The sequence below is a fragment of the Vigna umbellata genome, chromosome 2 (assembly GCF_029865625.1).
Source record: "Vigna umbellata cultivar VRB3 chromosome 2, Vumbellata_1.0, whole genome shotgun sequence".
NCBI lineage: Eukaryota > Viridiplantae > Streptophyta > Magnoliopsida > Fabales > Fabaceae > Vigna > Vigna umbellata.
The window spans coordinates 9,525,747-9,597,835 of record NC_142166.1 but is presented as its reverse complement, the minus strand read 5'-3'; the positions used below and the strand labels follow the sequence as shown (position 1 = coordinate 9,597,835).

General features: G+C 32.9%; 5 protein-coding genes across 13 annotated transcripts; 3 read left to right on the top strand and 2 right to left on the bottom strand.

The window, feature by feature from the left end:
• The first annotated feature begins 17,707 nt into the window (after positions 1–17,707).
• On the top strand, positions 17,708–19,792 carry LOC124845711 (uncharacterized). Its single transcript, XM_047322858.2, has 2 exons — positions 17,708–19,002; positions 19,618–19,792. The coding sequence occupies exons 1-2, from the start codon at positions 17,723–17,725 to the stop codon at positions 19,790–19,792; spliced, it is 1,455 nt and encodes a 484-aa protein (XP_047178814.2). The 5' UTR covers positions 17,708–17,722.
• A 4,506-nt stretch (positions 19,793–24,298) lies between these two features.
• LOC124845700 (uncharacterized) lies at positions 24,299–26,996 on the bottom strand. Of its 6 annotated transcripts, none has more exons than XM_047322843.2 (4): positions 26,789–26,996; positions 26,595–26,685; positions 26,182–26,500; positions 24,299–24,898 (listed from the first exon to the last, which is right to left on the bottom strand). In XM_047322843.2, exons 2-4 carry the CDS (start codon positions 26,637–26,639, stop codon positions 24,492–24,494), a joined length of 771 nt encoding a protein of 256 aa, XP_047178799.1. In that variant the 5' UTR covers positions 26,640–26,685; positions 26,789–26,996; the 3' UTR covers positions 24,299–24,491. The 6 variants fall into 6 exon arrangements, with proteins under 6 accessions (XP_047178799.1, XP_047178801.1, XP_087962630.1 ...); XM_047322845.2 differs by having other exon boundaries at positions 26,634–26,685; XM_088106504.1 differs by having other exon boundaries at positions 26,595–26,681.
• An 8,914-nt stretch (positions 26,997–35,910) lies between these two features.
• On the top strand, positions 35,911–36,507 carry LOC148203356 (uncharacterized). The gene has a single exon (XM_088107589.1). It carries the CDS (start codon positions 35,911–35,913, stop codon positions 36,505–36,507), a length of 597 nt encoding a protein of 198 aa, XP_087963715.1.
• Positions 36,508–49,043: 12,536 nt separating this feature from the next.
• Positions 49,044–49,775, top strand: LOC124845717 (uncharacterized). Its single transcript, XM_047322865.1, has one exon. It carries the CDS (start codon positions 49,044–49,046, stop codon positions 49,773–49,775), a length of 732 nt encoding a protein of 243 aa, XP_047178821.1.
• A 12,840-nt stretch (positions 49,776–62,615) lies between these two features.
• On the bottom strand, positions 62,616–66,892 carry LOC124845699 (transcription factor TCP5-like). Of its 4 annotated transcripts, none has more exons than XM_088106037.1 (2): positions 66,872–66,892; positions 62,616–64,103 (listed from the first exon to the last, which is right to left on the bottom strand). In XM_088106037.1, the coding sequence occupies exon 2, from the start codon at positions 64,045–64,047 to the stop codon at positions 62,926–62,928; it is 1,122 nt and encodes a 373-aa protein (XP_087962163.1). In that variant the 5' UTR covers positions 64,048–64,103; positions 66,872–66,892; the 3' UTR covers positions 62,616–62,925. The 4 variants fall into 4 exon arrangements, with proteins under 4 accessions (XP_087962163.1, XP_087962162.1, XP_047178797.2 ...); XM_088106036.1 differs by lacking the exon at positions 66,872–66,892 and adding an exon at positions 65,174–65,359; XM_047322841.2 differs by lacking the exon at positions 66,872–66,892 and adding an exon at positions 64,563–65,149.
• Positions 66,893–72,089: the final 5,197 nt, after the last annotated feature.

The window sequence follows — 72,089 nt, the reverse complement described above, 5'->3', positions numbered from 1 at the left end:
GAGGTTAAATTTTCATCGGTTTGTCATCGTTTTTTTTTTCATAATTTGTTTATAGTTTTTTTTTTTAATTTCTTTCCTTTATTTCAAATTCTTTTTATCGGGTGTTGCTCCCTCCACCACACCAAATATTTATGTACTTTTCTACTATTCCAAAAATACTCTACACCTTCCCACTATTTTTTTATTCCAAAAATACCCTACACCTCTCTAGTGTCCTTAACAATCTTTCTCTTTCTATAACTTAGATTTAAACTTGTGATATATTGCAAAATATAAAATTCAGAGAAAACTTCAATATTAGTGCTTCTACCACTTTCATTTTATAAACTTAAAAGTTAGATGCAAATACAAAATAATAAACATAACAATACTAATACTAAATAATATATTATTATTATTATATCTTTATAGTGACGAAAGAACTAAGTAAATTTCAAATCTTTAACAGATAACTTTTCTTTTATATTTTAAGTATTTAATAATTTTTTTATATTATTTATCTAATAAATTAAATACTTTATTTAAGTTATTTGAGTCAAACATGTCGATAATGTTAAAAATTATAGATATTAAATGTAAAAAAAAACACACACATATATAAACATTTTTCTAGAAATTTAGAACAAAATTTTACCATTTATTAAGTAATTTGAAGAAAAAAATATTCAACAGTGAAAATAAGATTGAATCAAACTTATTTAAGAAAAAATGTAAATAAAATTTTGTAATATATCACAAGTTTAAATTTGAATCATGTGAATGCTCCGTTAATGTGCAGAAAGAAAGAAAAAGATGGTAGAATATAGTAAGGAGGTGTAGAGTATTTTTGAAATAAAAGAAAATAATGGGAAGGTGTAAACTATTTTTGAAATAAAAGAAAATAGTGAAGAGGTGCAGGAACACTTGGATTGGTGGAGGGAGCAACACTCCTTTTTATCTCGTTGTCTTTTTTACAAGTTTTTTTTATTTTTGATTTTTAAGTTTTTTTCTTATACAAGACAAGCCATCTCAATATTCTTGATTTTCTATCAATTTTAACATCATACCATATTTGTTTCCACCGACTTTTAACACATCCGCAAACCTAGAATAGTACGATTTATTAATATGAAAATCGATATAGTTAAATATGAATATATAATGCTTTTTAATTTTTCTTTTCCACATAAATAGGATTTAGGATCAATCTCCAAAAGTAGGAATTTGATTTTTTGATCTACACATGTTATGCATTGTGTAAAACGTTGCAAAAATATCTACACAAATGAAAAATTAACATAATTAAGAAAAATAAAATATATAAACCTTAGTGTAAGTATATACACTCCACTCACTTATCATTCTTGAGAGGCTATACACTCTCACTTGGATTGAACTTTATTTTTTAAGAATTTACAATCAATTTATTAAGAATTTTTACATTTAAAATGAAAGATATGACAAATTTAAGCTCAACTCAACGAAATCAAGAAAATAAAAATTTTAAAGACAAACTAAAAAATTACAAAATAAAAAAAAACTAAAGCAAATGAAATAAAAATATGATAAAACTGATAATCTGACCAAAAAAACACTTTAGAAAAAAGAGTAATCTAAATAATGTATTTAGATTTACCATTAAAAGTTATGAAATAAAATAAACAAGCTAAATAATTGAAAAAATAAACTTATAAGAAATAAATCAGAACAACTCAATGGAGTGACATTAATTTGAATATATATTAAAATATCAACTTAAAAATAAATCTTAGTCTCAAAGAAATATAGATTAAGCACAATATATATATATAATTTGTAAAATATGTATTTTAATTTTTCAATCCTTAAACTCAAATTTAAGAGAATTCTTAAAATATAGATGGTAACAGTTAACTCCCAATTTTGTAATCTCAAAAATTAAAACATTCAAGATCACAGTTAATAATTAATATCGCCTATGTATCATAATTAAGAATAAAAATATTCAAAATTCAAAAGGAACTAATAAACATGAGTCAAAATCAAGTAAAAGAAATGACTTAAGATAATAAGGGTAGAAAAACCTGACAAATTTTCAACTAGCCAAATTGATGAACCGAATGCCACCGGCAATTCCATCCAATTAGCGCAAGCTCCTGCTTCAAATATTGGCGCACATCACCAATTCCATCCCAACTTTTCAGTGAATATCACAGCTACTTCCCTGAATTATCACTGCTGAATTGAATCAAACACTACATACCACACTTAAATCCCAATTAACGTGATGCACTAATGCAATCACTTAATTCTACAGAATTAAAAATCCCCAGCTATTTCAATCAATTTCATTGTTTAAAACATCAGCACGGATCAATTGCTAGCTTATTGTGCTTCTTCACGCCTCTCGTGCTTGCAAAACCCAGCATATGAAATTGCACTGACTTACACCGTGAGTAGGTACATCGTTGAACTGAAAAAGTGGAGCAATAATTTGAATTAACAAAGCATTTGAAGCATGAAATCCTGAATTCAATTAGACCAAAATTTGAACATTAAAGCGCCAAACTGCCGGATAATGAATGAAGGCAATGTTTAAAATCAATAAACATAGAGAAAAATTGCTTGCGAACCATTTGGCAGATGTATTTGTAATTCGCGATTCAAGCGACGACAAGCAGAATTCAATTTCCAATCACTGCCAGTGTACTGAAACTGTACCGAAGCTGCTAGAGATTTCTCTACTGCACCGCTTGCACTCTGTTTTGATTGAGTGGATCAAAGTTGCTCGAATGAATTTCCGATCCGTGCTACTGTAGCTGTAAAATTCACTTATTGTTCAATTTTGACAGTGCACCGAATTCACCGCTTGCACATTCGATACAACATCAATTTCACCCTCCACTAAGAGCACCGGTTGATTGCACCGTTTTCATTGTAGAAGGCGCCGTATCGGAATGGAGATTACGCAGTATTTGATTCTGGCTTCCAGAAATGCCAAACCGAATAGCAGCACCTTCTTGTTTTGGATTGAATAACAGTATGGAGTGAACCAGCTGCCACAATAGACACGTGAATTGAACCTCGCAACTACCACTGAAATCCGATTCAGTTCTTCACCTCGAAGCAGTGCAATTGCAAAAATTGAAACCGCTGACACAATTCAAAAATCCGTTGTGTTGCTTCCGTTGATTCTGCGCTGAACGGTAATGTTCATTGAACTCGAATCTTTCTTCCTCACACGAATTAAAACGGACCATAAAGCTACACGAAATAACCAAATGTGTCCAACGCTTCATGTGAATGAGCTGAATTGAATAAAACCCGAATTCTATAATTCCACTTAATTTATATATAAAAAATTAATACCTATCTTGGTCCATGTCATTTTTGTTTAAAGTGTCAGAATTTTTTCAGCAAAGTGTTTTTTTTTTTAAATTGTGTTTAACGTGGTCATTTTCACTTCCAACCTCTAAATGATTAACGATATAAAGTTAAGGTCAACTATAAATGAATGACATGGTTCGTTTTATTTGACGTGACTGCCCATCTCATCATCTTCTATCTCCAACTTCAGGAATCTTATCTGTTATGGCATTGCGTTACCACTGCAAGACACATAAGTTCACCACGTGACCTCAAATTTACATTATCGTGAAAACCAATCCATTGTTAGACCATCTTTGTCGTACCAACTCTCACGCCTCTGTCAACCATGTTCATCATGACACTTGCAAACACAAGCAACACATCCCAAGAACAAAACTCAGTTTTTTTCACAGACCATCGCAAGACCAAAGCAACAACCGCAGCGCTCATCTCCAGCAAGCATATCTCCCGCCTTCATCTTCCTCGAAATCCCAAATTACATCCACAATGAATGCAAAACCACGAAATCTTTCAAATCGCGAAAAAAACTAAATTGAACAAACTTTACAAAAAAAATGGATCACTTAGAATGCTGAAAAAACTCGAAGACCACTTTAAATAAAAATGAAAAATATAGGGACCAAAATAGGTATTTAGCCTTTATATAAATGAAAATTTTGTAATAAATTTTACTTTTCAATATTTTACAAGAATTTAAGATTATTTTTATGAAATTTTGGAGATTTGGACAAAGATATGACATAAAAACCAATTTTAGTGATAATTCAATCTTTGTAATACGCATTATTCTAAATTAATTCAATTATAACAGTCACAATTAATGGATCACAGAGAAAATAATTGTTCTACCCGAGAAGGTGAAATCAAAGTGAAAAGATGGCTCTAATAGGCATGGAAGCAAAAATCATATATCTTGCTTACTATCTTGATATTTAGAATGTTGTGTCAAAAGCATTTTACGTTGCAAGTGATGAGATATATGAATTTATTCTTAATCAAACTACGTAACAAAATAATAAAACTTTAACTAAATATGATGGAAAGTTGGTTGAGAGTTTTAGGAAATTGGATTACTATGACATCGTAGTCATGAATGATCCTACTTATATGAAGTCATATCATAAATCAATTGAAATACTATGTTTATAGTTAGATTAGATAATGATTTTGAACAAATTTGTCGAAAAAATTGAGAAAGAAATAATACTTCAAGAATATTATGTTTTGATTTGAAGAGATACAACTCGACCAGCAACTAAAAAATATGATTTTTAATTTCATAACTATTATGACAAGAAAGCAAAAAAGTCAATTAAAATATTATGAAAATAGTAAATACAAGTGTACCCAGTGTAATAAGGTTGGACAATGATGTAATGAAATCATAGATACCTTAAGTGGTGAGATCAGAGTCGCATATCAAGGAAGACATTTACTTCCTACAACTATAGGTGATGTTGATTCCAACATTAAGTTCTTGAGCACATTTAATATTTTGAACAATACATGGATAATTGACTTGGTGTGTTTTGATAACGGTGACTTTTGATACTAGATAAATTAAAAATCTTAAGCCTTCCTCATAAAAAAGTATTTTTCATTTTCTCTATTTCAAAAAATTTGAATATTGATATTATCCTTGTTGTTTCTTCTCTAAAATATAATATATTGTTAATCTCTCTTAAATAACCAAAGTTATCCTATGGGTTGTAATGTTCGAGTTATATTCTTATATTTTTAAAGACATTCAAACCAGGAGGATGATTGGTTGTGATATTAGACAATAAAAATTCTATTTATTAGATTTGACCGAAAAATATTTAAAGAAACTTGATTAAGTGTTAGCAACAGAAGGGTCTTATAAAGTAAGAAAAGGTGAAGATATTTGGCTATAACACAAGAGTATAGGACATGCCTCTTTTGGTTACATAAAAATGTTATTTCCAAATTTCTATTGTGATGTTTTGAGTTTGTAAAGAGTCCCATATCTCATCTTACTTTAATTTCCAATAATTATTTTCTTTTATGATCATTCACTCTTATGTATGGGTCCATCTAAGGTTAAAACATTTAAAACATTGGATGATTCAATGTAGTTTATAACGCTTATTTATGATTGTACTAAGATGACTTGGTTATGTTTCATGAAGTCTAAAAGCGAAATTGAAGACTTTTTTCATAAATTCTACAAAATGATTTAGTCTCAATACAAAATACAAGTTCATGTATTGCACACTAACAATGGAGGAGAATATATGAAATCATAACATTAACAATTTTTAGTGTCCAAATGAATATTTAAACACAAATCTAGTCTAAATATTATACAATAGAATGAGAAATTAGAAAGAATTGCCATCTATTGGAGGTAGACCGAGTTGCACTTATTGAAGCTCACATGCTAGTAATATATTGGATACAACTTTCACATACCATCAATTGAATACCGTTTAGGTCTCTTGAGTAGGAAACACCTTTTCAACCCTTTAAAATGTAGTAGTAAATACTAATATTAGCGCACAAAGTTTTTGGTTGATTGACTTATGTTCTCTTACACAAACATAAAAAAAAGTAAATTGTCTCTTAGAGTTTAAAGGTGTGTGTTCATTCGCTATATTAATCACTAAAAAGGTATATTAGTGTTTCAAACCACAAACCAAGCAAATGTTTATTATATATGTAGTTTTTCATGAGATCTTGATATATGTTCCCATGAGTCTGAAATTTAGCAAGATAATTATGATAAAATTCAAACTATTATTCCCCAAGAAATTGGTAATAAGTTTATATTAGATAAGTAACAAATTTATATAAGGAGATAATAAGAGTGTGCAACAATATGATGACCAACAATTACATAATGAGAAAGAATTTGAGCATTTTAAGATTGAAAGATTGCTTGTTGATTCTAACCATAAACCACACTAGTCAGATCATGTTACTAGAGGTATCCTTAAGCTTAGTTATGATCCTAACCTCACTAGTAAAACCAAATACTTTATGAGTAATTACATTTGTAACCAATGTCTAACTCAAATGTCACATTTATAAGTTAATTATCCCAAAAATATGAAACTTAATCCAATTTCATCCAAATTAGAAATAAACTTGATGTAAGTAGTGATTTGAAGGTGTTTGTACTTGTTAATAATACTTTTGGCTTAAAAAAGCATTTACCATCAAAGATGATGCAAAAGACCTGACACAACATAAAAAAATGGTAAAAAATGTGACAAACTTCTTTTACATCTAGTTAATTCTCCACACTGAAAGATAATTGATTAAACATTTTCAGAATTTGGTGCGAAGTCAAAAAGCTTGAGACTTAGAATGAGTATATGGTGATAGAGGATTATTGAAATTCAAAGAACATGAAAATCATAGCTTGGAATACAATTATAGAATAGTTTTATACAATTATAGAATAGTTTTATACAATTAAGAGTATTAGTAATTTCATTTTAATTTTAACAGTTTGTAACTGTCGTTGGACGAGCTCTACCCGCAAGACAAACCTCTAACCCTTTTGATAAAATTAGATTGGCCACTTCCAGGATCAAAATCCCATTTTAGCCACAATTTCTAATTTGGAATAATTTAGATTTTTGTTTTTTGGCTTATGTTTGTGTTTGTTTGTAGGCTATTATATAATTCATAGGAGAATTCTCTCCAAGAAAGGAAGGATGATGAGTATTGATCAGGTCCAAAGGAACAAGAACTCAAGAGAAGAAGCTCCCATTAGAAATCATTTACCTCATGGAAGGATAAGGAGAAATTTAAGAATGAGGGAGCTACTTATACATTTTAAGTACAAATTTGAGGGTTAATTCTCTTAAAAAAAGGAAGATATGACAGAGAAATATCCCTTTATCCAATACAAATGAGAAGAAGTATTCAAGTGGTATGAATTTGAGGATAACTTATCTTCAATGAGGTATGATAGATGACTATCTTCAAATACAATACACGAATAACTTGAGGAAGAGCTATTGGAATTCAAAGGACATAAAGAAAATATCTTGGAATACAATAATAAAATAGTTGTATGCAATTAAAATAATTTGTATTTTTTTAAATACAGCTAGTAATTGCCGTTGGGCGAGCTCAACAAATTGGGTAACGAGTTCAAGTCTCTTTTCGAATTTTCAAGTTTTTATTGTGGGTTGATATCTTTGGGTTTTCTTTTAGAGTTTCTTATGTTGTTTAATATTTGTTCCTATAAAAAGAGACACCAAAGACAAATGTAGTTACCTAGGATATGAAAATTGGGTTTCATTGAAGGATGATTCTCTTAGTTCTTGGATTAAAACTCTGATTTTTATCAAAAATGAAATTCTTTGTAGCAAATCTTTCTTGACTTATCAATTTGTTAGATTGTGGCGTCTCCAACTCTAGTTGTTATCAATATGATAAATTGTGTCATTTTCATCTCTATGTTATTCCATGTTCTTTTTCTCATATTTTTGTTTGTTTGTGACTCTTTAGAGATTAATGACAAATGAGTATTGCAACTAATTTGAAACTAATTAACTATCATCTCAGAAATATATCTTCTTGTTGTCCTCTTGCAAAATTTAAACTTTTTTTGTGCTACGAAATAATTTTGTTACTAACTCATAGTTAACAAATAAAACTTATGTTTAACGAGGAAATAATATCCAAGCTATCCTTTCTCTAATTTATTTCTCACAATTTTATAATAAAAAATTCAAAAAATTATACAAGTTTATAACTTTTTATTTGTTATATATTTTCATTAGCTAATTTTGTAAAATTATAAATGATATTTAAATAAAATGATATTATTTTATTTTTTATTTGAATTCTATCAAAAATACTAAAAGTATTTTCATTAATTTTATATTAAAAATTAAATTAACATATTTATAGTTTCAATTATTTATTATTTTGACGTTGTAATTTTTTTTATATGTTAACTTATTTGAAATAAATTGACGAATAATTAATTTTTTGATATGTTAATTTATTAAATGTATTTTATAAGGTACAAATAAGAGTAACATTTTGATAAATTTAGCTAATGCAGTTAGCTACAATTTTGCTAGGTATTAACTAGAGCTCAGTTGATACAATTTGTTAAGAATCAATTAGGGGATAAATTATGATAATTTTAGTTAGGGAGTAGCTAAAGATAAATTCGTATAATTTACTATGAGTTAAATAAGAATTAGCTAGACAATATTTTGCTACATATTTGGTAGGATTGAGAAATTTTGCTACAAAATTTTCTAAGAAATGAAAATTGGACATTAAATGTACATAATAAAAGTTTCTTAGCTTGTTTTTGTTTCTAAAATAAACGCATATGCTGAGGTTAATGCTTCTGGGACTAACTCATTAGTTTAATAAAGATGTAATTGCATTTCGTGGGTATGACATGACAAGTTTTGGAAAGATAAAATAGCACAAAAATAGAGTACAAGATAATAATTGAAGCTAAAATGATGCACTTTACTTATTCTGAAAACAAAAATCTATGTTATCTACAACTGTTATCTGATGCTTACCATAGGAAAATTAATTAAAACTGTTAATTTTAAAAAAACTAAAATATATTGAATACATAATTTTTTAAAAAGTAATTACATCATCCTAATTTTATATTATAAATTAAAATATGTAAAATCAAAGTTAATTCAACATAAATAAATATTTTATTCTAATAAATAATTAATTATAAATATTTTATATAACTTTGTTTATTTAAGGAGAAAATAAATAGTAAAAAAAATAATTTTAATAAATTTTTGGACATTAATTAAATGTAATCATTTTACCATTAACACCAAAGATTAGGATGATAATAAAAACCAAGTACGACTGACAAAGCTCGTAAAAAAAAGACGAATCAAGACAACATTTTTAATTAGGAAACTTAAACCAATTTGATAAACTTAAACCAATTTGATCGCTATCATGGTGAGCCCGTGGATCAATTGGGCCAGCCCAACTTCCTTAAAAAAATTGAATGCACACCACGACATTTCATATTAATACAATTTGACAGTCCAATCAAAATCTATAACTCGACCATAATCTGATACAACTCGGAAAATATTTGAAATAGTTTCGGACAATAGTTTGTTTAAGCCCTTATCATCCTAAAATTAGTCAGACAACCCAACATCAACCCGTTATCATATAAAAGATAAAATATTTCAATCAATTTCCGTATAATATTAAACTTTCGTTGATAAAAAAAAAGTCAACCCACTATCCGACAATAAGAAAATATATTATAAAATTTAATTCATTTCCAATTGGTAAATTAATCCAACCCCGCTCATTTTTAACATACCAATATCAAATCAAACTTAAACGATCATACCCGTTTGATCACCTTGTTAATATCTTTTGTGATGTTATATAACTCTCTTAATCAAATTAACACTTTTATATAAAAGTAACACATTTTGAAAAAAATATTATCAAAACTTATTTTTATTCATATATATATATATATATATATATATTGATTATTTAATTATAAGAATTACTATATGGTTCTGATGGTAGTTTAATGGAAAAAATTATACCTAGAGAGTCAGAACGATGGCGACGCTAAAGGTTTATGCTTGCACATCAAGTCAGGCTTTAAATTTGACTTCAAAAATGTTGAAATTTAGACCATCAAAATGCTTACTTTGAATAATGACTATGATTTAATATTTCTTGCATGTGGAGAAATGTGCATGACGCATATTATGGTCTAAATATTAATTATACTCTTCATTTAGCATATTTATCAGAAAATAGAAAACATTAACTATTATTCTTTATACTACTTTAAGATGATAAATAATTTACCTTTTTAAATATTTTCTTGTTCTCAAAAATATGTTCTAAAGACACTTAATAGTAAAAGGGTCAGGTTTGTATTTTGATATATTATTAGTAGGCCATAAGATTTTTACAATAATTGAAAATACTTTTTTTATTTTTATAGTAATTTATAACTATTATTAAAAATACTTTTTATAACAAATTATAATTGTAAGAACATGAAAATGAACTAGAAAGTTAATAGGGTAATTAAGTTAATGAAACGAGAAATTTTTCATTTAAAAGTACATTTCAGACATCCTAGTTCATTAACCAAACCCAATTATCTCTCTAGAACTCAAATCTTCAAAGTTCTCTGCCTTCTCCCTACCACATCTCTGCCTTCTCTCTACCATTTCTCTTCACTCATTGGATCTCCGATCAGGTGGCGCCCAAACGTCCGTAACGTAGAGGGCTTCGAAACTGACCGATTCATTTTGAGTTCTAGGCTGGTAAGTCCTTGCATGCAACTTCTTCTCCGTTTCTGAACCTAGCACATGCAATCTCTGCTGGTTGCATGTGTCTTGTGCTTTTCCCTTTTTCCTTTTCTACTACATCCTAGCTCTAAGAGTTGTTCCTATCACCCATGTGGTGGTCTATAGGGTTTTGTTGAGGTTCTTCACCGAGTAGGGTACTGTGGAAGCAGTGTTGTGAGCTGTGTTGTGACACCTCTGAGGTAAGGGGAGCTAGGATACGTTTTAAATTGGTTGCATGTGATGTATGTATGCTGAGTTTTGTACTGTTGTGTTGTTGGTATTGTGTTTTGATTTGGGAAGATTTAATTGCATGTGCTGGACTGTATAACTGTGGAACTAGAGTGTAATGTTTGCAAGCTGTTTTAGATGTATCTAATTGCTGTAATTACTATGTTGAAGTGCTTGAGGTGAGAGATCTGTTGTAACATTGAATAGGTAGGAAACTTAGTGTTCTATTAGGGTTTTAGGCCACTTTGAGAGGAAGTGAGGTAGTGATTTTGGGCATTGGAAGTCTTGAGTGCAATTGGGCTGTTTGGGTAGCTCAGATAGGTCAATTTTGACTTGTTAGGAGCCTTAAACTGGTCTAAAACGAGTTAAAAGTACTAGAATTGGATTTGGGTCCCTAAGTTATTGATTTTGGTGTTCTAGAGTAGAATTTGAGCCTAAATCACTTTAGAATTGTAGTAGGAACGTTTATAAACATCTAGACAAGTTTAATTAAGTATAAAATACGAATTAGAGGTGTTAGAAGTTGGGGAAAATGACTAAAAATGGTAAAGGGTGTGGGAGTTGCATAATTCTGCATAATTTACGTTCTGCAGATTATGCAGACTCGCTATGCGAATGATCTCGCATAGCGAGTCCCTGCAGAGGGTGCTCTCTATTTGAGTCATTCGTTGTGCGAGCTGGTGCGTTGTGTGAATGATTGGAGGGTATTGCTCTCTGTTTGGGGATTCGCATAGCGAATCCTGTCGCTATGCGACTGATGATGGTCTGAATTACTGATATTTTAATTCGAAGGGCGAGTTTGGGCGCATAGCGAGTCTTTGGATGGGGTAGTCTCTGTCTAGGCTCTCGCATAGCGACCTAGGTACGCTATGCGAGAGGTTTGAATTCTGGTGCATGCTGTGAGTCAATTCGCATAGCGGATTAAGGGGTGTGCTGTGCGAGACTCTCTTGTCCCGCCTTGCGAGTAGGATGTGCTCTGCGAATCCTTTGAGTCCAAATTTCTCATTTGCTCTTGCTTTGGTTGAATTAAGTGTGTGGAATGATTGGTGTCGCAACCGGGATCGCGACGGGACGACAAGCCGAAAAACAAACGGGTTTGAGAAGAAGGTTTTGTGGAGTCGCCACCATAATTTATATGGAAAAACTATGGAAAACCAAAAATAAGACATGGTCCGCGAAAAGTAGATTTTTAGGTTCGGGAATCGGTTACGCGTAAGGAAGGTGTGAGCACCCTATCGCGCCTGCCTAAAGGCAGTACCTTTAATTAAATGTAAAAAGGTTGATGTGGTTTTTTTTAATGTTTAATTTTCCCTAAAAAAATAAGATAAAGAAACTATTAAGAGACAAAAAAATATTTTTTGTTTTATGAACCCGACAAGATTGACCTTGGTCCTACGTACATCCATTTAATGGACAATCAGGGATCACGTAGTTCTTTATGTAGAAAAAGGTTTGTGAGTTTGTGTAAAAAAAATATTATAGATTGATTTGGATTTTTGAAAAGTAAACACGAAAAAAAAGATTTGGTATAACAAGATTGATATTTTTTATTTTTTAAGATTTTGTATTTTTTTATTTTTAAGAACGGTGGGAAGAGGAAAGAAACCGACCATAGGTCGACGCGTACTTATACTTCAAAAATCATGATTTTTAAAAGAACGGCATTTGTGTACAAAAAATAAAACCTAAAAAAACCTTCAAATTGCAACAAAAAGATAAAAAAAAAAAAGGTGTGAAGATGACGTACCTTTTCAGCTTTCAATACTCCTAATTCTTCCTTGGTAATTTCTGTTGGCAGAGTTCCTCTAGCGCGTGATAATTTACTTTTCTCTATACTCTCTCATACCTTTTCTATCTCCATTATTTCATAGTGTCTCTCTCTATTTTTTTTTCTTCTCCTTTTTTCCCGTCCCCCGCTTCTATGGCAGAGTGTGCATTTATATACACACATCGTAATATTATGGAAATCTTGCCTTAATTGTGAATTAATTGACAATAAAACAAAATAGGGAAAGAAATGCTCATGGTTGCTAGAAAACAAATTAAATAATATTCAAAACATTGATTATCATTATTGTCAGAAAATCATATTTTCCTCTTTAAAAGCAAATGATGCAACAAATTATATTAATATACTATTTTAGTTATTGTTTATAATTATTAGCATAATATTAATTCAAATTATTACCATATTAAACTAACATTTCAAAAATATTGTATTAAAGTCATTATTTTATCCTTTTTTACCCACCATTAATTATTATTATCTTATTTTTTACTATTTTAAAAAAATTTACTTACCCGGACGAAATTGGGTGTTGACAATTGAAATGCATAGTATGATGGTGGTAATGTGATTATATTGAAAGTATGAGAATGTATGAGACATGGTTAGTGGTTGAAAGTAACAAGTGTGGTTATTAGACGTAATTCCATGATCTTCAAGGAGAGGATCCATGGTGGTGCTCTTGGTGTGTTTTAGAATGATTTGCATGGTAGCTCAGTCTTGGGGGTTATCCTGAAACTACAATGGTCAATCATTCTCAGGTAGAGAGGATTGAACCTTGTCGTGAGTAGTAGCAGGAGGTCCTAGTCTCAGGTGCTTCCAGTATGCCCCAAGGTGAGTGATAACGGACTAACTTCGTGAGTGTGGTAGGGCGAAACCCATTGGCAATGGCTTTGCAAAGCAGTAGAGGCCACCATGAGTGCATAACCCGCCATAGCTCGGCAATCATTCTAAGTCCGGACGACTCAAGTGTAAAGTGTAACAAGTTGTGTTGTGTGGTCCATTAACTTTGAATTAAACTTGCATGTTGTGTGTGATTGTTATAACATGATTTTTGTATATCTAGCTCACCCTTTTGCTTGTGTTTGTTTGTTGTTTGTGTCGTGTTTCTGTTGCAATGATCATCCACTTGGATATGAGCAGGGGTGGATGAGGTGCCTCTAGAGCAGGCTTTGGAGGGAGATGATGTTGCAGCTTAGTCTAGTTAGAATTTCTAATTGTTCCTGTTTATTTTGAAATACTCTAATGTAGTTAAAGTTTTAAATTATGACTTCTTTTGGATGACTGTAATCTTAATACTTTATTTACAGTCTTATTCTAATGGTTCTCTTAAATTAAAAATGTGGACTGTTATATTATATATTTATATATAATTTGGGATGTTACACTAATAGTTAATTTAATTTACATAATTTATTTATCAATTTTATCTTCTATTAATATTATGTCTCATTTTATTATTTTATCTTTTTAAATTTTGTAAATATATTTTTAAACTCAATCAATTACCTTCAATAAAAAAAATTATAAATTTTATTATTTTATATTTGTAAGTTTTATAAATACTTGTTTAAATTCAATTAACTATTTTTAATATAAAAAACATATGAAAACCTAGAAAATGGTTTGTCATTTTAATAATAAAAGGTTTAAGTTATATAAATATTTCTAATAGTAAATTGTTTGTTATCAATCTTTTGAACTTGTAATTATTATTTGATTTAGCTTGTGCTAAGTATGATTAATATCATTTATCATTGAGTGTTAAATTGGTTGAATTTGATTAGATAATTTGAGGGTAATGTGTTGATATGTTTTGGTATTATTATTGCAGAAAAAAAAACTTTTGACATATTTTATTTTGGAAATTCAACGTCCAATATAGCACCGATGTCTTATTGGGAGACATTGACACAAACTGATGTTCCATTTGTCTTTTTTTTAAAAAAAAATAAAATTATTTTTACAATAAAATCATACTGAAATATAAAAAATGTTTCCAGTTCATCACAAAATGATATATACTATGTGCTTCAAGTCATTATAATACTAAACAATCTAAAAAGCAATCCAAAATACTAACAAAAATATTAGCCTTCTTGAAGGGTTGAAAATAGAAATCACCAAAAGAGAATGGACATAAACAATGCAGAATGGGCATAAGTAATGAAGAAGGAAAGCGTCGTCGCAGAGGTCTGAGAACTTGCACACAAGAACTGCACCAAAAGTCAATGAAAACGAATTTTAATCGAGGCAAATGAAAGATAATGGTTCTAAACGTAATATAATCGATGCAAAATGATTTTAAACGGTGTAAAGTGAAAGAAAACTTACCTGAACGTTAATGGTGAACAAGATAAAGCAGAGGAAGAAGATGAACACAGTGAGAGAGAAAACGTGTAACTGGTGCTCGCATTTTGGAGTGGGTGAAAATGCAGGGTATTTGACGTCGGCTCCCCTCCCAGCCCATGTCAAAGGGCTCTAAGGCTTTGGCCCCCTTCCCAGTCGACATCTAAGTGGTAAAAAAAATTAATATTGGTGCCTAAAATGAGGTAATTTCGCACCTTTTTAACGTTTGTGGAGAGGGGGCTGACGTTTGTGTGAAATTGTATGAAGTATGTGTTAAAAATTAATTTTAAACCTAATTCAACTCTACAAAATTGACTTGTCAGGTGATATTTGCATCCTTTATATACTATAAACTCGTCTTATTTTAGTAAATGTGAGACTTTTAACACACTCCTCACACCAAGGTATATACATACATCTTGTGTGTGGGATCGCCCATTAATGTCTACTCCTACTCAAGAGAACTATATACCTCAGTGTGAGGAGACTGTTGAAAGTTTTACATCAACTAGAGATAAGGCAATTTCACAGTATATGAATGGATGCAAATATGACCTTACAAGTAGATTTTGTGGGGTTGAATTAGGCTTAAAGTACATTTCTTAACATAGTATCATAATCATGCGTTAAAGCCTATCTTAACAAGATTTGTTGTTTCTTGGACATATGAACATATTGTTCCACCGACTACTATCAGACCATTTATTAATATCTAGTTTCACACATGAGAAGTATATACCTTAGCGTGATGGGTGTTGGAAGTTTTATATCGACTAGAGATAATGTAATTTTATGTAAATCTTACTTTACAATTTAGTTTTATATGGCTGAATTAAACTTAAAGTTTATTTTCTAGTTTTTTTAATATTATTATGAAATATATTACCGTGATAGTATTATGATTTTAAAATGGAATGTTATAAAAATAATATGTAATAAAATTATAAAAGTTATATATTTTATAAATAAATAAATATATATATATATATATATATATATATATATCATAATATATTTTTTATTAATTATAACTAAACATATAAAATTAAGATTTCATTTCATTAAAGATAATAAGCTTAAAATTACCGGACATTTCTTAAAATGAAAAGAAATGTCCGGTAGTTTGTGTGTACATTATCAAGAAAGATTGAATAAGTTCAAAGCTCTTTTAATAAAAGTAATTATTTTTTAACAAATACTTTTTAAATTACATAACAATAAATTTTAGAAACAATATTGACAGTTAAGCGAAAAGAAAACAATAAAAAAAAAAGAGATAAACAAAGAACACACTGTATTGTCCTATAAGTTAAGTAAACAATAATATATTTAATCTGCTTATTTGAGATAATCCTACTCAAATTTGGTAAAATTGGACAATAACTTGTTTCTCTTTAGATATTTATCACAAATTTTAAGTCAACATCCCAATCCATTTAATTTTACATGAAGTGGTTCTTTTTATTTATATAAAGATATATAAAAAATTTAAAAGTACTTTTAATTATATATTGACGTATAACAAATTTGTTTATTTCGAAATGTGAAAATCCTTGTGTACTTAATTTAATAAAATTTAAAAAAGCAATATAATAAAAGTTTGTATCAGGAAAATGATTAAATATTTGTATTATAAGTTGGATTTTTTAGTTTAAATCACCATTGCAGCAGAAGTTTGTGAGTTGAGGAAAATACCAGAGATTGAAACGGCTAAACTTGTGCAACGCCTTCTCCTTTATTTAACCCATTCTTGTTGCATCTTCTCTCTCTTCCTCCCTATACTCACTTTCTTCTAACTTTTGCACCTTCTTTCTGGATTTCCTGCACATTGTGTTTCAGATAATGAGACTGCTTATTACCATGCCATCTACGGCCTAGTAATAAACAGCAGGATCAGGCACCTTCATCATTTCACCATACTGTAAATGTCCCGTTTCTGGGTACCTTTTCTATTCAATCTTTTCAATACCATTTTCTCTTTCAAAATCCTTTCTTTTAATTCCTATTACAACCTATCTTCAATTGGGTTATCTGTTTGCCATTATTTTCATCCTTTAGTACATTTTGCATTTCTGTATAAACATCCATGATACGTAATAAGTTGGTTTTCATAGTCCCTTTAAATATTTGGTATGTTATATGTGCTTGAAGAATCATCTTCAATAAAATAAATCCTTGTAACAATTAAAAAAAAGTGAAGATTTTCGATTCTGTGCATGCAAGTCATCTATCACCTTTGCTATCTTACATATTATGGGGTGCTAGCAACATTCAATTTAGCCAAATTGCTTGTGTGAATCTGCTCCTTCAACATTCAAGGATAAGACTACTTATGTGTGCTTTGTAGTTGAGTTGAAACAAAACCTTGTATTTGAGATTCTGGTTTTACAGAACATACAGACTCTGAAAGACTTTGATATTTTTGGCTGATGGAATCTGTAAGTAACCGTGAATGTAGTGCTGATAAGAGAACTGGTTCTTCTACAAATTCAGGTGCAGGAAAACAATTTAACAAAGAAAAGAAACAAGTATCATCTACTTCACCCTTTTTATCAGAGTTGTTATCACAAGATCATTTTGTCTTTATGCCAAATGCAACAACCACTGCGACGAGCCGCGTAATCGACTAGCTGCAACATCTCCTAAAGGTGACCAAACATACTTTCGGTCTGAATTGCACAACACACAGTCAATGGCAGAAAGGGGAAATAGAAGTCCAATTAACACCCACTTGGAGCCTAACCCTTTTGGTGAAGCTCATCCTTATCCAATGTCAAATAACACATCCTCCTCCTTTTCATCATCACAAAACCCCTTCTTATTCGTGAGTGATGCCACCAAAACTAACAATGTTGGTGCATATGCAAATCAAACGGAGCATGATCATCTACATTCATTTTCTGCCATGAATCAAGAAAGAGGTGGCATGACTAACAATAGTGTTAATGGACTTCCGGGTGGTCTAATAGACTCCCATTTATCAATGTCACCGCATACCAATGAATCATCACCAGGGAATCCCTTCCATGTGCCAACAAGTTCAACCGTCGGTAGTGAAAGTCATCATACGCTTCCTTCACCGGAGCGAGGTCATTGGAGCATGCCTAGTAGCGAAGCAAGGACACAGCCTTTTAACACACATGGTGAAACACTTGATCCCTTTCCAGGCCAACTATCAGACCCCTTCTTCTCATTAGAATCAGCAAAAAACAAACAACGAGCTGATGCTACTACCACCCCAATGAGTGAACAGCATGACCCATTTTCAGTTACAAATGAAAGACAACCCCATTCTGCAAACTCTGCCACGAAATCACCTCAAAAAAAGGGAAAGGATGTTAAGTTCGCTACCGAAACATGTGATGATGATATCCCAATCAGTTCTTTTCCCAACCATGGACAACAACCTAGTGATGGTTTGCCTGCCTTCAGTAATGGCTCAGAAAAACAAAATCCTCCGATACAGGTAATGGAGCGTCCAGAGAATCCTTCATCTTCTTCTGATTATAGCTTTCCATCTCATGTGTTTGATAGACACAAATCAAACACCCAATGGAGCACTGCCTCTAATGAATCATTGTTCAGCATTCAAATGGGAAACACGAGTTTCTCAAGTGATTTGGGTTGGATTACTAAATCTGGCGAAATGGATAGACTCAGTGACATGAACACGTCTGGTTCACCATTTCATGGAAACCAGCCCCCACTCCCACCTCAACTCCAATCCCCAGCAACAAAATTCACTGATATCAGCCATAGCACTGCCAAACAACATGAAGGTTCAAAAGTGACTGAAGAAAAAGCTGCCGAGACAATGAGAGAGGTTATAATGGAAAGCAGCATAAAAATAAGTAGCCTAAGTGACGCGGATTTGACATATCCTGGACGGGCATCATATTCTGATATGCGTTGTAGTTCTGGCACTCATTGTCGTCATTCAGATGGCAGCACCATATCCTTTGCGTTCAATGTGTAAGCTCTCGCCACTTCTTCTTTTGTACGCAAATATCCATCCTTATTTCACTAACTTGCTGTCTGGTGCGTTTTATGGGATCCAAATCACGATGGTACCATGAAAATCTGGAAGCAAATCTCTGCTGCTTTGCTTGCTACCTGATTGGATTGATTTCAGCAATCTCGAGGCCAAACCAAAAATGCCATACCCATATGATATACTAATAGCATGGTTGGTTTGACTTCTCATTGCTCCCCCAAATCAATTCAGATTTATACTTTGCAAGCCGAGTAATACAGAAATTCTTCCAGCCTTTCATGATGTGACCGTGTTTTTCATTCACTGACAATCCAGTAGTAGTGTATTTGGACAGTGATTCTTTTATATTTTTGTTTGTATTGTGAATAATTTTGATTTGGAAAGTGTAAAATTTAGTCTTTGAACTCATACTATAAGAACACATAATATAGGGAACATGAAAATGCATCAACAATGAATTCAGAAATAAATCTTATTATCACTGGACGAAAATTACTCTGATGATTATGACGCTTCTTGATGGTGGCTGATTCTTAACTTGATGCTACGCTTTTAAAGAAAAAAATACTGAACTTTTTGTTTGTGATGTGAAGATTTACTGATGGAGAAAAAGCTCTTTCAACAAAGCATGAAGAGGAGAAGAAAAAGCAGCAGACACAGCCAGCGCAGCAGAGCACCGAAGCAACATCAGATGCAGTTCAGGCACCCAAGCAAGCCCCAAATGCTCCTCAGAACAAATCGTGGCTATCTTGCTTTCCATGCTGTTGATTAGAACGCGTTAGGTCCCCATCTGATCATAGTTTCTCTTAGCTTCTGCCAAAATTACTTTGTTGTCTCTTGTCACCTTTACAGTTTAGTATCACTCACATGCACTACAGCGTAGCTCTAACTGGCTAGTTCTTATTCAACTTTTTCCATTCCTAAACATGTACCTCAAGTTCGGAGACCAGTCACAAAATTTCTGGTTAACAATGTACCATAATAGGTTAGTTTGATAGCACTTTTGGTAGATAAATGAATCATCGGGAAAAGTCAAGGGGCCCGAGATTCCTCAGCAAATTCTTTTGTGATGGCACACTAAAACACATGCACGCAAGTTTGAAAGGTCAAGCAAAGTTTTTGTGGCATGTTAACATTAACATCGGTTTGGTTATGCTAATATTCCATTCTCATTTGTCACTTTTAAGGATGTTGTCAAATATCTAAAAGTCTCTCTTAGCGGTAATTGAAAAGGAAGACCAATTTGTAAGTGTTAATGCAATATAAGTTTTGAGGAAATGAATTGAGCTATAGCTATCTGGATTGTTTTGATTATTTATGGCTTTGTTTGATGCTTGGGGACTAAAAACATAGAAATGAGCTTTGTATGAAAATTTCATTTTTGACAAGATTTGCTTTGGAAGACTTAGTTGACATTCTTCAGGTCCTAGTATGTTAGAAGTTTCAGAGTTTAGATGGATTAATCACCATCACCCGGCTTCAAAATCCAAGTTCTGTATTTTTCCATCTATATGCAGGCACTGTTAGAATTGGTAAAAAAGATTTTATCCAATAATAAAAATCAATGAAAGAGAGAAGATTAAGGAAATCAATAAATTAAATAGAAAATAAATTAACATATAATTGAAATAAATAGATAACAAAAGGAGTAGAAAAACTAATTGAAAAGAAATGCAACGTAGAGAAGAAATAAAGAAAGATAGAGAAAATTGATATTGTAATTTTTTTTATCAAATATAATTTAAAGAGTTCTATTTTAAGTGTTATCATTTCGTATTTATTTATTTTTTTATAAATTTGATTAAGAGAAATTCTTCTAAATATTCTAACAAATTGTATCAGAGTCGGTTGTTATTATTATAATCAACCATCCAAAGGGAGCCAGATTTAAATGGAAGAAATGATTACAGATGAAGGAAAATCAAAATTGAGAAGTTTGATGATACGAGGTTTGACTTTTGGAATATGCAGATCAAGATTATTTGTATCAAATATATTTGATGTCATACGTAAATACATTTTCACCTTCGCATCAAATATTTTCGCAAAATTTACCTAATATAATAAATTGACGACGAATTATCATTCTAAACGACGTCTAACAATTGCATTTATTTACAAAAATGTTACCGGTCATTTTTAACATTGGTTATTCAATGGTTGGACGTTGAACGCGTGACATTATACGTTGTTTTTGCACTAGTGCTAGAAAGTTGGAATGCTACAGTCACAACTATGAGTAGCTCATTAGGTAGTAATAATTTGACGTTTGATGATGTTCGTGATCTGATTCTCAGTGAAGATATTCGATGCAAAGAGTCCAGAGAATCTTCAACCTCTTTAGTTTTGCATACAAAGTCAACAGGAAGACAATTGATTAAAGGATATGGATGTGGAAAATTCAAGAAGAGGAGGTCCAATTCTAAGAATCATCATAGTTCCCGAAACTCAAAGACAATTGAGTATTAGAATTGTTAAAAGTTGAGACACTACAAAAGTCACAGAAGAATCATATAGAAGCAAATGTTGCTTCAACCTTAGAAGGAGAAGATGCATTGATATGTTCTTTAGAGAACAAGGACAAGTCTTGGGTGTTAGACTCTAAAGCATCTTTTCATGCCACCTCACAGAAAGAATTCTTCAGGAATTATGTCCTTGAAAATCTTGGAAAAGTTTACCTTAGTAATGAGCAATCTTGTAAGATTGCTATTAAAGGTGTGGTCTGTATGGGAATTGAAAAATGTTAGACATATTCCCGACCTAACAAAGAACTTAATCTCAATAGGCTAGTTGGCCAATGATGGTTACACAACAGTCTTTCATGGTAATCATTGGAAGATTTCAAAGGTGTAATGACAATTGCTCATGGTAGGAAGAGTGATATTCTTTAGAAGACAAAAGAAGCTTGTCATTTGATTGCAATTGCAATAAATGAAAATTCCAACCTATGGCACCAAAGGTTAGGTCATATAAGCGAGAAAGGGATGAGGATCATGCCCTCATAGGCAAAACTATCAAGTTTTTGGTTAATAGAAATTGACAATGTGTGAAGACTTTATATGTGAGAGTGAGGATTCATACTTTGTGAGAGATGAAAGTGAGAAACATCATATTCTTAAGGTATTGATGAATTTTGGCATTTTGGGAGGAATGTTGAATTTTCTAGACTAGGTTTTGTGGGTAGGAACAAAAAATTTTCAACATATCGTTTTTGCAAATAAGCATTGTCTATTGGTCTATTTCAAATTATTAATTAAAAAAATAATAAAAGTTAAATATAGATAGCGTTTTTTTTAAAAGCATTATTTATTGTTATCTTAATAGATGTCATTTTTTTAAATAAGCATTTTCTACTTGTCTATTTTAAATTATTAATTAGAAATTTATATAAATTAAATATAGATAGCGTTTTTTATAAAAAAAATTGTTTATTGTTATCTCAATAGATAGCGCTTTTTTAAACCGTATTGGTTTTGTGGATTGATCTATAGCGCTTATTTAAAAAAGCGTTGTCTATTGAGTGTGGTCTAGTAATAATTTTGTATTAGTAAAAAGTGTCAGGATAGTACAACAATTATAGTACTAAACATTTTTAAGTTAAAGTCATATCAATGTAGCATAACTTTAAATCAATGTATTTTAAATTGAAGTTGTCCATAACTTTAAATCAATGTATTTTAAATTGAAGTTGTCCAAAGTAATATTATTTTAATTCAATTTTAATAGAAGTGTCAAGTCACAACTTTAGTTTGAAATATTTTTAAAATTGAAGTCATACTGGTTCAAAGTATTTTAAATTAAAGTTATATCAATTGATATAACTTATCCACTTTCTTAATTTTTTTCAAATCTATCTATTTTGATAATTTTTCTAAAATTTATACCTAAATGATGCTTTGGTCCCTTTATAGAGTTTTTAATTTTTTTTTTAATAATGTTCAAGTGACAAATCTTTTCCCTTATATACTAGTGGTTCTCTTTTAATAGTAGCTAAAACATGGGAGTACTCTTTAGTTTATCTAAGATCCAATTTTAAAAATCCAAAATTACCTTTCATAATTCAAAAAATCATACACTCTACTTTTTTTTTTTTCATCAAATTTTGAAATCTCATCATTTTTTTTTATAGAATTTCAAAATTCGATAAATTATCGAATTTTGAAATCTCACCAAGTAAAATTGAAAATGTAATTCCTAACCTAAAACTATTTTTGAAATTTCGAGAGTGAAAAGCCAAATGTTTATTATTATTTTTTTTACTTAGAAAAGAAACAAAACTCTTTTTAAGTGATCATTCCTTTCTTGCTTTCTTCCTTTTCCATGAATACTTTTTCCTTTTCTTTCTTTGAAGAACATACATTCATACCCAATCATTTCCTAACCTAAGTTTTCGGCCACCATCATATTCAAATCCTCAAAGAAGCTAAATAAAGAACCCAACCAAATTCTCGAGAAGCTAAGAATGAAGACCATTTTTGTTTTCTTTTCTGACTCCTAAATCCACTACCATCATTCTCTCCCCTGTTATATTTTGCAACAAAATATAAAAAAAAAATCAAAAATCTAATTTTCATCCATATACAATCATCACAACCTGTAGCCCAGTTAACAAGAATCATCCAAGAAACTACCTACAATATACCAAACCTGATAATTATTCTCCATTCTTATCTTCATTCCTTAATTTGTTAGTTTGTGAAACTTACAAATGGAAAGATTCAATCTTGAATTTCCCTTATTAAGTTGCGATACTTAAGAAATGAAAGATCCAATCTTGAATACCCTTACTAGAACATCGACAAAAAGTAACTTTGAATTGAATTCCCGTACTAGAATCTCTAATGTAAACCAAATATTATTGAAAATATTTGTAAACAACCTTTTATCCATGAAATCTTTGTACTAGAATCTCTACTGTAAACCAAATATTATTGAAAATATTTGTAAACAACCTTTTATCGATGAAATCTTTGTACTAGAATCTCTACTGTAAACCAAATATTATTGAAAATATTTGTAAACAACCTTTTATCGATGAAATCTTTCGTAAAATTGACAATCTTTCACTAAAGTAATCTGTAAAAATCATTTTAAAAATCTTCTTCATCTAGCAGATAATCACTGAATATCTTTGAAAACATTTTTAAACCTTATGCGGAATCTCCAATTCCTAATGTAGTTATTTCTTTTTAAACCCTTTTTTCTTCTCATCCCATTTCTCTGTTTCTTTCCTCTCCAGGAATCAGAGAATTAAGTAATAAGCAGTGGAGAAAATTTTGGTCTAAATCATAGAATTCCCATGTCTTTACCTCGTACGACAGAGGTTCAGAAAAGTACAGACAACCTTGGATGAAATTTCCTTTCAACCAGGCCACAATTTTTCAATAATCAAATCATGGAAAATAAACTACCCAAAGAAAGTTCCATTGTTCCACTTTCTTCTGCATATTCAAAGATGACTGTGCCTCTAAAATGAGTTAGAAAAAACAGTGATATGCTTCATGGGATTGGCCACTTCCTTGGCCCCAGCATGCTTCACAAACTCAGCTGGAGTGAGGAAACTTCCATGGCAGACACAAACAATACACACTTCACCACTTCTGTACTTGTACAGAAACCCTTCTATTCTCTTCCCATCAGGGCCATCTCCAGTTGCCCTCACACTTGGCATCCGATCCAGGATCTCCATTACATCACCTTTAAGACTGCAGTAGTTCCCAACTTTATGCCTTTTTGCCTGATTCTCCAGCTTTGTTTCACCATGCCTAGCAGAAATTTTCTTGGTCATTGTCTTCTTGGAAGCCATGGAATTGTTGTCTTCCTCGGTTGAAGTTTGGATTTTCAAAGCAACTCCTTTGACTGAATCTGTCAGACCTATATATGGAATGTTGTATCAGAGAACTGTGAGTGTGTCTTTTGGGATGAAAAACATAAAAGAAAGGCTCAGTTTCAGATTAGCAAGATCAGATGAAAAAATACTGAAGTGCTTTGCATTAGTCATCCAAAAAGAAAGTTACACCATAGGTATAGCCTTGCAAATGAATCAGACAGAAGTATATCTCAGGCATTATTACCACATGAAAAGAAAAAAATCAGTTTATATTGTATATATATAGTTGTAATCACGCGAAAAACCTTAACTCACAAGTCTTTTTTCTCTAAAATGGTTTTCTATGGAAAGAATATGGTAGTTTGGGACCTTTTGCTGCATTAAGAGGAAACTTTAGACAAAACACCCATCATGTAACATGAGAACAATAGAGAAATAATGAACAGAAGAAAGACCCCATCCCAAATTATGATTTTTCTTACAGTAAAAGCAGATTACCTTTGATGCATCATTCTATCTTAGAAAACTGTAAATGTCATAAATGCTAAGTCCAGTGTTAATCTTTGCAGACAAAACAAATGAAAGAGAAATATGCACTAGTATGTAGAAAGAAGTAAATCAACCACTTTTTCAGAAGACAGAAATAATAAATTGAATGAAACAGCTTGAACAAAAGTTATAGTCCAGACGAATGACGCACAAGCAAACGAATTTCTAGATCTAAATGGACTTCTCTGGAGTACGGTGTGACATTATGTCTGGCAAATCAAGCATGCATACATTGTTTATTTCTAGTATATAAAATACAAAGAAAAGATAATCATTATTTACCTATAAAACCAGAAATTTGCGTCAGTGAAGTGTAGTCAGACAATGAATAACAATGTACTTTATACAAGAGCAATTTAGTTGTGCTGCTGAAAATCTATTCAAGGAGAGAACTCACACTGAGGGAGATATTTTACTGAGTAAAACATAACTCTTAAAGAACAAATACATTGCCTTTAGAAATCTAGGTGGATTATTCGGCATAGGAAACTAAAAATCAAGGGAGAAAAGCAAATTGGCACACACAGAAAGGGAAAAAGGGGAGGAGATATAGTCCTCAAAACCAAAGGTTTCTTCTTATTCTTTTAATGATTTAACTGCAACACAAACAAAACATCATTATGTTCTAAGATGTCCATGCAATCACCAGAAGCATTAGTTAATAAATTAAACAGGACATAAGAATACACAGTTACAAACCACTATAACATATGCAGGTATTGAGTGAAAGAAAGCATGATGTGCAAAATAGAGGCCATGAGTGAAAGAAATCTATTACCCTGAAGCTCTGAAGCCTGAGAAGGAATTGGATGTGCCTTGAGTGGAGGAAGTGATGATGATGTATTGACATTGACAGCAGAAGCAGCCACCCAGGCAAACACTTGAGGTGAGGGTAAGGTCACGCTCCTCTGCTCCTCTGCTGGCAACGAACAAGATCTGCCAAGATATGGGTCCCACTGGACCCCACTTGCCTCACCCTCTACTGATGATGACCTTGTCAACTTTCTTTCTTCTGCATTCTCATTCTCACCGCAAGGAGAAAGCTTCAGAGTGAGGTCTATTTTCTTGGACGTGTATGCTTGTTCATTGCAACGCCTCTGCACCAAAAAGAACAAAAATTAAAACGAATCTCACAGTCTAACAGGCTCCTGGTTGCATGGTTTCAAATAAAAATTAAGAAAAAAACTCAACTTGATCAACATTTTCTTTGTTTTCTGTTTTGTTTTTTACCTCCATCGAAACAAAGGAGAAAGGAAAAACCCCTCAACGAACAGGTTTCTATCTGAAAGAAAACATATGCATGAACACGTTAGACACAAAAGTACAATCGGGTGGCCCACTTGGAAAGAAAAAATGCAAATTTATAAAAATGCAAAGAGCTGTACTAAAATTTTGCGAGGAAACTGAGAGAAGAAAACAAATGGAGGCAGGGTGGCATACAGTGTCTGTTATGCAGGTGATTTTAAAGAAAGAAGAGGATGGAAGAAAGAGAACGAGGAAGAATCTGGGGGAGAGTATAAGAAGAAAAGAGGTTGAGTTGAGAGAGAGAGAAGAAAGAGAAGAGAAGGAGAGAAAATTATGTTTGTTGTTGATGTTAACGTTAATGTTAGAGTTAATGTGTTGAATGATCATGGATTTATTCATGGGTGTAGTTCGTGAACAAGGAGGAATTCGAAAAGTTCCACGTGGTAATCAGTGGAGACAGAGAGGTTGGGTTCCCATTGTCTACTGTTACAGTAGACTTGTGCCTCGTCTCTCTGCTATTTTCAGGCACGACCCTTCTTCGACACCTTTCTTTTTCCATGCCACGTAACTTTCACATTAAATTTAAGTTAAAACCACCATATTTTAGAGTCCAAAATTATTTTAAATCTGACATTATCATTAATTATTTTTTGTTATCTTTTATATTTACTTATATAACTATCTTATCTTACTGTCAAAATAATGTCAAATAATTAACTTTTAAATTATTAAGGTCAATTTACAACATTAAAAAAGTCATTTCATTTTTAATAAAAAATTTATAACATTTTGTTAAGTTACAAATTATGATAATGGAAGGGGAGTTTAAATTTTAATTAAAATACTGGAATTAATTTGGTAACCATTTTTTTCCTTAATTTCATAATATGTGTTACAGGTATAAATGTGACTGTAAGCTTTATATTTAGTAAAAAAAAAAAGTTGAAGTAGTGTGAATTCTTTATTTATAAGTTAGTCTTACTAATGTTGTGTTTAGATTGAATATACTTTGTTAGAAGAAATTTAGACATGATAATTTAATTTTTTTATTATATTTTGACTATCATGGAGATTAGTTGTACTATTTTAGGTAATTTATCAAACTGGGTTTTATGAGAAATGTCATATATGAATTTTTTTATCAAAATAATTTTAAACATCAACGTCTATCTCAAAAGATCATAATCAAAAGAACCAGATAGAGGTATCACATATTGCATCAAATGTAATATTGATGCAGCAACAAGAGGATTGAGATATCAGAAATAGATGGAAATATTACTTCAATAATATTCTAGATACATTTTATAATTGCACAATGAATGAACAAATACACAAATAAAAAGATTTGTCCCTATTTATTTTTTAATATTTTTGTACCATTATTATTTATTTGTTTTATTTTTATTATTATTATTTTATATTGTTACATAATATAAATTTAAAGGAATAATTAATTTTATTATCTAACATAACTAATAGATTGTATTTATATATAACCTAAATATAATCAACTAATATAAATATAATTGATTATGTTATATAATATAGTTGATTAGTATAGTAAAATGTAGTTTTAGAAGATATTATTTTTTATATTAAAAAATAAGGATAATATTGGAGTAATAAAAATTAAGGTACGTGAAACTAATGCCAAAATAAAGAATGAATCAAAACGCAACATTGATATGGTTTAATGGAAGAAGTACGAACTAGGAAGGACGGAAATCCAAGTTATATTAAAAGCCAAAATCAATGAATGTAAGTAGATTTTGTCCATGTTTCAGTTTCAGAAAACATCTAAAACTTATTTATTTATTACATGTATTTTTGTTTTTTAAATTTCAAATAAAATTAAATTTTATTTTTTAAATTTTAAATAAAATTAAATTTTATTTATATTTTAAACTATCATACATTTTGTTTTCCAAATTTTAAAAATAAATAATATAGTTTTTTAATTTAATAATATTAATTTTTAAATTAAAATTAAAATATACTAAATTGTATAAACAACTTAAATATAAAAAATACTATTTAAAATTTTAAAATTAATATTGTTAAAATAATTATATTTATTTAATGTTTAAGTTTGATATCAAAATATATAAAAATTTAAAACATAAAAGTATTTGAATCTCATAGTTAAATTTAAATACTAAAAATATATTTAACTTTTTATTTTTTGAAAAACAAACTTAGAGAAATCCATTTGTTACAAAAATAGTGTTATTTGAGGAAAAATGCGGAAGTGCAAGGTGAGAAATTTGGTAGAAAGGAAGGAGTTTGTTTGAGACATCGGATGGTAGGGTAGGGAATTGTCTGGTTGAATGATTTGATGCGATACCAAAAGGTTACAGCGGCAGGGGTCCACTCAAGCTACACTTTTAAAGTTGTCGAAGTTCTAAACGCAGACACGAATGCCACGTGTTCGAGACCACAATTTCTCTCTGGACCCAACTCAACCTCGGTTTTCTTGCTTGTACTGACATCTTATTTAATAAATAGTAACGTGTCAGCACCTGCCACACCATCACGTCATCTCGCTCACCCCACTTTCTGTTCTATACAGTATCTTCTCATCAACATTTGCGTCTATACTTATATCTACTAAAATATTAATCAAAAATATTAAATCATTTTTAAAACTTCTTATTAATTGTCGTCTAATATCATCTTGTATCATATGATAGTAGGGTGAAAAACATCTTATCATGAAAACTAGCAAAATTTCTAATATTCTCCATATCATTTGGACAATCTAGGTTACAATAGTTAAATGAATCTCCTTGATAAAAGATCTTCCTACATTGTATAAAAAAAATTCAAAATATCATGGCTTGTTAGACATCAATTTAAAACTAGAAAAAAATAACATATACAAATAATACAAAAATAAAAAATTTAAACTTCAATTCCTTTTTAAATATAGATTTTATTAGTTTAAATTAAGTTAAAAATTCTTGTGTTCTTCTTTGATTTCTTTATATAGATTTCTAAATACGTATATTTTGTTAAAATATAATCTTTACTTCATATTTGTCATCTATGCCATCTATGCGGAATCTTCTATGCATTCCTCTATGTATGCTAGCATAGAAGCTTGATAAGAAAATGTTGATAATTTCTAACTCTTATTGATTAAGAATAGAATATTTTAAAAACAGATTATGTACATAACATTGAATTGTATTAGTGACTTTGAGCATAAAACTTTCTATAACTAAACCTTTAAACATTGAAAATGTGATGTCTTGTTTTAAAACACATTTCACATGAATGTATCTTATAAAAAATGGTTTGTTGTTATGGGTTGTTTCCGTGAATATAATGTGAATCATTATAACATTATGGACCATTGGATGGTCTAATGTCCTAGCACAAAACACATTAAAAGCTTTATGTAACAAATAACATATGGAGTAGGCATTTCCTCGTGTTCATCCAACTTTTCAGAAATATTGTCATCATTACTGGTTTGCTCATAATTACCTTTCTCCACAAAATAAGAGTTTTAGTTGAGTCTTTCTTGTGGCCTTCATCCTTCTCATGTTTATTCTTAGGAACAAATACTTGCATGCCCAATTTGTCAAATTAATTGAACAAATAAGAAACTCGGTAAAACCAGCAACTTTTTTATGAACAAATAGAGTACAAGAAAAAGAAGACTACACGTAGCTTCCACCAGTCTACCACAAAACCGTGGGCAAAAAAGAGGAAGTAAAAAACCCAATAAAACCAACGAAGAAGACCAAAACTTGAAAGAAAAAACAAAAAGAGAGATAACGTTATTGGGCTGAGCAAAACCGCTTAGCCAAACCTGAACCCCTGAACCCATGGCACACGAAACAAGAAAATTTAAGGCACAAATGACCAAACACTACGTGGGTGTGCACTTGAGAAAGGACCAAAACCACTGCAACGAAACAGAACAGACGTTATAAGGGCAATACACACTTTCTTTGAAACGAATCTGAATCTTGCAACAAAATTTCGCTATATCAATCCCAATTTTATATCCTCAATTGTTTTTTTAGTTTGAAACTTAAATTATGAAAATTCTTAATACTTTTTATTGTTCAAAACATAATAGAATATAAATAAGACTTTTTAAAATATATATATATATATATATATATATATATAAATTAGTACTAAAATCATGTTTGAAAACTATTCTTATATTTTAAGCTCATTTTAAGAAAATATATTTTCTTTATAAAAACAAGCAGATAACAAGGATATATTTCAATTTAATAAAAATAAATAAATTGTATTCATCACTATACTATTTTTTTAATTTTTTATTATTTTGATAATTTCTTTTGAAATTATTTTACGCATTTATAATATATCAAAATACAAAAAAAAAAAACCATTTATGTGCATTCTAAATAAAGTCGTGTTGGGTATTATTATAAATTTTGAGACTTTAACATGTTATACGATAATTTCAAATATAATCATTTATCATATGAATCACTAAATCATTCATATTGATCAAAATTAAATTAATTAACATATTGATACAAAATTTTCTTAAAAAGAATATGGAAACTTATGTACACAAACAGAATGCTTTAATTAAAATTTGATATGTAATTAATATTTTTTATTCATAATATTTCATAACATTATTTCACATATTCATCAATAAAATCTGTCACTGAATTCTTTTTGTCTGTGAACTTCTTTTTTATAAATTCACAATTGTATAAAAGTAGAAGAGAAAAGTATACATATAGCACTATCATGCAAAATAAAATAAAAAACACTTACAGAAAAAAAAACTTGATATAAATTGATCTAAGCTTTGAAATTTTAAAGAAAAATAATGTATAACCAAAAAGCATGTACAACACACAACTAAATTTTTTAAATATTAAAAAAAATTAAGAAATTTTGGGGGTTAAGAAAAGAATCACAAAAATTGAAACACTTTTATATTTTTATTATAATCTCTAAAAATAAATAGCTAATAAAAATGTTTTTGTGTGCAATTATCGTTTCTATTTCTTTAAATTAAATTTGTATTACAGGAATTTGTATCCTTAGTTATATTTTGTGTGATGATGAAAATGAATTAACCAGTAAATAGATAAAAAATAAATCCTTGTTTTTATATGTTAAACTTTCCATTTAGAAGATAAAAAAGGAAAATAATACCTATTTTGGTATATAAATTTTATAAATTATAAAATATTGTTAGAATATGTTTATTTATAGTACTAAAATTATATCATAATCAAATATTAATCTTGGTGAACCATTTTTCAATCTATGGTGAAATGCGGAAACCTACTTGAATTTGCTATTGAGAATAATGAAGATGATGAGATTAGTAATAAGTATGTGATCTTCTAAATTCAGAGCACCTTAAATTTCTTTTTAGGTTTCTCTTCTGATGGATGAAAAAAAATATTGAAAATAATATTTGTCTCTACAAATAAGAATAGTAGCCCTTTTACATAATTTTTGTCACTTACATTTAAATTTTTAATATTTCTAATTAGAATCAACCAAAGCAATTAGAAAACACTTCTATGAAGAGTCTTCTTCATCATCGGCCCATGCTATGAGAGATAAAATTCTAACAACTAAAAAGTCGCTTAAAGACAATTCAAACGGTGAGAGATGATATTCAACAGAGAATGCTACAGAGAATGCTGAATAATGAGAAAGAAATTTAACAAAACAAAAAAATATTATAAATGTTGATGAACAACATGGATATACAACCTTCAATATGAATCATAACTCATTTTTTAGCTAACTTTATTAAGTTTATTGATGAACTTTGAATCTTTGTACTTTTAACATTATCTTTGCTTGATTGTTTAAACTTAGACATGAATAATATATTTTAATGTAAAATTATTTACCTTTCTTTTATAAATTTACAAAATATTTCATATTACAAATGTGTCATACAAGATATGTAACACTCCATTAAAATAGTGTAATATACTATTCACAAAACATCACAAAAGTCCATATTAGAGTTATCTAAATATAATTATAAGTCAAGTTTTATATACAAATTTTTAACCTAAAATTATTTACAAATTTGGTTATTTAGCTATCAAAAGAAACCATTTAAACTAAAGCATCTATACATTCGCACCTTCTCCACCTAGTGCTTGCTCCATAGAAACATCGTTTACCTCTATTTTTCACCAATCAGATGATTAATTAAACATACACAAAACACAAACAAACAAATAATACAAAAAGGGTAAGCTAATATCCAAAAAGATAAAACATGGAATTCACGAAGTAGCATATAACATTTTCATTTCAATCAAACACAACACCTAAACAGTTAAGACATCTAGACTCAAAATCTGGATACATGTGTTATTGTCGAGCTATGACGGGTTGTATACACTTGTAGTGGTGGAACAACTGGCCTATCCCAAGCTACCGCATAAGATTAGTTCGTTCAAACACCCTTTGCCCAAGGTAAAGGCCCCCATACTAGGACTTTCTGCTATTCTCATCAGATGATCCCCCTTTCTACATGAGAATGGATGACCATTAGAGTGTTAGGATAACTCCCAAAGCTAAGCTCCTACAATAATACAAACACTACAGAGCCTCACCATGGGATCTCTCAACGAGAATCATGGAATTACGTCCATCTACTATGCACATGATCAAGACATACTCATCATCATCATATTCATCAACCATAAACATACACATAAACATGTTCACAAACCATAAATATTCCTATACACATCTTAATTAATCACCACATAACAATCATCATTATCATCACATACTCAAAGTATTTCAAGTATAAAATCATTTATAATATTCTGGAAACAACAACCACATGAAAACATAATTTTCTTCATAGAAGCTCAATACACACATTAGGCAAGGAAAACAGCTTGGGAACACTCACCAACAGCTCCAAAAGGATTGAAAACCCCCAAAACGACCTAAGGATCATCCAAAACTGATATCCAAAACCCCGAATTCGAGATTCCAAACAACTTAATTCATGAAAGACGACTTGTACCACCAAACGCTTACCACTAGACATCAGATGTTTAACATCAAACAACTCCTTACTAGACGATCTACCAAACGCTTACCACCATACAACTCCTTACCAAATGATCTACCAAACACTTAACACCGTTTAACTCCTTGTCAAACGATCTACCAAACCCTTACCACTAGACAACTCCTTATCGGACGATTTACCAAATGCTTACCACCAAACAACTTTTCACCAGACGATTATCACAAGCCAGACGATTATCACCAGACAAATACTACCAGACGATTTTCACCAGATTTTTTTTTATACAATAAGAGGCCAACTAAATCATAAATGGCCCCAAGACAGTTCTCAAAACTGCAAACTTCCCCCAAAATCATGATTTTAGAATTGCACCTGTCAAAACCCCCATTTTATGCGCAAAACTCCCCCTCCTTCTAATTTATTCCAAACCAAAGTTCTGTAAAAATACATAAACTCTGATTTACTAAATCTACATTCCCAAATTCCTCAATAAATAATTTTTCACGTCATCAAGCCAACTACACATCAGCATGCATAAGTTTTCAATTCAATACACCTCCCTTTTTAAACACCTAACATACTAATCTTCGCTGTTTAATTAAATTTCACAAATTAATTATCACATCATCATACAAACATGAAATATCACATGTATATCAAATTCAAACCAAATAACTAGCTTCCCTTGTCTGATGAAAGCTCAACTGCTCAAAAGTCCAACATTTGCTCTCATAGTTCTAAAGATACTAATTGCACCTACAAGCAACAAAAACATGATCAGGGTATGGGGTTACAACCGCTGATCAATAAAGAACCTAGAAGAAAGCTTAGAGGAGACATGTAACTAAAAAATAGTCACATGCAGAGAAGAAGCGTAGAACCCTAAAAAAGAGCTGAAATTTATTTACTCTTTTTGACAAATTGATCGGTTGGATACAAAGATTTTCTCGTCCTGATCCTTTAGAAACTTTATGATCATCAAACAAATGACCCAATGAGAAGAAAAATGGCATGTGTTTTTTATTTTTATGAAATAAAACTCATCTATATAATTTCTATTTACACCTTATAGTTTTAATATTAAAAGAATAGAGTCTCATTATTTAAACGCTTTTTAAAATCTATTTTTTAGGTTATTAGGATATGATGTTTGAAAATGTGTATAAATACATAATATCTTTTAATTTTTTCAAATTTTTAAAACAATAATTTAGAATATAAAAAATTAATATTAGTGACTGAATTTGTGATTGATATATCAATCACTAAAATGTTTAAAATTTAGTTACACAATTGGTCATAATTTCAGTCACAAAATCGACCACCAAATCACTTACTAAATCAATCACCAAATTGAACACAAAATCAATCACTAAATTGGTTACGAAATCATTTACAAACATCAATGACAAAAGTTATAGTATATGATTTATGTTGGTCACTATAATAATTAGGGATTGGTTTTTGTCATTTATTTTAGTCAGTATTTTCTTATTTTCTTGTAGTGTTTGATAATATATATATATTTTGAAAATAAAATACTTAAGAAAAAAAAGTTCATGGATTAGCCCATCAACCCGCCATTTTTAGCAACTGATGGCCCAAGCCAAAAATGAGACGGATTGACCCATTCTGTCATCTTTTGATACATTTTTATCCCTTGTAACTATTAGAGTGTAAAACAAAACAGAAAAACAGTTTCATTCTCATGCTTATAAATACTGTAAATCATCTCTGTAATGGTTAATACAAAAATTTCGAGAGTTATTCAGTTACCTGTGAGCCTTTGCAATCTGTTGTTCAGTTTGAAACTGTGTGTGGTGGTGCTCTGCTGTGTGAGTGTTGGTGGTGATCATGGAAGAGGGTCAGAACCCTAGCAGAGAGCCGCGTTCCCCTTTCTCTCTCTGATTCTCGTCTCTCATTTCTTTCTCTCACTAATCACGTGCATATATTACATTTAAGTAAAAGTAATATCTGAGTGTGTGGGTTTTTACTATTCTACCCTTTAATTCTAATATGGTATCAAGAGCATAGGTTCGTATTATTGTTTCCTGGTGAGTGATCTAGAATTGTGTGTATCCAGAGGAGAAGAAAGAAGGTTTCTTTGTGTGGTTAAAGATCAAATAAATTTCAAGATCTCAGCAAGAAAGGATGGCAGGATTTGGAGGAATACAGGGGCCACTACCAGTGTTTGATGGGAAGCAGTTTAAAGACTAACGCATTAAAATGCAAGCCATTTTTGGCTTCCAGGATGTTTCAGAGGTGATAGAAGATGGGTTGCCCGAGTTGAGTGACAGGGCTACTGAAGAAGAGAAAAAGAGTTATAAGTGGCAGGTGAAACTGGATAACAAGGCAAGATTTCTGCTATACCAGTGTGTCAGCCCAAAGATCTTCAACAAGATCTCCAAGGCTGCTACTGCTAAGGAGGTATGGGACATCCTAGTGAAGACTTATGGTGATGGAGACAGAAACACAAAGGTTAAACTGCAGGCACTGAGAAGACAATTTGAAATTCTAGTCATGGAGGAGAGTGAAACCGTGGCTGAGTACTTTGATAAGGTACAAGAATTAGTAAATAAGATGAGGGCGTGTAAAGATGGAATATCTTATGAGTATATTGTTGATAAGATCCTGAGAACATTATCATCCAGATTTGATAATGTTGTGGTTGCTATAGAGGAAACCCGAAGGAAGGAAACCATGGAGATAGAGGAATTGTTGAACTCATTGGAGGCTCATGAATTTCGTATTAATGAGCGCAGGCAATGCCAGGAGCAGGCCTTGCAGGCTAGATCTCAGTGGAAAGGCAAGAAGACAATTTGAAATTCTAGTCATGGAGGAGAGTGAAACCGTGGCTGAGTACTTTGATAAGGTACAAGAATTAGTAAATAAGATGAGGGCGTGTAAAGATGGAATATCTGATGAGTATATTGTTGATAAGATCCTGAGAACATTATCATCCAGATTTGATAATGTTGTGGTTGCTATAGAGGAAACCCGAAGGAAGGAAACCATGGAGATAGAGGAATTGTTGAACTCATTGGAGGCTCATGAATTTCGTATTAATGAGCGCAGGCAATGCCAGGAGCAGGCCTTGCAGGCTAGATCTCAGTGGAAAGGCAAGAAGACAATTTGAAATTCTAGTCATGGAGGAGAGTGAAACCGTGGCTGAGTACTTTGATAAGGTACAAGAATTAGTAAATAAGATGAGGGCGTGTAAAGATGGAATATCTGATGAGTATATTGTTGATAAGATCCTGAGAACATTATCATCCAGATTTGATAATGTTGTGGTTGCTATAGAGGAAACCCGAAGGAAGGAAACCATGGAGATAGAGGAATTGTTGAACTCATTGGAGGCTCATGAATTTCGTATTAATGAGCGCAGGCAATGCCAGGAGTAGGCCTTGCAGGCTAGATCTCAGTGGAAAGGCAAGAAGTTGTTCAAGAAAGGAGGAAAAGGTAGCAAGAAGGGTAAAGACTCACTGGACCAGCAAGGAGAAGCGTCCAGTGAATCAGGCAAGGTGAAAAATCAGAAAAATGGTGAATGGAAATTCGACAAAAAGAAGGTCAAGTGCTATAATTGTCAGAAACTTGGTCATTATGCCAAGGATTGCTGGAGTGGTGAAGGTGCTAAGAACAAACCAAAGAAGAGAGCTAATTTGGCCCAAGAGGAGGAATATGATTCAGAACCAGTGATGTTAATGGCTAAAACTGAGGAAAATTCATCAGAAAAGGATGTATGGTACCTAGATTCTGGGTGCTCTACCCACATGACAGGGAGAAAAGACTGGTTTTGCGAATTCAAGATGCTGCACAAGGAAAAATTCGATTTGCTGATGACAGGAGTTTGATGGCAGAGGGTACAGGCAGGGTTGTTCTAAGGGATGCAAAAGGAAAGGAAGTCACAATTGAAGAGGTATTGTATGTACCAGGTTTGAAATCAAATCTGCTGAGCCTGGGACAACTACTGCAGAAAGGCTATGTGATGAAGATGGAGGATAACAGCCTCAGTGTTTTCAACCAACAAAGGAAAATGATTGTACAAGCTCAGCTGTCACACAATCGGACATTCAGAGTTGTGATGAGTGTAGTAAAACACCAGTGCTTCACTACCTCAGAGAGCAAGGAGGAATGGTTGTGGCACTTGCGGTTTGGGCATTTAAATTTCAAAGATCTGTCTCTGTTAGGACAGAAAATAATGGTGAATGGATTGCCTAAAGTTGAGGTTCCAGATACAGTTTGCAGGGAGTGTGTGCAGTGTAAGCAAACAAGGGGCAGTTTTCAGAAGAATCTACCCCAGAGATCTGCAAGAAGACTAGGAGTTGTCTATTCTGATGTTTGTGGCCTATACAGGTTGAAACACCAGGAGGTAGCAAATATTTTCTGTTGTTCATTGATGATTACACTAGAAAATGTTGGGTGTACTTAATCAAGAGAAAAGGAGAAGTATTGTAGGTGTTTCAGAAATTCAAAAGAATGGTTGAGAAGCAGAGTGAGCAGAAGATTAAGATCTTGAGGACAGATGGAGGTGGAGAATATATCTCCACTGAATTCAAGACCTTTTGTGAAAATGAAGGGATTGTGCATGAGGTTACTCCTCCATATACACCACAACATAATGGTGCAGCGGAAAGGAAGAATAGAACTCTACTGAACATGGTGAGATGTATGTTAAAAAGCAAAGGATTGCCTAATTTTCTATGGGAGAGGCTGTGGTGACAACGACTTATATTCTGAACTTGTCTCCAACAAAGAGACTGGTGGGCCTGACACCTGAAGAGGCATGGACAGGGGTGAAGCCAGATGTCAAACATCTGAGAATTTTTGGATATATATGCTATAAGCATATACCGGATCAACTAAGGAGAAAGCTGGATGACAAAGGTGTGCCACTGATTCTTGTAGGCTATAATCCTACTGGAGGTTACAAGCAGTATGACCCTGTATCAGGGACAACATGTATCAGCAGGGATGTAGTTGTTGATGAGAGTAGGGCTTGGCAGTGGAAAGTAACTGAGCAGGAATTACCAACCATTTCTCTAGAGGATACCACTGCTGCAGTTGAAACAGAAGAGAACAGTGTGAATAGTAGGCAGAGAAGATCATCCAGAACTCCACAGTTGCCAGTACACTTGAGAGATTATGAGTTGTCCTATGAAGCTACTCTAACATCAGATGGACAGTGTGTTCATTATGCTCTAATCGCAGAGGCTGAACCAGTAGAGTTTGAAGAAGCTGTTAAAGATGAGAAATGGCATAAAGCCATGGAGGAGGAGATTGACTCCATAAAAAGGAACCAAACTTGGGAGCTGGTGGAATTACCCTCTGGAAAAAAACCCATAGCATTAAAGTGGGTTTACAAGTCAAAAATAAATCCACAAGGCATTGTTGTGAGGTATAAGGCACGACTGGTTGCTAAGGGATTCTTATAGAAGGCTGTAGTTGATTATGGTGAGGTATTTGCTCCTGTGGCAAGGGTTGAAACTATCAGATTAGTGGTATCTCTGGCCACTAAATTTTGCTGGTCTTTACACAAGCTTGATGTGAAGTCAACCTTCCTAAATTGAAGACTGGAGGAGGAGGTATATGTTGAACAACCACAGGGTTTTGAAGTCAGAAGGCAGCTGGACAAGGTGTATAGGCTGAGGAAGGCTCTATATGAGCTTAAGCAAGCTCCAAGGGCTTGGAACCAGAGGATTGATGGGTTCATGGGCAGTATTGGGTTTGAAAAGTGTGTTACAAAACACAGTGTATATGTGCAATGCTGTCAGCACAAAGGTAGAACAGAGAAGTTGATTGTGCGTCTCTATGTGGATGACTTATTAGTTACTGGAAGTTGTGAAGAATTAATTTCAGCTTTTAAAACTGAAATGCAAAATGAGTTTGAAATGAGTGATCTTGGAAGACTCAGCTATTTTCTTGGAATTGAATTTACCAAGATTGAGAGTGGAATAGTTATGCACCAGTCAAGATACGTTCTAGATCTACTAAAGAAGTATGAGATGAATGAGTGTAATGCTGCAAACACTCCTGCAGAAGTGGGATTGAGGCTAGAGAAAGAGCCAGAAGAGGAAGTTGTTGATCCAACAGCTTACAGGAGAATGGTTGGAAGTCTTAGGTATCTCTGTAACACCAGACCAGATTTGAGCTATAGTGTTGGAGTGATAAGCAGATACATGGAGTGTCCTAGAGTATCACATTTGAATGCTGTCAAACGGATAATGAGGTACTTAAAGGGTACACACTCGTATGGAATTCTACTTAGAAGAGGAAAGATTGGAGAAGAAGTACAAATTACTTCTTACTCAGATTCAGATTGGTGTGGAGACAAGACTGACAGAAGGAGCACTGCAGGGTACATTTTCTTCATGGAAGGATCTCCTATTTCTTGGTGTTCTAGAAAGGAACCAGTGGTTGCCTTGTCATCATGTGAGGCAGAATACATAGCTGCCTGTGAAGCCACGTGTCAAGCAACCTGGCTTAGATTTCTAGTAGAAGGACTGGAGATTGAGCTATCTGAGAAAAGGGTGAGACTACTGGTTGACAACAAATCAGCCATAAATCTTGCTAAGCATCCTACATCTCTTGGTAGGAGTAAGCATATTGAGACCAGGTTCCACTATATCAGGGAGTAGTGGGAAACTAGAGATTGTACACTGCAGATCCGAGGATCAACTTGCAGATATACTGACTAAAGCCCTTAAAGGCGAACGTTTTCTGAAACTCAGAAAGCAAATCGGGATGGTGCAAGCTGAGATCATTGAAGATCACAACAGAGAGAAATTGAAAACTTAGGGTTTTCATCAGGAAGAAGAAGATCAGTATAGGAGGAGTTTTTCTCCGATTTTAATCGGTGAAAAACTTGTGTGTGCTTGAAAGGAGGTGTCTTTACTGAGTTTAATTGGTGGAAGTTACTGAAAATCAAGGAGGTGAAGCTTTTCACCGATTCAATCAGTGAAAAAGAAGGGTTTCGTTGTTTAATCGCAGTTTTTCAAAGTTTTGTTTAGGAGGAGTATTAGAGTGTAAAACAAAACAGAAAAACAGTTTCATTCTCATGCTTATAATTACTGTAAATCATCTCTGTAATGGTTAATACAAAAATTTCGAGAGTTATTCAGTTACATGTAAGCCTTTGCAATCTATTGTTCAGTCTGAAACTGTGTGTGGTGGTGCTCTGCCGTGTGAGTGTTGGTGGTGATCGTGGAAGAGGGTCGGAACCCTAGCAGAGAGCCGCGTTCCCCTTTCTCTTTGTGATTCTCATCTCTCATTTCTTTTTCTTACTAAACACGTGCATTATTACATTTAAGTAAAAGTAATATCTGAGTGTGTGGATTTTTACTATTCTACCCTTTAATTCTAATAGTAACGAAGGATATCACGAAACTGGAAGTAACAAAGCATCCTTCCTAGTCTGTCGAATAATATCGTCGACTGCTGATGCAAAGTGTTCGTAGACTATTTTTTTTCCATAAACTGATATGCAAAAGAGCACATGAAAAAAACTATACAAGGGATAAAGGCATACAAAAATAGAGGAATAAGTGACCAAATATGATAGAGAAATCAAAACTTATGAAATTAGGTAAGCTGAATCAATGTCTGGAAGAAAGATTTTCATCCAAGCTAAAATAGACAAGTTTATCAGCATAATGTATTTCTTTCATGTTGGATATAGAACCGAAACTGGGCCCAATTACCTCATCGAGTACCCTCTATTACACATTTAACATAATTAGCTGTCAATTGACTTCAATTATATTTGGGACTTTGGGTACTGTAATACTAATATATACAAAAAAAAAAATTGTGAATAATGAAATCTACAGTAGAAACAATTTTATACCTTTTACTGTGGTTCAATCAGAAGTAAATAACTTAATTAGCAAAGATTGTTTTCGTAAATATCATATAAATCTTTTACATTCATTTAAAATTATTCTTTCTTATTTTTTATTTTCTTCTTTTTTAAAAAACTGCAAAAATTTATTTTCTTTAGGATTATTTTCCCATCATTCATAAAAGAAAATATACTGTAATGACAGCTAACATTATCTTATTAAAAATTTAAATTTATATTATATTTACAACGGGAGATGAAACCTTCAATTTGTAGTTTGAAATTCTCTTCTTTTTTTTTTCCCGCGGGTTCCTCATCTTTCTTTCCACCGTCACACGAGCTCCTTTCTCGTCTGCAGAGTTCACCGTTTCCGTGGAATCCATTAATTTCGAAACTTTCTCATTCTCTTATTTCCGTGGAATCATCTCTTCTCTCCGGAGCCATTAGTCTTGTAAGTGTTTTTCCTCTCTAGTTTAGCTGTTTAGTTCTTCTCACGAGTTATTTTGAGTTTTAGCTTGTGATAAACCTAACTTCATTTTTTTAACCCTAATTTCTATTTTTGTGTCTGGTGATAAATCATTGTATGTTAATATTGATTCTTGGTTTCATACTCCTTTTATTCATAATCTTTGTGTCTCTCCTTGGATGCGATCTGATAAGTGTTAACCTGGACATGTAGTGGCGGGGAGAAAGCGTCAGATTGAGGATATTTATGGATTTGGATATGTGAATGTCAAACTTAGGTTCAAGTTAGCTCTGTTTGTAAGACAGATTAGTTCCGCCCAAAGTCTGTTGTGTTTGAAGGGAATGTAATCATAATTGTTGGTGACAGATATTAGAAAGTGGGTTTTAAGCCTAACTCAACCCCACAAAACCGGCTTGTAGGGTGAGGTTTGCACCTCACTTATATATTATAATTTGGCCTTATCTCTAGTCGATGTGGGACTTCCAACACACCCCCTTCACGCCGAGGTATAGACATCTCGTGCGTGATAGTAGAAATTGGGTGGTCCGATAACGGCCCGATAGCGGGTGGAATAGAAGAATAGAATGTCCACTTAGAACTCGCTAGGATAGGCACTAACCATGGCTCTGATACCATAATAAAAGGTTTAAAGAATAATTCTGATATATTATTTCAAAGAGTAGAGTAACATATATATACATTTAAGATCCTATAATCCTTCATCTATTAAAGGAATGACAGGTGCACAAATCTGCACAAATTATAATAATATATAAATTATAACTAACATAATATTTGATTGCCTAATATCCTTTAATAGAATATTTGGCATATCTTAACACCCCCACTCAAGTTGGTGCATGGATATCACACATTCCCAACTTGAATAGAGACTCATTAAACAATCTTCTTGATACTCCTTTGGTGAGAACATCAGCCAACTGCAATTCTGATCTTACAAAAGGAAATGAAATTATTCCAGCTTCAAGCTTCTCTTTGATGAAATGTCTATCAATCTCCACATGCTTTGTTCTATCATGTTGCACAGGATTGTGAGCAATTGCTATAGCCGAAGTATTGTCACAGTACAAACTCATAGGTTCATTTTGTGTAAAGCCCAAATCTGATAGCACATTTTTAATCCACAAAAGTTCACATACACCTAGTGCCATGCCTCTGAATTCTGCTTCAGCACTAGATCTTGCTACTACAGGTTGTTTTTTACTCCTCCAAGTTACAAGATTCCCTCCTACAAAAGTAAAGTATCCAGAGGTAGATCTTCTATCATCTTTTGAACCTGCCCAATCTGCATCAGTGTACCCTTCTACCTTTAAGTTTTCATGATTGGAGAACAAAATTCCTTTTCCAGGAGCGGACTTCAAATATCTCAAAATCCTTTCAACAGCATCCATATGAAGCTTCCGTGGGTCATGCATAAATTGACTAACAACATTCACTGCATAAGTGATATCTGGACGTGTATGGCACAAATAAATTAATTTTCCTACCAGCCTTTGGTATCTTCCTCTGTCTATGCTTGCTGAATTTGAGCATTGAAAAAGTTTATGATTTTGTTCAATTGGTGTATCAGCTGGTTTACTCCCAAGCAGCCCAGTTTCCGATAGTAAATCAATAGTATATTTTCTTTGACATAGAAAAATACCATGTTTTGATCTAGCTACTTCAATACCTAAAAAATATTTAAGATTTCCAAGTTGTTTCATCTCAAATTCAGATGCAAGGTATTGTTGTAAACTAGAAATCTCATCTTGGTCATTTCCTGTAACAATCATGTCATCTACATATATAATCAAAGCTGTAATTTTACCTTTTCCTCTCTTAAAAAATAAAGTGTGATCAGAGTTACTCGCTCTATAGCCAAAAGCCTTCATAGACTTGGTAAACCTTCCAAACCATGCTCTTGGGGATTGCTTTAATCCATATAGAGCCTTCTTTAATTTGCAAACCTTCATTCCAATTGAATCAGTCATGCCTGGTGGAGAATCCATATAAATTTCTTCTGAAATTTCTCCGTGTAGGAAAGCGTTTTTCACATCAAATTGTAGAAGAGGCCAATCTTGGTTTGCAGCTAGCGACAAAAGTATTCTCACAGTATTGAGTTTGGCTACTGGTGCGAACGTCTCTTGGTAATCTACACCATAAGACTGAGTGTAACCTTTAGCCACAAGTCGGGCTTTATACCTCTCAATAGTTCCATCAGCTTTATGCTTAATTGTAAAGACCCATTTGCAGCCCACAGTTTTCTTCCCTTTTGGTAAGGATACAAGATCCCAAGTGTTGTTTTTTTCTAAAGCTGTCATCTCCTCAACCATTGCTTCGGTCCATCTAGGATCTGCCAAAGCTTCCTGTACATTACTAGGAATAGAAATTGAAGATAATTGAGATACAAATGATGCATATGACTTAGATAACCTGTGAGATGACACATATTTACTAATGGGATATTTAACTTTGGCTTGGAGGTCTGGTTCATATTTAACTGGAGGTTGACCACGGTTAGAACGAGGTGGAAGAATATATTGAACAGTAGTAGACTCAGTGTTTGGTGTGCTGGTGGTCTCACGCAGACAAGAATCAATTCCATGATCAATTTCATTAGTATTATCAGATATAGTATCAGAAGGTACCTCTGAAGAGTCAAGTTGAACCTGTGGAGAAGATTGAGCCAATTGGTTATGATCAGAAGACACTGTATTATCCAGAAAAGAAGGGTCCATATTTAGGATTGGCTCACTTCCTGCAGAATGATCCTCACACAATAATTTATCTTCACAATCAAACATATTAACATCATGATTATGCACTTCACTTTCATTGCCTCCCTGAAGTGGAGAATCAACATAAAAAAATTCATGCTCATTAAATGTCACATCCATAGAAATATAAAATTTCCTTGATGGTGGATGATAAGCACGATAACCTTTTTGAGTTGATCCATACCCAACAAAAACACATTTGATCGCTCGTTCTTCAAGCTTTGTACGTTGATGTGGGTGTAGGTGAACATATATAACACATCCAAAAATATGAGGTGGTAAATAAACTATGGGAGGAAGGATACAATGATCAGACAACACATCAAAAGGCCTTCGAAAGTTAAGCACACTAGAAGGAGTTCGATTAATTAAATAAACAGCAGAGCTCACAGCCTCACCCCATAAATGAGATGGGACATTACCATCTATCAAAAGTGATCTTGTCACCTCTAATATATGTCTATTTTTCCTCTCAGCCACTCCATTTTGTTGTGGTGAATAAGGACATGTAGTTTGATGCAAGATGCCTTTAGAGTTCATGAACTCTATTAATTCAGTCTTAAAATATTCTCCTCCATTGTCTGATCGAATGACCTTAATAGATGTGTTAAATTGTGTAACAATCAAATGATAGAAGGAACGAACCACATCACACACATCACTTTTATATTTAAGCAAATATACCCAGGTTACCCGAGTACAATCATCAACAAAACTAATAAACCATTTTTTTCCATGATGTGTAGATTTCGGGGCAGGGCCCCAAACATCTGTGTGAATTAATGAGAAAGGAACTTTAGTTTTGTTATTGCTTAAAGGAAACACAACACGATGATTTTTTGCCAAAACACAAGTTTCACAAAAAAAATCAGAAATATTGCATTTATGAAATAGTGATGGAAATAGTTTTTTTAAATAACCAAAAGAGGGATGTCCCAACCGTCTATGCCACAACCAAATTTCTTTTTTGTTTTTATCTTGTATGTGATCGTTCGCAAGACAAGTCAATCCTTTATTATGGTTTGATTGTGAGACATTTTCAAGATAATACAGTCCTTCACTCTCTCTACCACTAGCAATCTTCTCCTTGGAATGGATGTTCTGAAAAAGACAATGGGTTGGGTAAAATAAGGCAACACAAGAATGTGATTTGGTTAACTTGCTGACGGAGATAAGATTACAGTTTAATGTAGGAACAAATAAAACATCAGGAATCGATAAGGAGGGTGAGAGAGATATAGTACCTATACCTTCAATAGGAGATGAGACCCCATTGGCATTAATAATAACAGTTTTAGAACAATTAGAGGAAAAATTAGTAAATATATGAGGATCACAAGTCATATGATCAGTAGCACCCGAATCAATTATCCAATTACTATCCTTAGTAAGGACAGAAAGATTAAGGGCAGAGTTAGATACACCTGACTTGGTCACAAATCCGACAGCAGTAGAAATATAACTCTTGGAAGCAGCGGAAGTTCCAGAATCATGTTTCTCCGATTGATTGTCATCGGAAGAAGCCATCAGAAATATTCAATGAAAAAAGGACACTGATTCCTATATCTTAGAGGATATCAGTGTTGGCTCTGATAGCACTGTTGGGGGAGGTTCGACACACACATAGAACTCCACACATGATAAGATATTGTCCGCTTTGGGCCAAGCCCTCACGGGTTTGCTTTTGGTACCACTCCAAAAGGCCTCTTATCATTGGAGATTTCTATGTGTATATAAACCCTTGACCAGTCCTTATTTCACTCAATGTGGGACTTTGTTTGCACTTCAACAACAGACACCAATTCCTGAACAACGCAAAAGTAAAAATGTTGTGAGAAATGTTTCTCCTTCATATTATTCTGCAATATTTTAAACAACTTGTGCTTTAAATAATTTTTATCTATCAGTTTTAAATTCAGAACTGTTCTTGTTTAAAAAAAATTCAAATCAGGGAGGAAGAATGGCCACTTTGAAATTCGTGTGGAATTAATGATTGGTAATTAATAAATTGGTGTGGGCTTTGCACTGGTAGTAGTATCAGTTTACGGTGCAGAGATTTCACCTCCTTCCACAGGCTTTTTTACCTCTCTCCCACAAGTTTCCCTCAACATAGGACTCTTGCTTGGCTACATGGCAAATTATTTCTTTGAAAAATTGTCATTGAGACTTGGATGGAGAGTGATGGTGGCCGTTCCTTCAATCCCTTCACTTATTCTTGTCATTCTCATGTTAAAATTGGTAGAGTCTCCTAGGTTTTTAGTCATGCAAGGATGTGTAGGTGAGGCCAGGAAAGTGCTTTTACTAGTTTCTAATACAAAGGAGGAAGCTGAGCACAGGTTGAGGGAAATAAAAGGTGTTGTTGGAATTGATGAAAACTGCACCCAAGACATTGTGGAGGCTCCAAAGAAAACTCTTAGCGGTGAAGGAGCTCTAGAAGAATTGAAATGTAATCTATACATTTAAATATATTAAAATGAGTTAAAACGTAGTGATACAGTTAGTTTGAATTGAAAAAAATAAATACAATAATTGAACAAGACCAAAAGTTGCAATTAATTTGGTTGAAATTCATCAATTTTAAATTACTTTGAGTTGCTGTGATTATCAAGTCAAGTCATCCAAGATAACCAGGAACACCAGAAGAGATTAATATGACAATATCTCTCAGATTCAGAAACTAAAACATGGTTTACTCTTTATCAAATCCTAAAAGCATTAAAAACTTATATATATATATATATATATATATATATATATATATATATATATATAAATTTGTTTAACCACAAATAACAAAGTTCATGGTTGTAAGGAGATGGGTTATTGTTTTGCAACAGTGCACCAGCTCCTCCTTCAAGTGGTGACTTGAAGGTGCTAGAAGCACCCCCTCAACTGCTACACAAGGTCTCTGGTTCACCGCCATGAAGAATTTCTGGACAAGCTTATATATATATAGTTTGGTTCTTCTATATGTAGTACTATCTCTTTTCTTAACCTTTTTCTTGCTTGGGATCACCAGAAATAAGTCTAGACTCCTGTGTCTTTAGCTATATATGTACAATAAACTTTGATCTTTCTTTGTTGTGTGTAATAATAATGCCTCTGTTAATTAACTACTAGTGCTGTCTGTAAATATTGAAAATCGCTGGGCTTGAAACAGAATAAAAACTATATTTTAGTACAAGAATATTATTTCTGAGTTATAACTAAACTTGCCTTCAAGAATTTTATGAGTAGTACTAATTTACTGTTGGATTCCTTACGAAGTTAATGGTACGGAAAGATTTTGTTTCCATGTTTGGGATATAAAACATGTTCCATGATAGGTACGCTTCAATCAGCAAGACAAATAGTTAATTTGTTGTTTGTCTTTATTTACTATTGTATAGTATGCCGAATGATCCGATAATCTTCGACAACAAATATGACATAGTAACCAAACGGTTTTCTGCATATAAACAAGACCGATCAGTATATTTGTTAAATTATAAGTTAAACAGGTAAAAAACGGCTTATGGCCATATGTAGTGTTGGGTTGCAATTGGACCAACACATATATTAGTAGTATTGGGTAGATATGAACTTAAAGTCCATTATAAACTCTATAAATAGAAAGGTAAGCTATAGAGGTAAGGTTAACTTAATTGAGTTTTGATACTTAATTGTGAATTAAGTTCCTTGAGTAAAATCTGACTTAAGCGTTGTAGTACCTTTAGCAAGTACTCACCTCTCGGTTTGGACATGAAGAAGAAAGATCCTGTGGTTCAGAAAAAAGAAAGAAGAGAAGGTGATAGCAAAAAGGTGTGTTTCTTGGCTCTACTCACTTATACATTGAAACATTTTGGCACCTACTGTGGGACTCCTGAATAGGAGAAAAAACCTAATGGTGACCACAAGAAACATGAAAGAGTAGCAAAGCACAAGGGAATTGATCAAAGATATGCAAGCACAACTACAAGCACAGTTGTTGGAGATGCAAAGGAAGCACAAGGTGGAGATTGCCGCACTACGGGCAGAGCATGCTGCTGCACGTCAAGAGCATGCTGCTGCACGTCAAGAGCAGTCTACTCAACACACGACATCCGTAGCTCCAACGGCCTCGAGAGATGTCGAGCGTGGGGAGGGACCAAGTGTGGCCAGTCACGGAGTGAGTCGTACTCATCTGGCATCCAACCTCGCCAACCCAGACAATCAGGAAGGAAGGGAAGCAAACAATGCGACCATACCTTCACCAATACCTCTACAAACCGTATGATCAACTAGTTTGTTGCCCTTCATGGCGACTATTATGGAAGCACCCATGCTGGAGAAACCTCCTCCCGCATTGGACAAGTATGACGACTCCACATATCCGGATGATCATCTCAGAACGTTTGTTAATGCGATGGCGTTATACTCGTCTAGTGATCCTGTTATGTGTAGGGCATTTTCATTGTCACTTAAGGGGGAGGCATTAGCTTGGTATAATACTCTCCCCCCAAATATAGTGGACTGCTTTGCCACTGTTGAGACTCTTTATGGAAGACAATATGCTTCTAGTCAGGTACAAGAATTAACGCATGTAGCATTGGTTAGTATTAGGCAGGAGAAGGAAGAAACATTGAAAGCTTTTATGAAGAGATATAATGAGACAACACGACGGGTGAAGGATGTCAATCAAACCTTGATCATCAACAACTTGTCTTCATGTTTAAAAGTCGGGCCATTCGTAGATAGTTGTGCTAGACCACCTAAAATCGTAGATGAACTCCAAGAGAGAGCTGCGAAATTTATCCGTATTGAAGATATACGAATTTCTCGGAAGAGGGATGGTAGGCGACCATTTGGTAGCAACGACAAAGGCGGGGGTTCTTGTCCTAAGGACTTGCCTCGAATACCCAGGTTTAATCATTATACCGCTCTCAATTCCCCTAGGGAAAAAATTTTGCAAGAGGCCCTCAATTCTGAGCTCATTCCCTCTGTCAAGAAGAAGCCTACACCTAGAAATGGCGAATGTGGTCATGGTTAAAAAATCGAACAACCAATGGCGAATGTGTACCAATTTCACTGATCTGAATAAGGCATGTCCCAAGGATGCTTGTCCCTTTCCCAGTGTCGACAGGTTAGTGGATGGTACCTAAGAGCATGAGGTGTTAAGTTTCTAGATGCTTACTCTGGGTATTATCAAATCCCCATGTTCGCGATGAATCAAGAGAAGATGACTTTCATTACCGAACAAGCTAACTTCTGTTATGAAGTAATGCCTTTCAGTCTTAAGAACACATGAGCTACTTACCAACGTCTAATGGACAAAGTATTCCGTTAGCAGATCAGAAGATGTATGGATGTATATGTTGATGATATGGTGGTCAGGAACCGGTCTATGGAAGTGCAGTTCAAAGATCTGGACGACGCTTTCCTGCAGGTACGAAGATATGGTATGAGCTTAAACCCCTCTAAATGCACTTTTGCTATGCCAGTAGGAAAATTTCTTGGATTTATGTTGACTTCTCGAGGAATTGAGGCCAACCCAAAAAAATGTCGTGCAGTCTTGGAAATGAGGAGTCCGACAAACTTAAGGGAAGTGCAACGCTTAGTTGGCAGGTTAACATCACTGTCATGTTTTATTCCAATACTGGTCGAGCATGTTAAACCTATTCTCAAGGTTATGAAGAAAGGTATCACCCAGTAGTGGGATGAGCAGTGTGAGAAGGCTTTTGGAAAAGTTAAAGACATCTTGGCTAATATGCCTGTAATGGCACGACCGGTACAAGGACATGATTTGCAGTGTTCATAGCTGTCTCAGATAACACGATCAGTGCGACACTCATTCAAGAGTCTCCCGATTTTAAGCTGGTTTATTTCATAAGCAAAATATTGCACGGAGCAGAGGAGCGATACTCTCAAGTAGAGAAAGCAGCGTTAGCACTACTTACAGTTGCTTGTCGACTTTGACCATATTTTCAGAGGCATCAAGTGGTCGTTAGAACGGATCACTCGGTGGCCAAGGTTTTGAAGAAACCTGACTTAGCTAGGAGAATGGTTTCTTGGTCTGTTGAGCTTTCAAAATTTGGTCAAGTGTTTTGGAAAAAAATTGGTCTAGTGTTTTGGAAAGGAACATCTAGGTCGAGTAGAGAAAGTAGCGTTAGCACTACTTACAGTTGCTCGTCGACTTTGACCATATTTTCAGAGGCATCAAGTGGTCATTAGAACGGATCACTCGGTGGCCAAGGTTTTGAAGAAACCTGACTTAGCTTGGAGAATGATTTCTTGGTCTGTTGAGCTTTCAAAATTTGGTCAAGTGTTTTGGAAAGGAACATCTAGGTCGAGTACGAGGTGTGGGAGATGGAGTTTGTCCATCCCAAATTTTTGGATCATCCAACCCAAGATTTGGTGGCTTTCCTACTTCTACTAATTGTGTTCAAGAACTTAAAATTGAAGTTCAAGAGTTGAAAAGTCAAATAGAGACAAATAATGGAAACATAAAAACAATGGCTACACTACTTGTTCAACTCCTACAAAATTCATTAATGTCAGTACCTACTGAACTTCTTGATGTTTATAGTAAGTTTTTCTTATCATATCCCATCATTAGCTATAAAACTTCAATATATTTGTAGAAATAATTAGTTATTCTTTTAGTTTTATTATTGTAGCAACAACAAAGTTCTACTGACCATCATTCCTCATCAAATGGTAACACTGGTCAGCCTTAGAAATACTTTGAAGTTCGTATTGTACTTAGTATTGTACTTTTGATGTTTTGACTGGACTATGGTTTAGACCTTATGTTCTTTTAAAATGTTTTAGATCTTATGCTTGGTAGTAAAACTCATGGTAAAATGTTCATTAATGATGATGATATAGTGGCTAAGTTGTCATAATTTTGATAACAGTTTATATTCCCAATGTAGTGCAAGCTTTTGCAACTCATTTTGATAAAGGGGTAAATGAAAAATGCTTTTAGTATGAATACCTTATTTGTGGTTCTTAGAAGAGTTGAGGCATTCTTTGAAGCCTTGGAAGACAAGGAGTTAAGGATTTTACAGTAGAGTTGTTGAACTTAGATGATCCAAAAAAACATAACAACTTGAATGAAGAAACAGGTTGTGGCCCATTGATTGCAAAACTTTATTACCAAAGCTGGTACCCTGCAAGTTAATTGTCATCATTAATGCTGAACTTTTTTCAGACCTTATATTTGCTTAAAGATCCATCCTCCAGCATAGATGCTTGATTAATTTGTTAGTACGATTAAATGAATGAAGATTAGAGAAGTTCATTTTTTTCCATAAAAGAAACGTAAGAAATTGTGATATTTCTTTTTTTTTTCATTTACGTGAAAAAACCACTTAAGAAATTGTTCACCGTCTGAATTTAATTATTAAAACACAGAATGTTATTGCGAAGATTGAAATGTTCATCCCGCAGGAGCAGGGTTTGATTTTTGTGTGAAAAGAATTAAAAAGGGAAATTGCATTTGACAACAATAATGTGAAATCTTCGGAATTTTTGTGACCTGTGCTTCCTTTTTTTGAATATGCAGTAGCATATGGTTAATGTTATTTTCCTCTCTTGCATTCAGAATTAGCTTATACCTACGAAATCACTTAAAATTTATTTTCCAATAACAATGGAAAAAGCTTAAATCGCAGGTGTGTATAACATTGTGAGCTGAATTCTGCCAGGCAACGACAGATTTTGATGAGTAGATTTTAGATTTTTCCAATTTTATTTTTTTAAAAGTCATGATTTTACCGGCCGTTACAACTGCCATTAAATTTTTTAAATTCCCGAACTTATTGACGGTTACAACTGTTGTTAAGTTTCAAATATAAGATTTTTCAAAATTAATAGACTATTAAAACTGACTTAAATAATTTTAGTGGCGATTATTCCGCTATTATAATAAATCGATGCTATAATGTTTTTATGGTGCCAAATTCTAGGTGTTAATTATCTGATTGAAAAGAAAACAGTGACTGTTTTAACCGACATTACATAATGTATTAAATCGTCACTAAAATTCAAAATTTTAATAGTGAAGTTTTTTAATATAAACATTGGAGAGATTTAGTATTAATAAAAAGTTAACAAGTTTAGATTTAGTATTAATAAAAAATCAATGAACAAATATATTTAACATACTTTTATACTTATTTGACATATTATTTTTCATTCTTTCATTACATAACTCATGTTAAAAAAATGTAAGTGTATCATCTTATTATTATCCAAATTTTAAAGTAATAAATTTATAAATATTTGTATTTATATATTGTTTATCTTACTTTTTATTTCCAATGAGACTTTGAATTCACCTTGAGTTGTTATCGTATATCCGTGGATGTCTCACAACTTTTAAGAAGAATGCAGCTAGGTATCATAGTGAAAGAAACGTTTGATAGAAATGTCATCAAGTGATTGCTATTCTAGGGTTAAGATGATGACGAGACAAAAGGTATAAGCCAATAGTTCAATATAGCTTCATCCACACTGGACCTCAGCTTTGCTTCAATTTTTCCCAATTGCGTGGCATCTGATTGGACCACGATCATTGTTGCTCTTTCTGTCCCAATTATTATATGTATAGTTTCTTAATCTGATAAGGTATAATTGTTCTTTTGTAGATCATGGATGACACTGGAGCCCTTTCCCATGTACCTACATTTTCTTTTTCCCTCTCAAGACAAGAAAATGACCCTCCTTCACGCTTAACATAGTGCATTTGGATCTGTGTTCATACAAACACCATATCAGATAAATTCTGCATGAATGTAAGCCTTTCTGTAATTCTGTATGTTTACGGCAAAACTTTCCTAATTTTCAATTTTTGCCATTCGTATGTTTTGAGGACTCCAAGGTCTGTATACTAAGATCTATGTGTTAGGTCTTATATAATAGGAGAATCCAAATGCAATGATAAAGGCAAGTTGGAAAGAAACTGAAGAAATCTATACATGGTTTCTTTATATATTATAGGTTATGATCTTCTTATTTTGGTATTAGTTAATGTTGGATTTCGTCTGTCCAATATCATCTAATTATTAAAATCTGAGTTAAATTGACAGGCATTTCATTGATTTAGATTTGAACGAGATTAGTTGATATATTGATAATCAAGGCAAAAATTCCAGTACATTAATTGATTGCATTAATAAAGAATCCTAAGGCCGAATGAATTTATTTATAGTTAAGGAATTAATGTAGAGTAAACTTATTTGAGAATTCTGTATTTGAGGAATCAAAAGAAAACGATAGATCGGTATTGCATTTGTTTAATTACTTATTTCGTTCCTATTTTTTCTTTGAGTAACTACGGTGAGTTGTCAGTGTTTGCATATGGATAAAAAAAGCTACACCTACTTGAGCCTTTGATATAACAAAGTACTCTTTGAACAACTATTTGATGTTGATATGTGGGACATATAAGAATTGATTAAGTTGATTCACCACAAGATGAAAGTAAGTTCCTATCAATTTTCTATAGGAGTGGATGTTTGAGAGTGGTTCGCCAATAGTAGCTCCCAACTTAATTGAGATATCCATGGGTGTTGTTACTGTTTTAATAAAAGTTCCAAGGCATATTTGCATTGGTTAACCACTATGCTTTTGGACGATCATGTAATGAAGAGATTGTTTAACCTTATTGATTTCAGAAATGTCATTTTCTGCTAACAAGACATCATCAACATATAATAGTAAAGTTGTGAAGGATTTCTCTGTTTTCTGGGTATACAAGGTGTGATCAGCTTGACTTTAAGAATAACAAAAAATTTACAAATCACAAGAGATAGTATTAAACCACCGTCGATTAGCTTGCTTCAACCCATAGAGAGATTTCTTTAATAAACAAACCTAGTTGGGCTTGGAAGTTGAAAGACCTTGCAATAAAGCCATATAGATTTCTTCTTCGAGATTTGCATGCAAGAAGGCATTATCTACATCTAATTGGTGTAAAAACCAATTTTTGGAGGAGGCCAAAGCCCACACAACTCTTATAATGATCATTTTTGCCACGGGAGAAAGGTATCTGTGAAGTCAATACCTTTTATTTTAGTGTAACCCTTCACAACCAACCTTGCTTTGTATCGTTCTACTATCCCATCCTGTTTGTGCTTGACTTTATAGACCCATTGCCAACCAATAAGTTTTTTGTCAAGTGGTTTATCAACCAGGACCTAAGTATTATTTTTTGCTAACACCTCTAGTTTTTGATCCATGGCTATCCTCCAACATTCATGTTTGACAGCCTCAAAATATTTGGTGGGCTCAGGTGTGGTGGTGATATTCATAACAAAATACTGATATGAAGGTGTCAAACAATGATAGGAAAGTACTTGGGAAAGAGGATAAAGATTACCTTTGCTTGAAGATTGATGTGGCACAACAATGTAAAGAACAAGGTTGTAGTGAAAATCCTACAAGTATGAAGGAGACTTTCTAATTCTCTTAGGTAAACACTGTGGTGCTGGTATAAGACTATGTGGTATGGCTATTGTATCTGCTGTTTGATTTTCGAGAAGATGATTTTATGTTTTTTCAGGTTCTAATTTTGTTTGTGGTAGAATGTAATCAAAAGGTTCCACAAGAAGAAAGGTTGGCAAGGGAATACTAGAACTGGAAGTAGCATGGGTAGATGATTTCAGTTGGTATGAAAAAATATTTTCATGGAAGATGACATTCCGAGATACTGACAATTATCTAATCTTGAAATCATAAACAATATAACCTTTTGTGCCACTCTTATATCCTAGAAAAATACACCTTGTGGCTCTAGAATCAAATTTGGTCTTATGACTAACAAGTGTGGAGGAAAAACAAAGTGAGCCAAAGACCTCGCGTTGAGTGAGGTCAGGAAGACAATTATATAGAAGCTGATAAGGGCACTTGTTATCCAAGATTGGTGTAGGGATACTATGTTTGTAACAAACTTCATCAGTCTCAACTTTTTAACTCTCACAAGATTAGGCCCTATGCATTCGAAAAATTTATTTTTCATAATTTGCTAACACACATAGAAAGAAGTCTAACATGATAAATTTGATAAGATTTCGGCAGCATTTCGCATTAGTCTCCAAAACATACAAAATGAAAGTGGTCATGGATGACCATAATCAAATATGCATCCAGAGAACAATATAAATAATCTGAATCGAAATTTTATCAAACTTATCCATAAAGTGTACATGCTATAACAAATTATGAAAAATAATTTCTCCAAACTGTCCGATCAGACAATTTGAAATTTAATACAAACAATTAAAAATTTAATCATTTGTGTTAAATCTCAAACGGGAACTAAGTTTCACTCAATGATTTCATACTATAATCATAATTAACATATCAAACTTAATCAATCATTCATGCATACTCAAGAGACAATGTGTAACACAAAAACTAAAAATCACATCACCAACAACCAATATCCATTAACAAAAAATCATATCTTCAATAACCAATCACATCTTAAAACTAAAATTCACATATCCAATAACTAATAACTTGTAACCAATAACTAATATCCAATATCATAACCAACAACTAATAACCAATAACCAACCAAAATACTAACCTTCTTCAAGGGTTAAAAATGGAAATCACCGAAAGAGAATGGGCACAAGCAATGGAGAGGGAAAGCACTATCATCAAGGCCTGAGAACTCGCGCACAAGAAACTGTACCAAAAGCTAATGAAAATGAATTTTAATCAGTGCAAATGAAAGATAATGATTCCAAACGTAATGTAGTCGGTGCAAACTGATTTTAAACGTGGCAAAGTGGAGGAAAACTTATCTCAACGTCAATGGCAAACGAGAGAAAGCAAGACGAAGAAGACGAAGGCAGAACATGTAACTGATGCTCGCGTTCTAGAGTTGGTGAAAAACAGGGGATTTGACGTCGACTCTCTCCTAGCCGACGTCAAATTGCTTTAACACGTGGGCCTCGCTTCCTAGCCGACGTTTAAGTCGTAAAAATAATTAATATTGACGCTAAAAATGAGGTATTTTCGCACCTTTTCGATGCCCGGGGGAGGGGGGGGAGGCGGGTAGAGCTGACGTCTAATTCAAATTAGACGTCGGGGAACTTGTAGCTGATGTGTAAAAGTAATAAAACAGTAACTTTTCAGTTCTGTAGACAGACCATTTGACGTCTAACTCTGATAGAGCTTACGGTTATATCATATTTTACGTCGGGGACCCCTGTAGCCGACGTCTATAATGATGTTTTATTTACAAAATTGTCACCAATCATTTTTAACGTTAGATTTTTTTTTCGTTAAACGTTAAACACTATGTACAAATGAGTTTTATTTTCTTTCTTAGCTAATTTTTAGATTAGATTAAATATTTCTTATTTTACTTTTGTTGAAATTTTTTCTCTCATTTTATGTATAATATGAGGATTGTTATTTACAACATTTCAAGTTTTGGTTTTAAGTCTGTAAATTAAAAAAAAAAAAACTATTGAAAATTTATGTCAAATGCATTAATCAACGTAAATTTTGAACCTTTTATTTTCTTATCCACCGTCCATTAACGTCACCCATGATCCAATGCAAATACATGCTTTTTACATTTGATGGTATGCCTAATTTGCATCTTTCAAATCTACGTTGAACTCCTACTTAACGTAATTAGTCATAAATATCCAACATAATTTTTTTTTACTATTGTATGCTAAACATTTTTTCATAGAAAAATTGTAATTCATGTTTGTTTATTTACTTATGTTTATTAATATTTTAATATTATAATTCATGTAGCCTAAAATATTTATTTTTCTCTTCTCTTTTTAGTTCTTACTTTTGTTTCATATATGAAATCTCTTAAGAAGTATGCTTTCATATTCACATAACTAACATTCTAAAAATGAGTAAATGACAGCAAGATGAGCACACCAAACAAACAAACTATCACTTTTAACTGAAGCTTAAACTCGGAAGAATTCTGAGACAAACTTGAACTTAGAACAAACAAAAGAGAAGCATCAAAGTCTCATTTTACTATAATATCAAGTTTACCAAATTTGGATTTGATAAAATCTGCTAAAGCAGCTACACTTGCAGCATCAGCCACATCTACATGATGAAACAACAAAGCCATTTTATACTTCATTTAGTTAACAAAATAGAGTATAATTAGGTTAGCTCCTACCTCCACTCCTATGGAGATTTCTTTGAAGCAGGTCAAATTACTGCTTGACCGGACCAAAAACCCTTACTCTGAAAGGGGAACGAACATTGGGGAGGTGATTGATGAACTCGACGACAGTAACCGACAAACTCGACGACGGTGATCGGCGAACTACTCTTCGATGGCTAGTCACCACAAATGATAAACGACGGAAGAGAGGATTTACGGATTGAGGATAATGAGAGTGAAGAACGTTGAATGACAACGGAACTAAAATTATAAAGAGAAATGGGAAAATCAGATTTAGAAAAATATTATGACAGGTTTTTCAAAGCCATGTCATAATACATTACCAAATTTTTGCACCACTCTCATGTATTATGATAGGTGTCCATAACTCCGTCATAATACGTTTTGCACTTATTTAAGTGTTTGCCACCGTGATTCATATTATGACGGGTGTCTATAACTCTGTCATAATATATTTTGAAATTATTTACAAGTTTGTCACCATGTTGCATATTATGACTGGTGTCCATAACTCCGTCATAAGATATATTTCTTTTATTACAATTCTGTCACCGGTCAACCTATGATTGATAGTTTTCACTCGTCATAATATGTCGTCATAAAATGCTATTTTTTCACGAGTGATATGATGAACACTTTTTTGTTACACAATTTTTCATTGACCCATTTGATATCGACCAAAGTCAATGTTCAAGGTACTTTTACTCTTAACATCTTAAAAAATATTGTAGTTGTAATGAATTTTTAATTGATTTTAGTTATTTTCTTTGTTCTATAATAATTACATAAAATTGAATCAATTATTATATGATAGTTTATTTTAATATTTATATGTAAGTTTCTTTCTTAATAGTTTACATAGAAGAAAAGAAAATTTGTGTCCTTTAATTTAGATATTAATATTTAATAATATCATATTTCTTTAAATTTATTTTTCGGAAAAAACACAATGGTATAAACATACTCACCATAGATGATACACAGTTTTCATACCTTATAGGAATGAGATAAATATGATTAATATGAACTTTTACTTCAAAAACAAATACTGAGTATAGTTAAATTTACACTTATTTCCTCTTGATACCATTCTAATGCGGAACAATTTTATCAACATTAAATATAAAAAAAAGAAGGTGATTAATCTACTAGAAAAATTAAAAAAATAAATAGTTGTGTTAGAGTTCAATAAATCGTGGGTTATATATTAATCCAAAAGACTTTCATTTTTAATTGTTTATGAAATAACACTATAAAGAGTTTTTAGTATATTTTAATAGCAAATTATAACGTATATTATGTTTTGTTAAGTTAGGTAATAACTACTATGAACTTATTTTAATAATTAGGACATAATAAGGTAATTACCTTATTGTAATTTTATTTTGTTTAATGTGTTGCCTATCATAATAAGAACTAGGTAAGAAGATAATAAGTGGAAAGTCATTCTGTAATTTTTAAATTATTATGCATCCATTAAGTATTATTAATTATAAATGGAAATATTTATAGACAAAATAAAATAGAATCTTTGATCAGTTTATTTATTTGTTTTATATTAATTGTAGAAATTGAAAATTTATCATGATATTATGATTATATGCTATAAAACTAGAGTCATGCTTTAAATGATCATATCTAGAATTTAATAAAAGAGAAATCAAAACACTGGACCAAATGTGAACTAATTGAACCTTTTGCTTTTAGTTTTTCTTCCTTTTAAATTTGATTAACCTGACTTTCATTAAACATTCCTATTCCCTTTAATAATTATTTATATATATATATATATATATATATATAATTGTACATATATTAAACTATTAATCTCCTTTATATCTTAATTACACTTGCCATTAATTGTATATCACAATTAGTCAATCTTAATTCTCAAAATTTCAATTTTGTTCAATAGATATTTTAGAAATGAAACTCTGAATAATATGTTGACGACTTTCATCCATTTAATAACTTAAATATGTTAATGTAATATTTATTCATGACATATTTAAAGATTAAGAACATTATATTATATAACTTAAATCTCGCATTAAATATATTTTAGGAATATAATTAACATAAAAACTTAAAAAAGTAAAATTTGACCTGTTCCAAGAGTACACTTAAACCTAGCATTTTTATCAATAAGTAAAATTACTTCTACTTTTTCCTTGTAATGTGAAAGTGAACTCCATCTTAGCAAATAAAAAATAAAACTTTAGAAAGTTAGCATAACCTAGTAGCAAATGTTGTGAATGATAAGAACACTTTTTTTTGTCATTCAAAAAGATTATACAATTGATAGTTACCCTCTTCGGTCAAAGGTCTCACCCCTGCAACATAATAAATTGTTATTAATATTTTTAATTTGCATAGCTTCATTGAAGGATGGAGAGGTGCGTTATGAGGAGTGTCAGAAACTGCAAGTCGTTTGAACAAGATTCTGTACAAATTAATACAGCCTAGTAAAACACAATGGTAACATTAAGTGTAAATTATGAAAAAGAAAAAAAAGAAAAAGTCATTAGATGCTAATGTACTGTGAAGTCTGAATTGTTTCCTTATTTCTATGTTTTAAACCCGATGAATAATTAATTAGGACCACAGAGACAAGTATGAAAAACTTTTTGTTCATTTTTGATCGATGACTCTATTCTAGAGGACCCGTTGAAAACCTAACCGCTGCTGCAACCACTGAGCGTTAATTTAATTTTTATCTTGGATCTTGTGATATATTATTGTCAATTACAGAGACTGCTTTCAAATTCAGTCTCTGCCAGTGATTTTATGTCGCCTCCTTTTCATTGTCAGTGGTAACTGTAGATGTTGAAACATTTTTCCCTCTTTTCTATACTTTGTATGGATGGATGCTTCCATGCCTTCATCAAGATGCTGTCAAATAGGGTACAAAGATGAGGACAGACACGAGACTCATTGTCTATTACGCTCTCCTACGCTCTGCATTTCTTCACACACATCTATGCACACCTTTGGACTGTAGCATGCATCTTCTCAGCTTTTTCTTTTCATTTTTTCTTCACTTTTTTCAATTTTCAACACATCAAACATAACAATATGTGTTTGCTTCTTTGTACAATTTTTTCTCTTTAACATTGGACCAATATTCTTTCTCTTCCTTTTCCATATTACCATATTTAGCCTGTCATGCTAGGTTGCATCTCCAAGGCTCAACTTATCTTTAATTACTAAGTTTTTGTTGCAGACCTTCACATGCACTAGGTCGGCATGCATTGCTAGCTCCATGCATTCGGAATAAATCATATATCTATGTATAATCATCCCATAAGGCATCAAAAGTTAGTTGTTTCTGATTGAGTTTGCTTATAATTAGGCACTTCTTTTCACCGTATACTTCAACAATATTCAATATTCGTACCTACTTTGATTCAAGATTAGGTTGCATTACTATCTAGCTTCTGAATGTTACCATATATATGTTAATGCACAAGGACACGGTACACATTTATTAACAATTGATCGCTCATCTTTCCGGATAGCGTGTTAATTATACAGCACGGTATTGTGACTGCTATTTATATATATGTACACTAAATGAAATATGTAACTTTATATGTTCCATATATGTACCACCAACAAGGCACAGTATTTTTTAATCTTTTCACATTCTTATTCAATCTGTCATGTATAGACATTTAGGTAGAAAGGAAAGAAATCACGCAGCCTGGAACTAGAACAGGTTTATGACAAAACATGCAGCAAGAAAAACCGACCATGACTACTGTTGCAACAAGGTTTATGTACCTTACCAACACCATCCATAAAAGTTTCCAAGGTATTGTTGCCTTCCAAATAAAAGTGATCCCTATAGGATCATGAAAAAGTAATTCATATAAGTTTATGTTAGCTCTGGAAATAACATGTGTCAGTGGTTGCAGCTCTTGTCAAATGCAAAAAGAACCCAATTTGCGTGACCGATTCTTTATTTCAAAGCAGCACTAAAATAATTGAAACAAAAGTGGTAGAATTATACAAGACCAATTACCTAACAAACACTCATAAAGATAAGTAACAGCTAACTTTACATATACTTTATCAATCTCTTCATTCAGGTAAAATTCATTTTCTTGGAAAGTTTAATCAACTAATGCCCACTCAAAGTGTTAAGTTACTTTTTACCTTTAATGTTAGAGTGTATGTTATTTCTCGGTCGAATCAAAGACATTACCCTTAAAATTAATTATAAGTGAATGTAAGAGTTTCTTGATGAGTTTGGTGGAATGGACTAATTGCATAATATAAAACAACATCTGTTCATCATAATACACAAGGAAGGGAGATTATAAGTGTTCACATGTTATCTCTCTCTGTGTCCCTCCAGCTAACAGCAAAAAGTGGATGCTGATATTTTTTGGTGAAGAATATTTTAAATTGGAAGGTCAAAGAAAAGATAAGAAGTAATAACATGTAATTATTATAACGCATACTCAAGGACATCGTAAGTACATTTGTTCTTCAACTTTATTTTAAGGTCATCCTTTCAAGATACATCGATCGTATGCATTATTCAATATCAGATGTTTGTTGTGATCAAAAAGAAAAATTATGACTTAACACATTCGTAATTGAATTAGCTTGGATCACTGCACTGCTAACTAACTAAAGTGACTGTGACTTTTTGTGCTGCATAAATTAAATTAAATTAAATGATTGAATTCATATATATGCATAGAAGAAAGAAAGAGAACTCCTTCATTTAGTTCGGTACTTATTGTAACGTGTACCCAGAATGGTTTCTCAACAAGGTACCTATAACTGAAATAAGAAAGATTCAAATACAAAATATTCATCCCATATGCATAGCTAGCATTGCCATACCTACAAACGTGCATGTACTCACCTTGGTTCAAGTGTATAAAATATAATGTGAGTTAGATTCTTGAGTGATTTCTATGAAGGATCTGCTCACATCCGTTGCTGCCTGCTTATTAGAGGCAACAATCTGACACCTGGGAAAGAACAATGGTGAGGAGACTCAAGAAGAGCTATCCTTATCATGTTGGCTGCGGATGCTATCTGACTCCAAAAGCTTTGAACTGAAGGGTGTTGCTGGGAAGGGTCTGACATGTGGATTCAAGGAGTGAAGAGATGGAATGAGAGGATGAGGCAAGATTTGAGAAGCTGAGTTCAAGAACTGAATGTGGTTGAACTGTCTAGGATCATTGTCAAGTGAGGGTGTAAGATATGGAGCATAGGTAGTGAACATTGGTGGTGTAGCAGAAGATGAACCAAGGAAAAATTGAGAAGCAGATGAAGGTAATGCCAAAGAAGATGGGAATTGAACACCATTTGCGCTGCTTGGACCGGGATCTACCTGCTGGGAAGAAAACAAGCCATGGCCTCCAAATTGGGATAACGACAAACCAGAAGGCTCAGCGTTGTAGGGGTTATATGGCATGGTATTGTTTAACAAACCAGGTAAAAGTGAGTGAGTAGTGGTGGTACCACTACCCATAGGAAAAAGCCTCTGAGTAGATGCATGCAAGTTGCTGTAGCTTCCAACAACATCATCATCTTGATTTTCTTCCTCGTTTGTTTTGACCCACTTGCCCTTTTCACCTTCCTTGCCTTTCAATCTTGATATTGAATCTATACTGTCCCAATACCTTGACTTTGCCATGGAGTTTTGAACCCCACCATCCCTTACAAATGAGGAGCTAGATTCACCGAAGGGTCCGAGAGAAAGCTGAGAGGAACTTGAATCATGAAAGGGGAGTAGGGTTTGTGGATGATGAAATTGACCAAAACCCTGAGGGAATTGAAGTGGAGGGAGCTTGTCAATGTCGAGTTTAGTTGCTTCAAGCAGCCAATCTATCACTTTGCTGGGTTGGTTGAGCCCAAGCTTGTCTTGAAGATCATATAGCTGAATTGCTGTGGGCACCGAGAGCCTAATCCTTCTGTCCCTCAACCCTCTTATGGTGCAAACCTTGCTGTGCCTATCTTTTCCTCCGAAAGAACGTGACACTCTCACAATTCTTGGATTTCTAAACGCTGACCATTGTCTTGTACTGGAGGATGCCTTGGAAAACTTGTCAATATTAATGGCGCCACCTTCTTGCTTCGCTTGTTGACCTTCTCTTGAACTCGCCATCAGCATCGTCTACTCAGTTCATCTTTCTCTTCAGTATATATATGGCGCACTGCAACTCCCACCTGACAAAAAAAAAATAATTTATGCATTGGTATTGGAAAGAGAAACCCTTTTCTGATATTATTAATTACACAGTTTCGGTGGTAAAACTGACTACAAGATTATTCAAAAGTTGTTGCATTCTTGACTAAGAAAATATTCTCATTTTCGGTAGTTAGTAAGAGAAAGACACAGAATAACATAGTTAGAGAGCAAAAAGAGGTTCTGGAAGCTGTAATCTCCAAAAAAAATTAAAGTTCTGCAAACTGGAGTCAGTTTTTCCATTTGACTACACTGCTGTTGAAGTCATGTTTTTCCTGAAAATTGAAGCGAGGACGACTCTATTTACTCAATTGGTAGCTTGTGAAACCGAATTTGGAGCAAAAATAATAGCCGTGGAAGTTGAAAAGTGTAGATATGTAAAATAGGATTTGAGTGAAAATAGAAGAATGAGAAGCACAAAATGGCAAGAACCAACTTACACGAGAGAAAAAGTGTGGAGGCTATGTGGTTATTCTGTTCTATGCCTTCCACCATAACCTAGAAAGAGAAGAAATGAAAGAGAAAGGATATAGAAATACCCTAAAATTGAAGTCTTTCCGAAATGAGCACCTAAACGTTAATTATTTGAGCAGATGACCCCAACCTTGGATTTCAACCTATTATCTCAAAGGCCAAAATTCACTCTACGATTAAGAATTTCATGAACTGAGTAGTGAACTTGTGAGTCTTATAGCATTCAACTTTTAGCATTTAAATGTAAAGAGTAAATGATCATTGATCACGTGGCATCCTTTGGAAATGACGCGTAAGCAAACTGGCAGTGTTAATTTCCTCGATCTGCTCATACCTCCTACTGAACAATCACTGGCTTAATCATTAACTGTTATCACTATAATTATTCAATTCAGTGTTGGAAAGCACACTAATGCAACTTCAATATCGGACTAAACACTGCCGGCAAAAAGGAAGAACGAAAGGAAGAAAATACAGAGAAAAATATGACCTTCAAATCCATTTATAAAGATATTTTATTTACAAGATAAAACTAAAAGAACAAGAAGAAGAACAAGACGAAGAAAGCAGGTTTTACACTTTTATGTTCAACCACATGTATCTTTATCAACAAATTCGCACTGTTGTAAAGGAAACAAGAGAATTCCACATAGCATTATCTAAAGAAATAATGCATTTCCAATAGTATTAAAAGAAAGAACTTTCAAGTGAAACTAAGAATATTTATAAGAATGAAATCCCTATTTATCTTAGATATATTCGTATACCAAAATATTCTTAATTAAGATGATAAACTAATAAGATTTGCAGGAACTTAAGAGAAAAGTAAGAGAAACAAGAGTGGAAGAAATTCAACTAGAGTCATAATCAGTTTCAAAAGATGTGGTGTATGGTATTTGAGTGTGATCAGTTGGATTAGATTATAGATCATAGGTAGCTGCGCTGTAGATGAGGGACCAACTTAGGTCTTAAAAAGCATCCACTCAACTCATAGAAAGAGGGACCACAGGCAGATGGCAGTGAGATTTGCACGGCACAAGTTGAAAGATCTGACTTTCATTATTCTGTAACATAAATATCTAAATTTGGTTTAGCAACCTAATTGCACGAGTTTATCACTTCATTAAGAGGCATGTGCTTCCCCAATAAGATGTGGATACATATATGCTATAGTTGAGCAAAAGTGTGCTATAAAGCATCAAGAATTTTAGAGCCCGAATTTGACTTGCTAACTTGAATAATTTGGCACACCCATATAGGCTTCATCGTTTCCTAATTGTGCTGTTGTCTTGAGTAGGTCTTTAAATATTGAGAGTACTTTGTAGCCTGCCAAACAAGAAAAACCCTAACGGACAATTATTGCAGCCTCTGAACGAGTGAACTTAACATTTAACACTTCAAATGTGGTCTGGATCAACAGTAAACGAGTAAAAATAGGCTTGTACCATATTAGTTTCTCAAGAATTGAGGGAACCCTAGCCAAGTCTTTACGCAAAAGAAGTAAAAGAAATAACGAATTAATTTTCTTACAGATTTCCTAATAACTCAACTGAATTTGTAACAGTGTTAGTTGGTAATTATAAACAGTGTGCTTTTAATGACAAGAAACCTTGAAAAAGCTGTGCTGTGTCCCGCAGTGTGTGTGTGTGTGACGGTGAGAGCCTGCAGATTTTCCTTCAAAACCAAGCAATATCTAGAATAAATTGGGATTTCCCCCAAAATAATTGAAAGGTTCATCTCAGGACACTGCAACTGCAGTTTTATTTGGTAAAAGCTGAACCTACTTTATATAGTTTTTAAGCTTCATATATAACCCAAACGAATTCAAACCATAAACCTACCAACAATATGCATTCATTGTCAATTTTCATTTCTTCATCGGAGCCGTACCTAGCTATTTATTTACACACACTTCATAAAAAATTATAAGACATATACAAAGAATCAATATATAATTACACAACCCTAATTTCAATTATAAAAGGCAAAGCACAGTTTAACTAATTAAATTTTGTCCTTCTTAAAATTATGGATAATTTGAAATTCATTTTTTTCTTTTACGGAAACAAAATGATTATTGACTTTGACATATTGTCAAGACATATGTTTGGATAAATAATTTGTTATTGTTTTGTGGCCCTTCTTTAAAACATGTTTTAAAATCCTCTTTGCGTGTATTTATTTATTAATTTTCTATTTTGTAATTATTTTATACACTATTTTTTTAGTTTTAATGAGGACTTAAATATAAGTTGTCATGACTAAGTTCTCATACCCAGGATGGAGCTCCTCTGCCATAAAGGCCGGATTGGGAGGCTCTTGGTACGGTGGCAGCTGGTCAAGGTTGGGTGACAAGTCGGCGTCGTGCTGTGTGAGGAGACAGAGAAACAGAGAAGGAAGGAGCGCACAAGATGTCTGATGAAAAACAAGCCAAAAATAAGAGCTTGCAGAGAAAACATTTATTAGGAGATACTCACCGTTTTAGTACATCTGAACAACAAAAAAGCTTGAATTTAAAGGGTAAGAGAAACCAGCCAACAAACTAACTTAAGAAAAACAGATCTAACAGAATAAACCGAAAGAAGCTATCTTTTGATATCTCTATCACCCCTCTCAAGGGAGGCACTTGTGATTGAAAAGGCCTAACTTGGATGTAGCAGAATGGAAGCTTGTGGGATTTAAGATACTTTGTAAAAAACATAAGCAAGTTGGCTGACGGAAGGAACATGAAGCAGATGGATTAGGCCAATCGTAATATGTTATCTAATAAGGTAATAGTCAAGCTTGATATGTTTGGTTCTCTTATGAAAGGTTGAAATGTAAACTTAAAAAAGAGAAGGAGTTGAATAGAGTTTAAAACATTTTCACAATAACTATTAGATGTTATTTGTAGGAGTTAAGACGAACTTAATATAATGTTCAACACTTAAGGATTTTAAGAAGCATTAGAAAACTTATTTAAAAAAAAAACGATAACAAAAAGAAAAAATGTTTTTATACTGGTATGTGCTCAACGATCCCTTGATGTGAAATTAACCTTCGAATCAAGGATGCATAATAACACTAGTATACATCCTTGTAAAGGTTCTTGATGGACCTTCTCATGTTAAAATAGATGAGATTAGGGAAGTTGAAGGGCATTTCGGTCATCAAGTGGTAGATGGCATATCTACCAAGCTCAATAACGTGATCCCTTAAGTTGTTCTTGTGCAGAAACATGTTTGATAAGAAGAGTTGAAACACCTTGGCATAAGATGTCATATGGCAATAGACAATCTCATTCCCTAGAAAATGTCTGAGAAGTTGGTGTCATACCACACTTGTTCCACAGTTCCTTCATGGACATATAGATTGTCTCATCCTTCGTAGAATGAGTTGTTGTATGTTTCACAACCAATGGCAGCAATGGTTGCTATATTCACCTTCACCTCCTTGCTTATCACCTTGGAGGAGTCCTTCGTTGTGTAGTTCTACTTTGGACCAGAACTACATGGCAAGCTTTGGAAGGATGGGTGTTTCCCACTCAAAGTACTTTAGCAAGTCACAATGATGGATATTCGTGAGCACTTTGAACCCATAAGAGCACAATTCTTTCAAGTCCACCTAGTGATCTAAAAACAATTTTATGGGTTTATCCAGGACATAATTGATCATGTATACTCTTTTGGCAAAAGAGTACACCCTTTCGAGTGAAACAACAACTTGTTCAATGGAGGCCATAGGTGCAAAGACAAGGTTTCTTGGTTGCAGAGAGGTTTGGAAGATGAGAGGTTTCTGAGAGAAACTTAAGGGCTAAGTTTCGTGCTTGAAAGGTTTAGAGTTTTAAGTGAAGGTTACATCATGGTATGATGGTTATTTGTAGGGGAAACTTTATAGGGATATGCACAAACGGTTGTTGTGTTTTCGAAACATCAATTCTCATTAAATGTTTGTCGTATGGTTATGTTGAGTTGATAAAATTTGAATCATTTTTTGATAAACGATCCTTATTGGGCCAGTTTGGTCTCAATGTTGAACATATGCAATGCATGCATAATGATGTGTCCACTATACGATATAATTGATCACGATGTCTCTTAGATAATATGTCTTAGACGATACATTCCTAGAAGTTCTATGACAATTGTGACAGATACATTGACTAAAACCACTCACTCAACGAGTTCATACCCAAAAGAGTCCTTAGACAGATCAATCTATCTTCCATTAAGGGTTTTGTAAAAATATCAACAAGCTAATATTGTATGTTTATATATTGCAAATCCATAGACCCTTTTAAACATGATTTCGAATGAATTGGTGTTTGATCTCAATATGCTTAGCATGAGAATGCAATATTGGATTCTTTGATAAACTTATTGCAACATTGTTGTCACAAAAAATAGGGAGCATACTCTCGTAGACGTCATAGTCTTCAAGTTAATTCTTAATCCATAGAAGTTGAGAGCAACAACTTGCAACTGATATGTACTTTGCTTCAACTGTTGAAAGGGTTATTGTCCTTTGCTTCTTGCTCGTCTAGGATACAAGGTTGCCTCCAATGAAATGGCATCCTCCACTGGTACTTTTCCTCTCGATTCTATCTCCTGCATAGTCAATATCATAATGAAACATAGACCTTTGGAAGATAGACCAAGATTAAAGATTCCAATAAGATAACGAGAAATGTGTTTGACTGTAGTTAGATAGATGAGTTTCCCAAAGGTCTGATTGAAATCATGCACACAAACAGATACTAAACATAATATTTAACTTAGACCTTGTAAAGTACAAAAGTGTACCTATCATTTGATGATAGATTGTGTGTCCACTTCTGTAGAGCTCTCGTCTAGCCATAAGCTTGTCGTTGGATGCATTAGAGTCTTCATCTCCTTTGCTTCGTCCAATTTGAACTTCTTTAGTGGTTCTTTAATGTACTTTGTTTGATGGATAAAGATAGTGTCTGGTTCTTGCTTTATTTGTAGCCCTAAGAAAAACTGCAGTTCTCCCATTATGCTTATCTCAAACTCATTCTACGTTAGCTTAGAAAACTATTGATATAAAGAGTTGTTACTAGCACAAAAAGTTATATCATCTACATAAATTTGAACATAACAAGAAAGAAGACTTGTTTTTATACTAGTTCACTCCAAACTGAACTACGTGTAGTTCTTCTTTAAGCACTCTTAAGGGATTCCACTAATCCTTAAAAGATTACAACGAATTTAACCACTCCTGACTTTACACTAGTTCTATTGACTAGACGAGTTTCATGGTATACAAATATTCCTACTAACTATATCGTTTAACTCTACTGAGTTCAACAAACAATTATTTTAAATCACTTCTGATTTTACAAAAACAAAAAAGTTTTTTCGTGAAAAATAAGTACATATGATAACTCTAAGAGATGATATATTTTCATTACAAAAAATATCTGAGAACCTGTAAGAAAGACTTTTTTTCAAAGAAAACATTAGACGATGCAGGCGAAAGAGAGATTTTACAATGTAAGAGCAATCATAGTTCTTGATTCTTTTTTTTTCATGCAATCCTCTTTATATAGGCTTCTTCGAAAAAGATCCATTACTCAAAGTATATACTTTCAGTAGGTGTATAACCTTTTTTGGTATGAGTTCAAATGTTATTTTGCTTTTCCAGAGGCAATTGTGTTGTTTGTACGAATGCATTTGACTGAAGGCATTGAGGAAATATTATCATAATGTCTTTTTATCTCTTAATGTTCTTTTGAACCAATGTAGAACTTTTGATTATAGCTTTGTCCTTTATTATATGCATAAATAAAGAGAGAGAAAACACAACAAATAAAAAAATATTATTCATACATGTATTGAAACGTTAGACATTCATTAACGTTTAGCTTGATACATGTATTATAGGGTTTAGCGAAGTCTGCTTTAGAGTAATGTTATGTGTTTTGGATGTTAACACATGTTTAGCGTTTAGTGTGTTATCCTTTACAGTTCCTTTTTATTAAACATTATTTCGTTAGACACTATTGTTAAACTTCAAAATAAGGGTTGTTAGACGATTTTGTCTTACAAAAGGTAGGATTCTTTGCTATCTGAATGGTTGAATTATTGTTACAATAGGTAAAATATGGGGTCGGAATGAATGCTTCTTTGATTTCCAAGCAACTAAAGAGGTGTATAAAAATACACAAAAACCCGAAAAAAGTGTTTGGTAGTGAGGCATGTTGCCTACTTAGAATCAGGAAAAGCTTATACTTTAAGTGAAGTGTTGGCCTTATAGAAGAAACCATATCTAGAAGCATTTTTCATATTTCTAGAATCCATAGGACTTGTTGCATATGTGGTTTCCTTAGAGAAGAATTAAATTGACTAAGCTGCTAGACAACAAGAAGATGTTCCTGGAGCAACTGATCGAGGTCATACCCGAATCAAATTAATGTGTAATTAAGTGCAGTATATACTAGGAAGTGACTCCTAGATCGTCTCTCAAGAACCAACAATTGGTTCAGGCAATAGGTCAAACATGGGTAGGGGGAAATTTTGGATAGTTTGAGCGAACAAAAATTAACCGATTAAGTTACGAATTCAAACACTAATTAAAAATGATTGGTCACTAGCTCAATTACAGTGCTTCCAATCACAGATTAACAACAATCACTCGGTCTTATAACCTCTAATCCAACATTGATTAGCCTACTAAGCGAAGACTAAACACAATTTTCATAAAAGCGAATTAAGCAAACGTAATGTACACATTCAATCGATTATGCACCATACAGATCAATGACTAAGCGAACATTAAACCCCCAATTAGACCATTAAGCGTGCTCTAATTGCAGTTGCACAAAGAGATTGGATGTGAGCAATGTCAGACCAATAGATTTGTAATAACGGTTCAATAATCTCAAGGAACACATTGTGATGTCCCTAATGACCAACCCAAACATATTTAAGCTATCATTAAAATGAGTTCAACACTGTAAAAGCGAATTCTAATCATGACAAGAAAAATGATTGGAATACGAAACTCAAAACAGATGCAGAATGCAAATACGAAGCTGAAAATGAATGCAAAGAGGTGAAAAACGAATGGAAATAGAACTGGAAAAGGGCAAACGGAACAACACCACAAAAATGAAAGTGGAAACGTGCAAATGAACTAGAATCTAGAAACGAAAACGAATGCCAAAATCAAATTGCAAACGAAAATCAAATCAAAATGAACTTTAATTTCAATTGGGAAATGAAAATACAAAATGAAACCTAATGAGAGAGCCCCTCTCTTGTTCCATCCACCAAAAATGTGAATATGCATAATGTATGAGAATGAGAGAGTCTACTCCCTTGGGCACAAAACCCTAGGTTAGTAAGTCAGCTCGCAATTTGGGCCTCTTCCAAAAATGATCAAAATTGGGCCCAATGTGCAAAGGTCTATCCAAAAATACAAATCTGGTCTAAACAATAAAGGAAAAACGAAATTACAACCAAAACCAAAATAAAACTAAATGTTGATGTGGACAA

What these genes read in the sequence shown, in the direction of transcription:
- LOC124845711 (XM_047322858.2), top strand. Translation starts at nt 17,723, where the DNA reads ATGGCAGAAAGGGGAAATAGAAGTCCAATTAACACCCACTTGGAGCCT. An exon ending in ATATCCTTTGCGTTCAATGT is followed by an intron (nt 19,003 to 19,617) that starts GTAAGCTCTCGC and finishes TGTGATGTGAAG; the next exon opens with ATTTACTGATGGAGAAAAAG.
- LOC124845700 (XM_047322843.2), bottom strand. Translation starts at nt 26,639, where the DNA reads ATGGAGGTAAAAAACAAAACAGAAAACAAAGAAAATGTTGATCAA. An exon ending in ACAAAGAAAATGTTGATCAA is followed by an intron (nt 26,501 to 26,594) that starts GTTGAGTTTTTT and finishes TTTTTGGTGCAG; the next exon opens with AGGCGTTGCAATGAACAAGC. An exon ending in TCAGGCTTCAGAGCTTCAGG is followed by an intron (nt 24,899 to 26,181) that starts GTAATAGATTTC and finishes TTCCATATATAG; the next exon opens with GTCTGACAGATTCAGTCAAA.
- LOC148203356 (XM_088107589.1), top strand. Translation starts at nt 35,911, where the DNA reads ATGCAAGCCATTTTTGGCTTCCAGGATGTTTCAGAGGTGATAGAAGAT.
- LOC124845717 (XM_047322865.1), top strand. Translation starts at nt 49,044, where the DNA reads ATGGCGACTATTATGGAAGCACCCATGCTGGAGAAACCTCCTCCCGCA.
- LOC124845699 (XM_088106037.1), bottom strand. Translation starts at nt 64,047, where the DNA reads ATGCTGATGGCGAGTTCAAGAGAAGGTCAACAAGCGAAGCAAGAAGGT.